The sequence below is a fragment of the Salvia splendens genome, chromosome 1 (genome assembly GCF_004379255.2).
Source record: "Salvia splendens isolate huo1 chromosome 1, SspV2, whole genome shotgun sequence".
Classification (NCBI taxonomy): Eukaryota; Viridiplantae; Streptophyta; class Magnoliopsida; order Lamiales; family Lamiaceae; genus Salvia; species Salvia splendens.
This window is the reverse complement of record NC_056032.1, coordinates 44,839,862-44,907,998: the sequence shown is the minus strand read 5'-3', so window position 1 is coordinate 44,907,998 and position 68,137 is coordinate 44,839,862. Positions and strand designations below refer to the sequence as shown.

At 37.3% G+C, this 68,137-nt stretch overlaps 8 protein-coding genes and 2 pseudogenes across 12 annotated transcripts in view; 8 read left to right on the top strand and 2 right to left on the bottom strand.

Annotated features, from left to right (window-relative positions):
- Positions 1 to 5,632, top strand: part of LOC121755022 (NPC intracellular cholesterol transporter 1-like) — a 9,362-nt gene extending 3,730 nt beyond the window's left edge. The window contains exons 13-38 of the mRNA XM_042150308.1: positions 1 to 101; positions 187 to 255; positions 348 to 443; positions 518 to 625; positions 814 to 927; positions 1,010 to 1,093; positions 1,204 to 1,332; positions 1,501 to 1,699; positions 1,780 to 1,923; positions 2,009 to 2,052; positions 2,180 to 2,263; positions 2,354 to 2,422; positions 2,516 to 2,592; positions 2,788 to 2,857; positions 3,066 to 3,215; positions 3,306 to 3,371; positions 3,505 to 3,649; positions 3,728 to 3,858; positions 3,932 to 4,025; positions 4,165 to 4,201; positions 4,287 to 4,344; positions 4,434 to 4,544; positions 4,643 to 4,710; positions 4,799 to 4,865; positions 4,959 to 5,027; positions 5,317 to 5,632. The exon at positions 1 to 101 is cut by the window's left edge and continues 1 nt beyond it. Coding sequence (XP_042006242.1) covers positions 1 to 101; positions 187 to 255; positions 348 to 443; positions 518 to 625; positions 814 to 927; positions 1,010 to 1,093; positions 1,204 to 1,332; positions 1,501 to 1,699; positions 1,780 to 1,923; positions 2,009 to 2,052; positions 2,180 to 2,263; positions 2,354 to 2,422; positions 2,516 to 2,592; positions 2,788 to 2,857; positions 3,066 to 3,215; positions 3,306 to 3,371; positions 3,505 to 3,649; positions 3,728 to 3,858; positions 3,932 to 4,025; positions 4,165 to 4,201; positions 4,287 to 4,344; positions 4,434 to 4,544; positions 4,643 to 4,710; positions 4,799 to 4,865; positions 4,959 to 5,027; positions 5,317 to 5,403 — 2,471 coding nt within the window. The 3' untranslated portion in view covers positions 5,404 to 5,632. The remainder of the gene's footprint in view (positions 102 to 186; positions 256 to 347; positions 444 to 517; positions 626 to 813; positions 928 to 1,009; positions 1,094 to 1,203; positions 1,333 to 1,500; positions 1,700 to 1,779; positions 1,924 to 2,008; positions 2,053 to 2,179; positions 2,264 to 2,353; positions 2,423 to 2,515; positions 2,593 to 2,787; positions 2,858 to 3,065; positions 3,216 to 3,305; positions 3,372 to 3,504; positions 3,650 to 3,727; positions 3,859 to 3,931; positions 4,026 to 4,164; positions 4,202 to 4,286; positions 4,345 to 4,433; positions 4,545 to 4,642; positions 4,711 to 4,798; positions 4,866 to 4,958; positions 5,028 to 5,316) is intronic.
- A 2,785-nt stretch (positions 5,633 to 8,417) lies between these two features.
- Positions 8,418 to 11,734, top strand: LOC121755011 (catalase-like). Its single transcript, XM_042150300.1, has 8 exons — positions 8,418 to 8,529; positions 8,850 to 8,946; positions 9,252 to 9,529; positions 9,752 to 10,528; positions 10,797 to 10,886; positions 11,163 to 11,230; positions 11,325 to 11,418; positions 11,502 to 11,734. Exons 1-8 carry the CDS (start codon positions 8,515 to 8,517, stop codon positions 11,559 to 11,561), a joined length of 1,479 nt encoding a protein of 492 aa, XP_042006234.1. The 5' UTR covers positions 8,418 to 8,514; the 3' UTR covers positions 11,562 to 11,734.
- A 2,410-nt stretch (positions 11,735 to 14,144) lies between these two features.
- On the top strand, positions 14,145 to 17,285 carry LOC121754979 (cyclin-B2-3-like). The gene is made up of 12 exons (XM_042150269.1): positions 14,145 to 14,382; positions 14,526 to 14,612; positions 14,751 to 14,886; positions 14,999 to 15,055; positions 15,176 to 15,224; positions 15,503 to 15,670; positions 15,753 to 15,890; positions 16,120 to 16,200; positions 16,278 to 16,499; positions 16,569 to 16,667; positions 16,726 to 16,904; positions 16,978 to 17,285. The coding sequence occupies exons 2-12, from the start codon at positions 14,549 to 14,551 to the stop codon at positions 17,117 to 17,119; spliced, it is 1,335 nt and encodes a 444-aa protein (XP_042006203.1). The 5' UTR covers positions 14,145 to 14,382; positions 14,526 to 14,548; the 3' UTR covers positions 17,120 to 17,285.
- Positions 17,286 to 17,650: 365 nt separating this feature from the next.
- LOC121754987 (dolichol-phosphate mannosyltransferase subunit 1-like) lies at positions 17,651 to 20,669 on the top strand. 3 transcript variants are annotated; one of them, XM_042150289.1, is made up of 9 exons: positions 17,651 to 17,870; positions 18,509 to 18,608; positions 18,716 to 18,749; positions 18,815 to 18,891; positions 19,272 to 19,297; positions 19,366 to 19,530; positions 19,620 to 19,734; positions 20,216 to 20,360; positions 20,447 to 20,669. In XM_042150289.1, the coding sequence occupies exons 1-8, from the start codon at positions 17,767 to 17,769 to the stop codon at positions 20,318 to 20,320; spliced, it is 726 nt and encodes a 241-aa protein (XP_042006223.1). In that variant the 5' UTR covers positions 17,651 to 17,766; the 3' UTR covers positions 20,321 to 20,360; positions 20,447 to 20,669. The 3 variants fall into 3 exon arrangements, with proteins under 3 accessions (XP_042006223.1, XP_042006218.1, XP_042006212.1); XM_042150284.1 differs by having other exon boundaries at positions 17,652 to 17,870; positions 20,472 to 20,669; XM_042150278.1 differs by having other exon boundaries at positions 17,652 to 17,870; positions 20,216 to 20,669.
- A 692-nt stretch (positions 20,670 to 21,361) lies between these two features.
- Positions 21,362 to 26,272, top strand: LOC121754963 (UDP-rhamnose/UDP-galactose transporter 6-like). Of its 2 annotated transcripts, none has more exons than XM_042150258.1 (6): positions 21,362 to 21,594; positions 22,264 to 22,520; positions 22,988 to 23,172; positions 23,655 to 23,855; positions 24,113 to 24,274; positions 25,497 to 26,272. In XM_042150258.1, the coding sequence occupies exons 2-6, from the start codon at positions 22,391 to 22,393 to the stop codon at positions 25,824 to 25,826; spliced, it is 1,008 nt and encodes a 335-aa protein (XP_042006192.1). In that variant the 5' UTR covers positions 21,362 to 21,594; positions 22,264 to 22,390; the 3' UTR covers positions 25,827 to 26,272. The 2 variants fall into 2 exon arrangements, with proteins under 2 accessions (XP_042006192.1, XP_042006183.1); XM_042150249.1 differs by having other exon boundaries at positions 21,363 to 21,594; positions 22,274 to 22,520.
- Positions 26,273 to 35,579: 9,307 nt separating this feature from the next.
- LOC121754948 (protein GIGANTEA-like) lies at positions 35,580 to 42,890 on the top strand. Of its 2 annotated transcripts, none has more exons than XM_042150239.1 (15): positions 35,580 to 35,749; positions 36,837 to 36,931; positions 37,244 to 37,315; positions 37,441 to 37,495; positions 37,581 to 37,723; positions 37,947 to 38,221; positions 38,350 to 38,405; positions 38,960 to 39,200; positions 39,273 to 39,423; positions 39,657 to 39,866; positions 39,968 to 41,494; positions 41,612 to 41,680; positions 41,909 to 42,127; positions 42,212 to 42,304; positions 42,421 to 42,890. In XM_042150239.1, exons 2-15 carry the CDS (start codon positions 36,845 to 36,847, stop codon positions 42,724 to 42,726), a joined length of 3,504 nt encoding a protein of 1,167 aa, XP_042006173.1. In that variant the 5' UTR covers positions 35,580 to 35,749; positions 36,837 to 36,844; the 3' UTR covers positions 42,727 to 42,890. The 2 variants fall into 2 exon arrangements, with proteins under 2 accessions (XP_042006173.1, XP_042006168.1); XM_042150234.1 differs by having other exon boundaries at positions 35,581 to 35,749; positions 36,607 to 36,931.
- Positions 42,891 to 43,626: 736 nt separating this feature from the next.
- Positions 43,627 to 46,880, bottom strand: LOC121801651 (annotated as a pseudogene).
- A 725-nt stretch (positions 46,881 to 47,605) lies between these two features.
- On the bottom strand, positions 47,606 to 50,517 carry LOC121801643 (diaminopimelate epimerase, chloroplastic-like). Its single transcript, XM_042201180.1, has 9 exons — positions 50,183 to 50,517; positions 49,682 to 49,849; positions 49,355 to 49,425; positions 49,222 to 49,279; positions 48,851 to 49,030; positions 48,676 to 48,760; positions 48,175 to 48,234; positions 47,966 to 48,039; positions 47,606 to 47,856 (listed from the first exon to the last, which is right to left on the bottom strand). Exons 1-9 carry the CDS (start codon positions 50,453 to 50,455, stop codon positions 47,740 to 47,742), a joined length of 1,086 nt encoding a protein of 361 aa, XP_042057114.1. The 5' UTR covers positions 50,456 to 50,517; the 3' UTR covers positions 47,606 to 47,739.
- A 4,419-nt stretch (positions 50,518 to 54,936) lies between these two features.
- On the top strand, positions 54,937 to 57,197 carry LOC121801623 (60S ribosomal protein L7-4-like). The gene is made up of 7 exons (XM_042201158.1): positions 54,937 to 55,016; positions 55,737 to 55,918; positions 56,010 to 56,107; positions 56,194 to 56,251; positions 56,444 to 56,523; positions 56,594 to 56,696; positions 56,765 to 57,197. The coding sequence occupies exons 2-7, from the start codon at positions 55,742 to 55,744 to the stop codon at positions 56,978 to 56,980; spliced, it is 732 nt and encodes a 243-aa protein (XP_042057092.1). The 5' UTR covers positions 54,937 to 55,016; positions 55,737 to 55,741; the 3' UTR covers positions 56,981 to 57,197.
- Positions 57,198 to 57,457: 260 nt separating this feature from the next.
- LOC121792574 lies at positions 57,458 to 67,273 on the top strand (annotated as a pseudogene).
- Positions 67,274 to 68,137: the final 864 nt, after the last annotated feature.

Sequence of the window (68,137 nt, the reverse complement as noted above, 5' to 3'; positions counted from 1 at the left end):
TGGATGCGATCAGAGCAAATTTTTCTGGTTCATTGGTATCTCTTACTGACATTTGCATGAAGCCACTTGGCAAGGATTGTGCCTCTCAAACTGTTCTTCAGGTATAATAGTTTTAGATGCCAACGTGTTTTTGTTTTCATAGTTTGAACTTTTTTTGTGACCTGGAAATGTTTCATTCTGTGATAGTATTTCAAGATGGATGCCCAGAACTATGATAGCTTTGGGGGTATAGATCATGTCGAATATTGTTTCCAGGTACTATTAGTGGGCTCTGTCCCTTGCATATAATATCCAAAGCCTCGTTTCTCTCTACCTTTGGATACTTATTTGTGATCTGTGTCATTTAGCACTATTCCTCGGCAGACACATGCGCCAGTGCATTCAAAGCTCCACTTGATCCGAGCACAGCTCTTGGTGGTTTCTCTGGGAATAACTATTCAGAGGTAACCGTTAATCCTCTTGTGAGTAAATTTTTTGATGCACGAAGTATATAGTCTCAACCATTTGTTCCAAACAGGCTTCTGCTTTCATAGTGACGTATCCCGTGAACAATGAAGTCAACAAAGATGGGAATGCTACCAAGAGGGCAGAGGCATGGGAGAAAGCTTTCATTCAGCTAGCAAAGGTAATTCGTGTTTCTAATCCCTGAGAGGTGAAAATATAAACATGATTGTGATCCTCTTAGCTTGTTCATAACACTCATAAAAGAGTTGTTTATAATTCGATTATATATGTCAAAGACAAAATAAATGAATTCAAAGTGATAATTGGCCTCTTTTTACTATTTTTTACTAAAATCAGTTTTCTTATCAGGAGGAGCTCTTGCCTATGGTGCAATCAAAGAATTTAACACTTGCCTTTTCGTCAGAGAGTTCTATCGAGGAAGAACTGAAAAGAGAAAGCACAGCAGATGCTATAACTATCATGGTAGGGGAATAAATCTAATGTTTCAAGTGTTGGTTTTTCATATAATTCTTATTCTTATTATATGTTTGTCATTTTGTTCCAGATAAGCTATCTCGTAATGTTTGCTTATATATCCTTGACTCTGGGAGATGCTCCTCGTTTCTCTTCCTATTATATCTCCTCCAAGGTATTATTTTGTGAATAAGCTTTACTGAATGCATATTCATAAAGCATTAAATACCAATTACTACACGTAAATTGTATGTTTACAGTTAATATTGCACAATGCCTTTACAGATATTACTAGGTCTATCAGGCGTTTTGCTAGTCATGCTTTCTGTGCTCGGATCAGTTGGTTTTTTCAGTGCTGTTGGAGTAAAATCTACACTGATAATAATGGAAGTCATCCCCTTTCTTGTTCTGGCTGTAAGTTCGATTTTGATCAGCTGTACAACTGCACGTCTCTATATTGTATAAAAATTGTTACCTTCTTTCTTATCAAACAGAATGTTCAACTGAGAAGTGGTTTACTCATTGATTACACGATTATTTTCTTCTCTCGATGACTTGATGGGTTTTTTCCATGGTGGTCAGGTTGGGGTGGACAACATGTGCATACTGGTTCAAGCCGTAAAGAGACAGCAATTAGAATTGCCGATAGAGGGACGGATTAGTAACGCACTCGTGGAAGTAGGGCCGTCTATAACACTAGCTAGCCTCGCCGAGGTCTTGGCCTTTGCAGTAGGAAGTTTCATTCCTATGCCTGCTTGCCGCGTCTTCTCAATGTTTGCAGGTTAAAAATCCGCTGTTTGAATATTGATTTCCCCCTTTACCTATGTCGGTCTAACTTATGTGTGGATGTTCTACGTGCAGCATTGGCTGTTCTTCTGGATTTCCTTCTTCAAGTTACTGCATTTGTTGCTTTAATCGTTTTCGACTTCCTGAGAGCTGAGGATAACAGGATTGACTGTTTTCCATGTATTAAGACATCTGGTTCAAATGTGGAGCTGGAGAAAGGTATACTTTTGTGCCATCATTTGGGACTGCCTATCATATATACTAAAAGCATATAGCTAAAATGATGTATTTTCTGAAATTCCAGGTGGTAATCAGCAGAAACCGGGACTACTAGTGAGATATATGAAGGTATGTGATAGATTTACTGCTTTCGTCTAATGAAACTACCCTTTCTTTCTGATATCTGTATTTTTGTTTCATTAACTTTGGTTAATCTCTTTTTTTGCTTTACTAACTAGTAATTTTTCCCATCTAGGAAATTCATGCTCCGATTCTTAGCGTTTGGGTGATTAAACTACTGGTCGTCTGCACTTTTGGCGCATTTACATTGGCAAGCATAGTAAGTTGTTGGCTACAGATCTTGCCTATCTCTTAAGAAATGTTTGAATCGTCTTCTAACAGCAAAACTTTCCATTGTTGTCTTGTGAAGGCATTGTGTTCGAGAATACAACCTGGTTTAGAACAGCAAATTGTTCTTCCTCGAGATTCATATCTTCAGGTCTTCAAACATCAACATTTCTGTTTCACGATTCCTGTCTTTTTCGCCACCCCTCTCAAACTTCACACGTAGCACTTTATTCTTTTACTGCAGGGTTACTTTAACAATATCACGGATTATCTCAGAATCGGTCCTCCGCTCTATTTTGTAGTGAAAGACTACAATTACAGGTAGCTTTGGTTTGACTGTTGTTTATGCGAACCCCTATAATTGACATGTTTACTACAAATACATGTTCAACTTAGTGCGGAAATCTGCAGTTTGGGCTTATGAAACTATTACTTTCTGCTATGACTTCAATATTCAAAGACTCACCTCTCAGCAATATAAGGGAATTCTTGACGTGCTCGTTTTTTATTTCTCAGTTTAGAATCGAGACAGACGAACCAACTCTGTTCTATCAGCCAGTGTGATTCAAATTCTCTTCTAAATGAGGTAACACAATGTTATTCTTGAAATTTATTAACTTTGGGCCCTTCAAAGTGCTGCACGAGTGCTTTATCCTGCCCATTTAATTTTGAACATTCTTTCAAGTTATATATTAAAAATGAATTTTTGAAGATTAAATTACAGATAGACACCTGTATAGATTAGTTTTGTGTCTGAAACTGTTATTCTAATTCGTACTTCCTGAATCATGCAGATAGCGCGAGCTTCGTTAGTGCCAGAATCAAGTTACATAGCTAAACCAGCAGCTTCGTGGCTCGATGACTTTCTCGTTTGGTTGTCTCCTGAAGCTTTCGGATGTTGTAGGAAATTCACTAATGCAAGCTACTGTCCTCCGGATGATCAGGTCTGCCATATACTCATTTCAGCCGTTTTTTTTTTCATTTGCCACCTCAAAATAAATGTTTTATGCATTTCTTCTAAAATATTTTTTCAGCCTCCTTGTTGCGCGTCAGATGGTGGTAGTTGTGGGCTCAGCTCAGTGTGTTCGGACTGTACAACGGTAAAATAAACCTCTTCCTCTCGTGGACTTTATACTGTGTTGATTAATTAACACTGGTTATCTTTGAGTGTTCACCGCTTATGCTATAATTTGGCAACAACCTTTACAAATGATGAATATAACAAATTTTCAGTGCTTCCGTCACTCGGAGTTGCAAAATGGCCGCCCATCAACTGCACAATTTAGGGATAAGCTTCCATGGTTCCTTAATGCGTTGCCGTCTGCTGATTGTGCAAAAGGTGGAAATGGGGCATATACAAGCAATGTTGAGCTCAATGGTAAATATTCTCTTAATACTAAATCCAATTGCTCTCTCTCTCTCTCTGACATTGATGAAAATATTTCTATATCATTAGGCTACGAGAACGGAATCATTCAAGCATCGGCTTTTAGGACATATCACACACCCCTTAATAAACAGGCTGACTATGTAAACTCAATGAGGGCTGCAAGAGATTTTAGTGCAAAGATGTCTCATGCTTTGGGGGTAACTTCCTTCGTATATTTGATCTGTCCCAGTCATTTGAACTTTGGGCTGACATTAATTTACTCCTTTGCAGATTGACGTCTTCCCATACGCTGTGTTCTATATGTTCTTTGAGCAGTACCTTAACATATGGAAGACGGCTCTGGTCAATCTCGCTATTGCCATCGGTTAGTTCCTTTGTTTTTCGTTCAATTTCATGACTGCACCGAACTCGTTGGTTATGATTTGTCCTCCTTGAAATATTGATGTTCGATAAGAGATTTATTCCAATCATCTCAATATTAATTTTTTTCTTGTACTTAACAGCTGCTGTCTTCGTAGTCTGCTTAGTCATCACGTGCAGGTTAGTCTTATACATAAACCTCGTCGTATCTTTCATCAAAATGACTGCGTGCTCACCCTGTTTTTTGTTTCCTTTCTGTGTTTAGTGTGTGGACTTCTGCGATAATTCTACTTGTTCTGTCAATGATCATCGTGGATCTTTTGGTACGTTCCTCTGCTCGATTTGCACGGTTAATCACCCTTTCAGGCAGGTTCCGACATTATAACTCGTTTCGTTTCTTCGGTGTCCTCAGGGCATAATGGCGATTCTAGGTATCCAGCTGAACGCGCTGTCGGTTGTGAACCTCGTGATGTCTGTGGGCATTGCCGTGGAGTTCTGTGTCCATATTACTCATGCTTTCTTGGTCAGATTTCTCCCCTTATTTACAATCATAAGCTTTTTAGCATTGGTTGTAAAAGAATGAAACCCATCAACATTTTCGTTTAATTGTGTCTGTTTTAGGTGACGAGCGGAGATAGGAATCAGCGGATGAAAGAAGCTCTCACCACGATGGGGGCATCCGTTTTTAGGTTCGAGATTTTTTTCCGTTCCGGTTGCCCTAGTTTTCCGAATTTTTTCTACCTTCTGATTACTTACAGAACAACCTATCTTTTGCAGCGGAATCACACTCACGAAGCTAGTCGGAGTGCTCGTTCTTTGCTTCTCGAGGACCGAAGTTTTTGTGGTCCGTGATCTTGCATGCACAAATGGATTTATATGAGCCGTTTTTCGTTATGCTTCTAACGTCTCGTTCTTATCTCTCCTGTATGGTTTGCAGGTTTACTACTTCAAAATGTATCTCGCTTTGGTGCTTCTCGGCTTCTTGCACGGCCTCGTCTTTTTACCCGTAAGATATACTCCCGTCGTCCTAAAACCTAAATCCTATCGAAACCCTTAATGAGTTTAAATCATCCATCTACAATTGTGATACTATAATTTTTTTAAAATCCTATTTTTCGCGAAGTTATACGATCTACTTCCTTCGTTCTTGTTAAAACACATGCACACGCGCTCAATCTCCGGTAAAGAGGCTTCGTACCCGGCAATGTCCGCCCCGTATTCGTAGTTTTTGCAAAGATTATATTTTTTGCGGAATTCGATCGTTGATCGACGGGGGTGGCCGTGTGTTTTGGCAGGTGATTTTGAGCATGTTTGGTCCGCCGTCAAGATGTGTGCTTATAGAGAAGCAAGAAGATCGGCCGTCAACATCATCTCACTTTTAACCTTAACAACGTCGAAGCATGCGGTTTTTTTTGTAGTGTACGAGGTTTAATAATTTTATTTTAAATTTTAGTTTTGTTATTTATTTTAGTTTTGGTGGGGTAATGGTATTTATAGATAACTAATTTTCCTTTTGTACAAATAACTAGTGACCTAGTGTTTGTTCAATTGTAAAGCTTATTTACATTGTACCTTTTGAGTTAAAAGGGAAGAGAAAAAATCAACTCTTAACCTTTGGGTTACATTTATGCACAATTTTGAAGTGAAAACTCTTATATAGTGATAGCCTTTTGAAGTGAAAGCACTTATTTGGAAAATCATGTAAGTACTATCTTGTTTCATTTTATTCGAGTTATTGTAGAAAATTACGAATAAAGTCTTGGAGGAGAGAAAATAATTTAAATTTGTGGTCGGTAGTTGAAGAAATTGCCAAAATAATTTTTTGGAAATCTAATTTTCATGTGGCTATTTTTATTGCTGTGTACAATTTGACAACCAACCCATAAACAAAATTCTAAAAACAATTCAATATACTTTTGTTAGAAAGGAATATTTTTGGTTTCACACCATGAATATCTTCAACTTCAAAGTTATTAAATGAGATTACTTATAAGCAAAATAACAACAAAAATAGATAAAAGAAAGTGGATATGTAGGTAGTACGTAGGTATTATCATTTCCCTATATATTGACAATGTTTTTTCGTCAAATACGGTAGTTGGTGAGAGAAATCCACCAATTAGAAAATGAGCCTAAAATGTTAAATTATGGTATAAATTATTTTATTAAAAGTTACAAAAGGGTTTCACTCTTCAATTTTCTGCAAATATATTCCAAATAATATGACGTCCTTTTAATTGATACCTGATAGTGGTTAGTAAATAAGCCATTATGTTATGTTAGTATCGGCTTGATTGATTGTAAAACTAAAACAAATCAATAATATAAGTGCAATATTAGAATAAACTAATAGAAGTAATTGATGCAAAATCGTTGAAAAAAATTCAGAAATTTCCAAACAAGTTACCCAAGTACAAAATGTTGTGGGCCCAACCAATATGAATACGCCCAATTTCAGCCCAAATTAAATAATGTTTTTATCTGGAACACACATTTCTAGGCATATGCCACGTGTCGACATTATACCAAGAGATAAACTCCAAAACCTTGGATAAGGAACAACTAATTCGACTTCATCACATCCTCATTTAATTACTCCTCATTTATTTCATCAACATTAGAGCATGCGCAGCGGTGGCGTCCGTCGTCACCGCCGTCCGCGCTGCTGGCACGGACGTCATCCGCCGCCGCTGCGCTCGCGCCGCCGGCACGGCGCTGCTCGATGTATCGAGCACGTCCGTGTCAGGGGACGCACACGTGACGGCACAGGATTGGGCAACGGCGTAGCCGTTGCATTCAATTTTTTTTTAATCGGTATTTAATTATAAATAATGCTAAAAAATAAAAAAATTATTTTCCAAATCCCAAAAATATGGCCGTTTTTTCCCATTTTTTCTGATTTTTTTTTATTTTTTTTATTTTTTTTCCCAAAATCATCTATAAATACACACATTCATCACTCATTTATCACATCAATTCATCTCTCATTCATATCGCCGACATCATGTTCACGTGTATTATATTACACAACATGATTATAGCCGACGAAGGGCCGAGAGCGGCTAGCTTCTACGACGAGGACGAAGCCGGAAGCTCAACAGCGAGGTCTCCCCTACGCCGAGGCGAGCATACGACGGTTGACCAGAGGATCGAGACAAGACACACAATGCGCGATACTCGAATCCACAATCAACTACAAGAAGACCTAATCAACCACATGTGGGCGAAATTCGGCAACGAGTAGTGGTTTTTTTAATTTTTAGGATTTTAATTATGTAATTTTTAATTTTTAGGATTTTAATTATGTAATTTTTCATTTTTAGGATTTTAATTATGTAATGTTTAATTTTATTTGTCATTTGTAATATTTATTGTGATTTTTAAATGAATTTTAATATTATGGAAATGTTATTGTTTAATTGAATTTTAAATTAATTGTGCTCGTCCTTGTGGAAGAGCACAATTGTGGGTGTTGTGCTCTTGCCAGAGAGCAGGCATGAATAGTACCGCCCGGGCCCACAATCGTGCCGCTGACAAGAGCACGGTTGTGGATGCTCTTAGTATTTTATATTTATACGTCAAAGTATTTGCCACATAAAAACATTTTGCAACTAAAAAGAAATTAGAATTTGCTTTGCCTATGATATCTCGGAATAACAATCTATTTTGATATAGTACTTACAATAATTAGGTACGGTTAAAATAAGACGATTAAAATCGACTCAAATTAAATACATTCTCAATCGTGACAATTTAAATTAATGAGAGTGTAATGGAGTTTTAGGTGGCAATTAAGCTCTTAAAATATTATTGGTGACATTAACCTTTCAATAGAAAATATGTGAAACTCTATCCATTAAACTACCTACGTATGAAGAATTAATCTGATTGTTGATTTAATAATGACTATACACGATGGACTAACCTAATCCGAAAGAAAAAGTAACATAGCAATAATATTAAAAATTTATAAATTTTAGTTAGTATATTCTGTAACTTTAAAATCAATCAAAAAAATTATAAAATTTTAGTTTATAAATGACAGTCCCATTTAATATAGCAATAAAAAATGCATATATAAACGTTAAAATTAAACGATGTGTTATTATTAATGATATCGTCCATTTTACAAAAAAAATAATAATACATTTTTGTATGTGATCAATTTTTGTATTGCAAAATAAGTACTGTAAACATATTCAAATTTAATATTTTAAAATTTAAAAAATAAAACCAAAATTTGGTCATACTAACATTTATTTACGATTAATCCTATTTGAAAAGGATAATATTTCCAACTATGGAAAATAGAAATGCGAGCCACGAAAACTAAAGAAGACAAATATAAAAACTAAATAAAATAGTAGAATAATGAAATTATGTCCCTACCACTATGCGCATATAACTATAAATAATCTCATTTTCCTATTTTAAAACCGCTAAACTCCTATTTTCGAATAAAGCTCTCCTCTCTCTTCCTTCCTTCTGTAGAAATGGATCCTTACAAGGTACGAATTTGTGAGTTTTGATTGATTTGGTGGTAATCCACCAATCCTCGTGTTGTTTGATTGAATTACTGCGTCGAGTTTTTTATATCGATGATTTCGAGGCTACGTGTTGGTAGGTTTTTTTTTATCAAATTTAGGTGACTTGTTTGCTTGATTTTCAATCTGCTCCATCTCTTTCGACACACTTGTATGAATTGATTTCGTGTTTGTTTTGATTCTGGCGATGTTTTTTGAGAAAAAAGTTGATTGAATTGCTTGAGGTTTAGCTCCGGATGTGTTGTGTGTATTGATGTTTGACTATTTGGTGATGATGTGTTCAGTACCGTCCGTCGAGTGCTTTCAATTCACCTTTTATGACCACGAATTCTGGAGCTCCAGTTTGGAACAACAACAACTCTTTGACTGTTGGAACTAGAGGTATATTCTTATTGTTTCCCCCTTTTGCAATCGAACTGAGATGCATGAGATTATCGATCGATTTGTTGTTGTTTTGTTACTGGATTCATTTTTCTAGGTTTTTAGATCAAGGAATTGAAAAAGTGGAAGTGTGTTTGTTTGGATGGTGATGATTTTCAATCGCCGTGTTGTTGTTTTGTTCCAGGATATAGTTTTCTAGGTTTTAGATTAGGATATGAAAACAGTGTGTTTGTGTGTGTGCTTTGAAGAAATTTTGTGCTTGGAGAGATGGAAAAGGGTAGTGATGAATATTGTCTCTATGACAGGTCCAATCCTACTTGAAGATTACCATTTGGTGGAGAAACTTGCTAACTTCGATCGCGAAAGGATCCCGGAACGTGTTGTCCATGCCAGAGGTGCCAGTGCCAAGGGCTTTTTCGAGGTCACGCATGATATCACACACCTTACCTGTGCTGATTTCCTTAGGTCCCCGGGAGTTCAAACACCTGTTATTGTCCGTTTCTCCACTGTTATCCATGAGCGTGGCAGCCCTGAAACTCTTAGGGACCCCCGAGGATTTGCCGTGAAGTTCTACACAAGAGAGGTAAAGATGTTCACTTATTGCTCAGTTTGTTTTTCGTATTAGAAGGTTCCCATTCTTACAAATGAGTTCTATTATCAGTTTTATGCATTTTTTGCTTATTGTAAGTATTTACTATGATTTTTCAATTGTGGTTTTCTTAATTGCAGAAGAAAGAAGCGAAAAATTTGTTGTTTTATGGCTTAGTTACATAATTTTGTCCGTTTTCTTTTTTTAATTGTGTAGGGGAACTTCGATATGGTGGGAAACAACTTCCCTGTCTTCTTTATTCGGGACGGAATGAAATTCCCTGATATGGTTCATGCATTGAAACCCAATCCAAAGTCCCACATTCAGGAGAACTGGAGAATCTTGGACTTCTTTTCTCACCATCCCGAGAGTCTGCATATGTTCACGTTCCTCTTCGATGATATTGGTATTCCACAAGATTACAGGCATATGGAAGGCTCGGGTGTGAATACCTACACTCTGATCAACAAAGCCGGGAAAGTAAATTATGTGAAGTTCCATTGGAAGCCCACTTGTGGAGTGAAGTCTCTGTTGGAGGACGAGGCTGTCAAAGTTGGAGGCACCAATCACAGCCATGCGACACAGGATCTTTATGACTCGATTGCAGCAGGAAACTACCCCGAGTGGAAACTTTTTATTCAGACCATAGATCCTGATATCGAAGATAGGTTCGACTTTGACCCAGTTGATGTTACAAAGACTTGGCCCGAATACATCATTCCCCTGCAACCTGTTGGCCGTTTGGTGTTGAATAAGAACATTGACAACTTCTTTGCTGAGAATGAACAACTTGCATTCTGCCCTTCTCTGGTTGTCCCTGGGATCCACTATTCGGATGACAAGCTGCTCCAAACCCGTATCTTTTCCTATTCTGACACTCAGAGACACCGTCTTGGACCAAACTATCTGCAGCTCCCAGCAAATGCTCCCAAGAGTGCCCATCACAACAACCACCATGAAGGTTTCATGAACTTCATGCATAGGGACGAGGAGGTATTTTACTTCTATATACTATCTGCGACACAAAAAAGGGACTTCAAGAGTTCTTAAAAGCATCTCTCATAGGCATTTACTCAATGTCATTTCTCCACATAACATCATTACACAGTTAAATAAACCGAGTCTACAATGTCTTCATTCACATAAGATATTGTAGGCTTCTCTATTCCTTTCTTATTCTTTGCTTGTTACAAGTTATTTGGGATTTGAATTCTTCTGCATTTTTCTTCATGCTTTATTTAGATGGTTCTGCTCTTTCCAGGTGAACTATTTCCCATCCAGGTATGATCCAACCCGTCATGCTGAGACGTACCCCATCCCTCCTGTGGTGTTGACAGGAAAGCGTGACAGGGTAAACATCTAATTCTGCTGTTTGGCTTTAATCCTCTTTGTTAGACCTATTTGGCTGTGGGCTTGGTTTGAAGTTCAGCTTCTAAAAGTAGAGAGTTAATGTGCCTGTGTCGTCGGAAGCCATTTGCACGTGAAATTTTTAACGAAAAACTTGTAGAGATTAAATAAGCCTTAGTACTTTGTTGTCCATATCTGCAGCGCCACTATTCATTTAGAAGTGTTTCGTTCAGTGGCACTTCTTTCGTAATCTTATAATAATGCTTTATTTACAATTCAGGTCTGCATTGCGAAGGAAAACAACTTCAAACAACCCGGTGACAGATACCGTTCCTTCACACCAGAAAGGTATATATATATATCACTTCCTCCCCTCTTTTAAACTCAAAAGGCATAGCATGTACATGAGAGGTCATTTCCTAATTCACCATTTCTCCTCCAGGCAAGAGAGATTCATCAAAAGGTGGGTTGACGCCTTGTCTGACCCCCGTCTCACCCACGAAATCCGAAGCATCTGGGTTTCGTACTGGAATCAGGTGCGTGCCTCTTCATCTCATTATACTGTTACCTTTGTGCTCAACATAGAGCAGGAACTCACTGTTGCTCGTCTCAACTGCAGGCTGACAAGTCTCTCGGGCAGAAGCTCGCCTCTCGTCTCAACGTGAGGCCAATGATGTGAAGGGGAAGAGAATGGTTCTTGCAACTGTTTGAGGAAGGTTGAAAACTATTAAGAGATGGTAGTCATGGAATAGTTTTTTTTCTGTTATGTAATGGAAATCGGACTCTATCCGTGTTGTCGTTAACAGACCTTCAACTCTTGTGACATTAATAAATTACAACGGTTGGATTGAATTAATTGGGGACGGATAAAAATGATAAAAATGGTAAAAGTGATAATTAATAGCGGACGGAGGGAGTAATTGATATTCATGGTTAGTACAAACAAATTTTGCAACTTAATGGTTCGAAAATAATACTATATGCTATGTTGAGCTAATTATAATCACTTAAATATTGTACATATTTTTCCTTTTCTACTATTATTACTGAGGTTCGATCGCGGGAAAATGTTTGTACAACTAGTTAAGTTACGTTTATATTATAATCACAAATTGAATTTCAATAATGGAGCGTCACCAACGACAATATTCTTATTTCTTAATCATAAAGCTTCACTATAAAAAAGGTGTGTGAATTTCATTTTGATAGTGGTAATGTTAATGAAAGATTCTCGAAAAAGTCCCTTTATTTTTTCCACTTTTACTCTCTTTTCTGCAACAATCTAGAAAATCAGAGACAAACCAAATCAACCAAAAACAAAAATCACCGGTTCTTGAATCTTCACAGTTCTTCTTATTCATTGGCCGTTGTATTTTTTAACACCGAGGATAGGACCCGTTGGGTATATGCAGATAAATTAATTTAATTAACTCGAAATTTGAAATATACAATAATTTTATGTTGGGTCTTGTGCAAAATTAATTAAGGAAGAGAGAATTTAGGACAGGTATCTTTAGGTGCAGTGTGCCATATGCAAAAAATAAAGGACTATAAGAAAATTTGTTTTTTCAGTTGTCAGTAGTCATAGAAGACCAAAAGGTCTAAAACTTAGCTATGGCTTATATTCTAGACAAAATGTTAATTATGAATAATTTGTAGTACAACTTTGTGTCATTATTCTACAGAAATTATATTGTCTTTTGTATGTCTTGTACAGTCAATCGCCTTGATTGAATGATAAGAATGAAATAAATACTAATAACACAATAATGAGGATGCTAAAAGTGGCTTAGTGTTGAGGCCATGAGCTATTGTAATTAAGAGATGTTTCATTTAATGGAACAATTGAATAATTTTCAATTCTATCATCCAAGCGAGTCAATATCATACTCCCTCCGTCCCATAAAAATAGATCATATTTCTTTTTTCGTTCGTCCCATAAAAATAGTTCATATCCATTTATGGAAACATTTTTCTTCTTCTTTTTCCTTTATCATTTATGAGCCCAATAATCCACTAACAATTTCAACTATTTTTTTCAGTTTTTCTCCTTTTCTCTTACTTTACCAATTATACATTAAAATTTATGCCGATCTCAAATGACATTTCTATTCTATGGGATGGAGGGAGTATAATAGGACGGGATGGAACTATAATCGGACTAATAACTTTCTTTGTGGTTTTGGTTTTGAACCAGAATCGGCTATTCAGTTTTTTAGGTTCAAAATCGACAGGTTTAACTGATTTTCACTTAGAAACATAACGATTACTGACAAATTTACCGATTGCAAAATGTTTGTCGTCATTTGCTAGCGTTTTTTCGATGTTCCTGCTATTAATTTTTTTTGCAACATCAACCACGATATGTTGATAATCGCGTCCTTTTCCTTTTATAGTGTTTACGACAAACCTATTATTGATTTTTCAACAATGATTGAATGTAAAACATAAATAATAGAGTAGCAATTATTTGATTTACCTAAATCTTCACGCAAGTTCACATGGAAAATCACAAATTATTGGTATCTAAATTTGCATCCTCACTCAAAGTACATCCAACTCTACTAATCAATACACTATTTATTTTAGTAAGTAGTATATGTCACATTTGATTATCATAACAAAACTATACATACATCCCCAACAAATCTTGCTACATATTTGCATAAATCGCTTGATTTTGGCCTTGTCCCAATTCGTTAGCCATGAATCTTGTATCATGCAAAAGTTTGAGATTATGGAATTTTGGTTTGATCTTATACAAGGTAAAAAAAATAAGTTTAGCTTACAATAATACAAACCTGCAAAAAGAAAATACTTCAATCAACTCGAGAAAAGATATCATGAAACCATTCTATCATAGTACAAAATATTTTCCTCGATACTCTGATACGCAAAGACATCATATGCAAATATTACAGAAAAGAAAATATGTTCATCGACCGCTCAAAATACCAAATATTTCCATTGATGATTTTATCTCAATTTACTGAAACACGATAATCTATCTGTAATATTAGATTTGTATGTTATGTAATGTATGTGAAGAATGGAATTAATTAATTAATTAATTAATTACCATTTGCGTAATAATTAATGAAGAATTAAGTGGTAAAAAAACTTGAAAAAAATGATTCGAAAAAGTGCACATGGGACATCAACGGCTATAATTCACTAGCCGTTGTTTTCAAAAATTATGAACAAAAAAAAAAGAACAAATAAAGGAAAAACAAACAATAAAGACCGTACAAGCAGACATAAATCCGCTGTTTACGTTCTCTCCAAATCCTCTCAATTGACATTTTCTTCGATTGAATTGAACAAGAAGCGCAGATTTCACACACAGCACACGCACTGTGTAGAGAAAGAGAGAGAGATTTTGTCTCAATTGATCGAATTTAATGGGATTCTTTTGACGTTTTTAGTCAGTTTCTCTCTCTCTGTCTCTCGAATTTGTTGAGTGTTGGTAGCGATTTTTCTGCGGATAAATTGATTTGGAGGTGAAACTTTTTTTCTTGTTTTTTTTAAAATTTTTTTGATTTAGTCTTGAATCTTGATTTTTGAATCTTGGTAGATTTTTTACTTAATTTTTTATGGGTTGATGATTGGATCCTTTTTTTTCTTTTCTTTTTTCCTTTTTCAGTAGCTGCATTTGAAGAAGAAAAGATGAACAAGATGGGATCGGATGAGAACTTCCCGGGCGTGATCAAGCCTTCTTCAAACGCTCAAGGTAGTGTGAAATTCGAAAAAATCGTAGCTAAAATGAAATGTGGAATTCAATCTTTTGTAATTCTTGTTTGGGATTACTTTAACTTGAGAAAAGGTTGAATCTTTGAAAGAAAATGATGAATTTGTATTTTATTTATAGGGGGGTTGAAGGCTGGAGTTGGAAAATCTGCAGTTGGTTTGGGGAATAACAGAAGGGCTTTGAGTGCTATCAATAGAAACATAATTGGAGCTCAGCCTTACCCTTGTGCTGTTCACAAAAGAGGGGTTTTAAGAGAGTATGATTTTTCGTTATTTTTTATTTGATGATTAAGAAGGTGTTTTATTGTGTTTCTGTTTAGAATATGTGTTGGTCTTGTATTGAGTGAATGTAGGATTGGTCTTGGTCAGGAAAAACGAGGCTGGTGATAAGAACTGTGTCGGTCCAGTGCATTGTCCTGTTACGAGGTTTGTTGATTTTCTTAGTTCTTGAATCTTTATCTTGAGCTCTTTTGATGGTTGTTGACAATGTTTTGGTGAGCTGGATAAGTACATTTTTCGACATCGTAATGTGTTGTGTTGTTTTAGGAAGTTTGCTTCTGGATTGGCTGGAAAAGAGCAGCATTCCTCACTTGAGGTTTGTTTTTTCCTTTTATGAATTTATGAAGAAAATAGAGGTTTGAACACATTAGTCTTGAATTAGGATTTTAAGAAGGTGATCTTGAATAATGTGTTGTTTTAGGAAAAGCATCATTCATCAATTAGGTTAGTTTTAGGAAGAAAGTAGACTTTTTAATAATTCAGACTTGAATAATGTGATGTTTTAGGAAGAAACTTCCACCAATTGAGATTAGGTAGAATAATGTGATTGAATTGAGATTTCATTAAGGTTGGTTGAATCCTGTGTTGAATCAGAAAGTCAAGCCACCAGTTCATCTAGCTACTTCAGTCGCGAACCAGGCCTACGACTGCATCATTATTGATGCAGATGATGATGATGATGACTACAAGAATGCGGATGATCATGATGTGCCAATGTTTGTGCAGCATACAGAGGCTATGCTGGAAGAGATTGATCGAATGGTACTTCGTTTTTCTTGCTGAATATCTGCGTATTTCAGCACCACTTTTGTTGCAGTTTCTTGAACTTGTTAGTCAAATGTAGGATGCAGAAGTGGAAATGGAAGACATCGATGGTGAGGATGAGGAGCCAGTTATCGATATAGATAGCTGCGATAAGAAAAATCCACTTGCAGTTACTGAATACATTGATGATCTATACACTTACTATAGAAAGATGGAGGTGAAGCATCTTATCTCTTAATTTGCTCGACTACTCCAAATTCGCGTTTCTTGTCACAAGAACTTGCAAAAATTATCATTTTACTCACTTTTAGACTCGCCTCGTCTGATGATCATCGTCACCTATCTGATTGTCCATAAAATTGCTCACTTCTTGCCTAACCTCGTGTGATAATCATCGATACCTGTCTCCCGTTTTGTGTTTTTAACTGTATAAAACCTTCTTGCAGAGTGTCCTTCCGAACTATATGGTACATCAATCTGATATCAATGAACGAATGAGAGGTATCCTCATCGACTGGCTGATTGAGGTAAAAAGCGTAGACTGTGTGAAAATTTGAAGAGTGTAATGTAAATGCAATTGCAGCTTCTCATCGATATTCTGTAGGTGCATTACAAGTTCGAATTGATGGACGAGACGCTGTACCTTACTGTGAATCTCATCGATAGATTCTTAGCCCTCCAGCAAGTGGTGAGGAAGAAACTGCAGCTGGTTGGTGTGACTGCGATGCTCATTGCTTGCAAATACGAGGAAGTCTCTGTCCCCGTTGTCGAGGATCTTGTTCTGATATCCGACAAAGCTTACTGCAGGAAAGAAGTCCTAGACATGGTATGGTCAACTTTTTTCACAACTTTTTAACTGTTTTTTTATACTGATTGCATCATCAAATATGTGCAGGAGAAGTTGATGGTCAATACGTTGCAGTTCAATATGTCGTTGCCAACGCCCTACGTGTTCATGAAGCGCTGCCTGAAAGCCGCCCAATCCGATAACAAGGTTAGTTTCTTGAAATATTTGATCAAAATGGATGATTCTTGACTTGTTGTTGCTGTAGATGGAGCTGCTGTCCTTCTTCATAATCGAGCTGTGTCTTGTTGAGTACGAGATGCTGTGCTTCCCTCCTTCGATGCTAGCAGCTGCTGCCGTCTTCACTGCTCAATGCACTCTCCGTGGATGCAAGCAGTGGAGCAAGACGAGCGAAGTGCACGCGAGTTACACGCAAGAACAGCTCATGTAAGGCTCAAGAAAACGCGATGATGAGCCTATGCAACGACGAATCAAACTGATATTCTTCGTGTTTTTGCAGGGAATGCGCAGCGCGGATGGTGAGTTTCCATCGGAAGTCGGGGACCGGGAAGCTCAGTGGTGTGCAGAAGAAGTATAGCACTTCCAAATATGGATATGTTGCAAGAATCAAACCTGCTGATTTTCTCTTTGATGATGAATGATGCTTAGGTTTGACATAATAATCTCTGACACTGTTTTTGTGTAATTTTCTGTCTGAGAAAATTCACAGTTTTTACCATGTTTGGAGTGTATATAGAGCTAAGTAACGTGATTTTCATTGCGATCTTTTACCTAATTATATCAGTTAAATCTCTTTGTTTTCTGATATATCACTTTTTGTAATTATAGTAATTTCAATTTTGTTGAGTTCCAAATTACAATTCAATCTTTCTAATTATTCAATAAGTGATCGTTGGACTAATGTCAAAATGTCTCACACCATCAAATTATTCAATCGGCAACCTCCCAACAATTTTAATTAGCGAATTGAGAGAAAAAAAAATAGTCATCTTTATTTGCAATTTGTAAAATTGAGTCTAATTTAAATAACTACTAATTATTAAATTTTAATTGCAATTGCTCAAAATTTACATCAAATTTGCAAAAATAAAAAAACAATGCAGAAAAGTTTAGTATTTACAGTTATCTCTCTTTCTAACAATATTATAAAGTGGAGTAATAGTAAAAATTTAAAGAAAAAGAAACTATACAAACTTTTTTATAAGAGAAGATCCGTTGATTGAAGGGCGAGATTAAGCAATTGGGGAGCATTTCTAGGGTTTTAGCAGTGTTGATCGGGAGTTATACAATGGAAGCCAAAGCGGATGGGAACAAGTATAGCATAATTGTCCCCACCTACAATGAGCGCCTCAACATCGCTCTAATCGTTTACCTCATCTTCAAGCATCTCCCGTGAGTTTCTCTCTCCTGTGTATGCGATCCTGATTGCTATAGTTGAAGCTGATTGCGGATGTTGGTGATAAATGTTTGAATTGGATCATAGAATTATATGTTGCTGCGATCTGCTCCTTTGATCGTTATGATTTAGGTATTGGTAGTTAGACAAAGGTGAAATTTGCTGGAATTGGCACTGGTGGGTGAATTTTTCGGGCAGTTTGTTTCAATTTTGATGTGAATTGCTTGGGAATTTGGTAATTGTGCTTGATTCTTTTTGTTGAGCTGTTTGTGGGGATAATTTTGAACGCTCAGTTATCAGAAGTCAATTTGAAATTCAGTCTTTAATGATCCAATTATCCGAGATTCGTTTTGGTTACACTAATCAACATTTCAGATGCAGGGGAGGATAATATTTTCATTGCCTTGATAATTGGGATCAAATTAGCAATTAAGCTCTGAATCCTTATTTTATAACCATTAGCTTCCTAATATGGTTCTTCCTCTGGAATGGATTTCTAGGAATTTATCGCAAAAAACATTAGTGAAACCATTTAGACAGACTTGTCACATTTTTTGTCTGATTGGAACTTTTAGTGCTGCATCAACAGTAAGATATTGTTTTGTAATGGGTTTATGCCTTCTGTTTGGATCAGCAATGTGAATTTTGAGATCATAGTGGTTGATGACGGGAGTCCAGATGGAACTCAGGAAATAGTCAAACAGCTACAGGAAGTATATGGGGAAGATCGCATTGTATGTTCGGGCACTTTCCTTTTTTAAATCTGTGGCTTCTGAATTTTCAAATCTTGGTCTTTTATTTGTATGTTTAGTTGTTTACTCACACTGGTCTCGTAATGCAGCTATTGAGACCTAGAGCAAAGAAGCTTGGCTTAGGTATGTATAGTTGACATGTCTATTGTGAGAGATAATTGTAAACCCTCTGAAGGTTTTTATTTCAGGAACGGCCTACGTGCACGGTTTGAAATACGCGACTGGAAATTTTGTTGTCATAATGGATGCAGACTTATCACACCATGTATGTAGTCACTCTTAGATGCTATAAAAAATGGAATGTCCTTTGTGTGTTTACATGTGAAAATATAGTAGTATGATAACTTTCTGTTGTGACCTGTCATATGAAAAACAAAACAAATACTACTTTGTGATTTGTCAAAAATTCATTTCTCGAGAGTCGTGACTATTCCCTTTATAAAATTGTGAACAGACCCAAAACCTTAAAGACGAAAAAAAGAAAAGAAATTTTTTGGCTAGTCGCTTGCCAAGTAAGATGACTTGGAATATATGAGCTTTCATTTTATTGAACTCTTGCAAAGCTTAAGTACTTTTCTTTTGCCTTTACTACAATTATTCTTTATCCCATTTGGTTAATTGATCTTTTTTTGTTCTCTCTAACAGCCAAAATACCTGCCAAGCTTTATCAAGTAAGTTTTTGCTTAGTTGTACCAGATTTTCATGAACTTGGTATATTAATAGAACTTTTTGAGGTCAGGAAGCAGATGGAGACAGGTGCGAGCATAGTTACTGGAACTAGGTATGTAAAGGGCGGCGGGGTTCATGGGTGGAACCTGATGCGCAAATTGACGAGCAGGGGAGCCAATGTCCTTGCACAAACATTTCTATGGCCAGGTGTATCCGACTTGACTGGATCATTCAGGTACTAATACTATTCATCAGCAACAAATTACTTCCTCCCATTCATGTGTCATACTAAATTTATGTTTTGCACTTCTTCTGGTTGCAAAGGCTTTACAAAAAATCTGTGCTAGAAGATGTTATAAGCTCCTGTGTGAGTAAGGGGTACGTTTTCCAGATGGAGATGATAGTTAGAGCTTCAAGAAAGGGTTATCACATTGAAGAGGTATGCATTCACAATTTTTAGTGCATCTCTTTAAAAACTAATTGATACTCCTAGTTTTACTGTATTCATCATGCCTGCATGTTTGTTTATTATCTGGAAGGGAAGAAGACACTTAATCCTACACTCTTGGAAGAGACACTATTGTATTAATTCGCCTTTCAAACTGAATGTCAAATTTCATAGAATGAGTAACAGGGACTATGGCTCGTTCTAGACTACCTAGTCCTTAGTGGATGATTATCAAAATCATGCTGGTTTTCCATTCTTTCTTTATAGATTTCCTTGAAAAAATTGAGCTAATCCTTGGATTTTGACATACTAGCTTGTCACAGCTGACTTCTTTCAACATGCTGATGTATGTCATGTTTAATCGTCCTTTCTTGCATAGCTCTACATATTGGAAGTGCTTTTTGGTTGCTTCTGTTTTTATTGATGCATGGATTCAAGCCGGTCTGTAATATGGCATTTCACCTTTTCATAGGTCCCAATCACATTCGTAGACAGAGTATATGGAAGCTCGAAACTGGGGGGATCGGAAATAGTGGAGTATCTCAAGGGACTTCTATACCTTGTGGTTACAACATGAAGATGCACTTTGGAGAGTTCTACTTGCAGAAAGTTATAAGGCAGGCATAGACTCTTATACAATCATTTTGACCGTAACCTCATAATATGTTTAAACTCTTGCTTACTTACAAAAAAATCTTTATAGAGTGTGTTTTTTCATATGGCTGCAGACCAGCCGCCGGCTGTCGAACTTGGTGGCGTCTGCCCTCGTATTTGCGGACTCATGAACTCTAACACCATGATCATATGCTTATGTAAAAGTTCAGAGTAGTGGAGTATATTTTGTACCAATAATTTTGTTAAATACTAGAAGTCCACATGTTAGAAAAAAAGTATTTTTCCTATATTATTTTAATTTTTTGATTTTATATTCCAGAATTCACCTTTTAAAATCTTTATAAAATAGAAATTTGTATATAGGAGTTTGTGAACATTTTAAAAAACAAACGTGAGAGTGAGATTTTGACTCTTTAGATGCATTTTTAGAGAGATTGAATACAAATTTCTGATTTTACGCAATCTTTAGATTGCTTGAACTTTTTGTTAATATTCATTTGGTAGAGTTATAAATAAGTCAAATTACTATATTTGGATGAGCAATTAAAACAAATTATTTTAATCCAATTACTAGCATGAAGGAGAAAGAATATCCAATTCATAAATTCCATTACTACTTTGAAAGTGACAATTCAGGTGCCATAATTAAATTAGTTGACAAAACTAAATTATTTTCCCCAACTTAAATTATTAAATTTTAGGCTTTATAAGTGTAATTAAGCACAAACTTATATCCAATGACATATTATACTGAACTTAGATGTCGTATATTAAACTAATCCATTAATTTTGCAACACATCATAGTTGGACCTATAGTTACCGTGCATTTTCATCGTGTCAATGATTTCAAGAATTCGAATTTATATTATTTGACGAAAATATCACTTACTATATTCACTACTAATATTTCTTAAAAGCTTGAATTTATACTTAACAGCGTTGGATTATTTATTAATTTATGTGATTCATATTTAACTGGCATTTCCATTTTCATAGGAGTATAATTTTGTGGTCAAACCCTAGAAACACAAATCTCATTTTCCCCCAAATTAACATTCATTCACTTTGTACTTGCCTCAATTTTCACTCTTCTAGACACGCAGATACATACACCTATACGTACACCTAGATATAGTACATCACATGCATACACGTTCAGCCATTATTGATGCAAGAGTCGTGAGGATCTGGTGGTGAGCTCGATTTCACGCTTTCCGTTGCAGAATTCGAAAGAGGTAAATTTGTTTTCGTGAATTTTACTGAATTTTGCTGTGTGTGGTGATTTGCCAAGTAAATGCGGAGCTGGATTTTGCTTCGATCTCAGCTGGATTTGGTGATTCCGTGTGGTTAGTGGTTAGATCTGTGAGACTGAATGCGATCTGAGAGAATTTAGGGGTTTTGGAGACATTAGATCTGATGGAGGTGGGAATTGAATGAATTCGAATTGCGGAGCATGGGTGATGTTTTGTGCATTCAATGTGAATCTCAGGATCTTTGTTGAAGTTAAGAGTATAGATTCTTCTTGATTTGCTAATTGATTTAGGATAGTGTTGCTAGTGTGGAGGTTTAGATGGCGAGTGATTTGGTGATCTGATTTATGTGATAAATGCCTCTCATCACTAAGATATGGAATATGTTTGATTTTTTTTAAGATTCTGTTCCATTTTCGCTTTTAATGTATCTCTAAATTGATCGAATATGGATTCAAGGACTACTGTATATAAACATGTCTATCTTAATTTTATAGTAGAAAATTTGTGTCAATGGTTGTTTTCCTGACTCGGAAAGTTAAGTTATCTGAGATTTCTTTATGCTGGAACTGTTTGACACATTACAACTTTTGATTAGGGTAATTATTTGAATGAATTGTCTAGTAACTGGCTTAAATCTTCTGACTGAAACAGTGCCGTGCAGGGTATGTAGAGGGAGATCTTGGACTGGATGTGGTGGTTTCATTGCTACTTTATGGTCCTATCAGGGTAAATATCTACCCCTTGCGACACAAATAAGAAAAATATAAAAGAAAACAAGATGCCATCAACAAGCAAAGCTGATAAGAAGGCTGCAGTTGACGCGGCTGCATGGATGTTCAATGTAGTCACTTCAGTTGGGATCATAATTGTCAACAAGGCACTAATGGCTACTTACGGCTTCAGCTTTGGTATAATTATAGTCATTTATCAGGAGCAATTATTTCCAATTTGAATTATTTGGACTTAACATGCACATTCGTAATCAAAATTGAACTATTGCTTGAGGCATGTTTATTCATTAAATATTTGATGAAAATTCCTGTAGCATGATGCTAGAAAGAATTATCAATTATAGACTTCTGTGAACTCATTGGATGTAAAAGCGGACAAACTTTCCTTCTTCCTACTAAACTTTATTAATACTCCTGCTCCAAAGCTGCTTTTGTTTCTAGTCTAGAAGTTTAGACACTGTTATTCACCTTGATAAGTACAAAAAGGTTTTATATACTCTTTATGAAGAGCCAAGTTATAAGCAGATCGCAACCATTTTATCACTCTATATGGAAAATGCTTCTACTTTTCAATTTCTGTGTATTGTGGTTGCATTGTAATGCAAGTTACTGTTAAGGTTTGTTAACTAGTTCCATGTGTGCAGCGACAACATTAACTGGTTTGCATTTTGCTACCACAACCTTGATGACGGTTGTTCTAAGATGGTTGGGTTACATTCAGCCTTCTCATCTACCATACTCGGAGCTTCTTAAGTTTATCTTCTTTGCAAATTTCTCCATTGTCGGGATGAATGTCAGCTTAATGTGGAATTCAGTGGGATTCTACCAGGTATTTGTTAATGAAATTTCTCCATGGCCATGCATGTTTTTTTATAAGATGTATGAATACACCCGGACCAATTTTATAGTTGAAAATAACTTTGATGCAAATGACTAAATTAGTTTAAACCCATTTCTTGATTCTGGCTGTAATTGATACTTGTTAGTGGTGCTTGGGTGATTTTGGTACATCTGTTTTCATCTCATCATGAGGATGGTATTGATTTAGCTGTTGGGTTGTTTGGATCAAAAACACGGTGGCTAGCAGAGTAGCAGTGGTGATATGATGGTGGGGCTGTGGAGGTGAAAAGGGAGAGGAGATGAATTTGGGGTATTTAATTAATTTCTGTTAACATTGTTTTTGAGTAACTAGTGGTTCGGGTGTATTCGTAGATTTGCAGGTGTTGATATCTGAACTATTCATCCATCCTTAATGAAATATGAACAATTACTAGATCACTAATGGTTACTTTATGTCTTGCATACTTTCAGATTGCAAAACTGACTATGATACCTGTCTCCTGCTTGTTGGAAGTTGTGTTTGACAAGATCCGCTATTCGAGAGACACAAAGCTTAGCATCTTAATTGTTCTCCTGGGTGTTGCAGTCTGCACAGTTACTGATGTGAGTGTTAATCCCAAAGGATTTGCTGCTGCATTTGTTGCAGTCTGGAGCACAGCACTACAACAGTATGTAAGTTTCATTTTAATCCCGAAGTGGCTACTTACATGTACATGGTTTGTAAAATTGTCATTCATTCCAAATTTCCAACAGATATCTAATTTTCCTCTTAAATTGAGTTACATGTGGAATGAAGAATATATTCGAGTGCTGTAATATGCTTCCTGTTTAACAGAATGTCCATCTCTGGCTGTTCCATTAACTATTTTGTGCTAATTTTGTATGCATTATTTGAAGACATTTATATGATTGTGGATTTGTATTTGCAGTATGTTCATTATCTTCAAAGAAAGTATTCCCTTACTTCCTTCAATCTACTGGGACACACGGCACCAGCCCAGGCTGGATCACTATTGTTGTTAGGCCCGTTTCTAGACTATTGGTTGACAAGCAAGAGAATCGATGAGTTTCAATTTCATTTTCCATCTCTAGTAAGTATTCCTACATCCGTACGCAATTGTATATTTTTGGTTGCTGTCAACTATATAACACCGATACGCCACCCTGTTGCCGTATCACGTATCGGATACGTATCCGATACCGATACGCGACGGATACACCGTCGATACGTATCCTGGGCGTATCCGCGAGCTGGGCCGTATTGGGCCGGGAAACCTCAGATTCGATACGTATCCTTCGGCGTATCCGCGAGCTGGGCCGTATTGGGCCTTCATCCTCCTCTATCTGCAAAGATCTGAGGTTCTCCTCTTCGAAATCAACGTCCATCTCTGTCGAAGAACTTCGCAACTTTCAATTTACGAACTTCAATCCGATTTGGGAACAAAATTGACAGTTAATCGGATATGAAGAAGAAGAAGAAGAAGAAGAAGAAGAAGAAAGGGGAGGCGCCGCTATTGCCTCAACTAGGGATTGAAGAAAATTGGAAATGGGAGAATGAATTGGGCAAGAAGTAGTCACGATGGAAAAGGAGTATATTTGGGGCTCATTTTTTGGGCCAATTTATTACTCCATTAACTTTGTCTAATTTTGTAACTATAAATAAATATTTTGATCAATATTATTGGTAATATGGATAAGTATAACCAAAAAATCGATGTGGTGTAATCGACCATAAAAGAAATTGACTTTAGCTTTTAATATTTTGTAATTTTATTATTTTTATTTGTATAATAACATTAGAATATCTATTTTGTAATTTATTATGCACTATTATTATTTATTAAAAAAATAGTTAAAACGTATCCGCGTATCGGGTTGTTTGGGAAAGAGCCGTATCCGCGTATCCGTATCCTTCGGATACTGATACGCGTATCCGTATCCGTGCCGCATAGGCTGTCAATATCCCCATATCGTCGTATTATAACTTACTTATCAGTATCACTTCTCTGTGTAAAATTTTCTTCAGTTTGCATATTATGCTTATTACTGTTTTCTCTAGTAAGGACTATAGGAAAATACAACACATTTTGTTTGATTTCAGTCACAGAGTTCTCAACTCGTATTCTGTGGTAACTTATCACATGATGACCTTTGCAAACCGCGGTGTCCATCTTTTACACATTCCGTTTCCCCTCCTCTACCAACTTGCCACGAAAACTCCTGTGTATCTGAATCTCTTCGCCTCACATTGAAAGGCTGCAAATATTGCCAAACTAAGTCGCATACAATAACCTCTAATCTTTGGCTTTTCAGGCGTTCTTGATCCTGTCATGTACTATTGCAGTAGGAACAAATCTCAGCCAGTTCATCTGCATAGGCAGATTTACTGCTGTTTCCTTCCAAGTCCTCGGCCACATGAAGACCATCCTTGTACTGATCCTGGGCTTCCTATTCTTCGGGAAAGAGGGTCTGAACATACAAGTAGTCGTTGGCATGATCATCGCTGTCATTGGGATGATCTGGTATGGCAACGCCTCATCGAAACCCGGTGGCAAAGAACGACGCAGCCACTCAATGTCCAGAAACAGTCAGCAAAAGCACGGAGGGTCGCCAGAATCCTCTGAAGCCGATGAAAAGGTGTAAAACTCTCGAACAGTTGACATTTTTAGCACACGAAAAAAGGTTAGCGCACACCATGATTCTTTAATGGTCTGACTCTAGATACAGTGGAAACTCCTAAATTGGTTATTTTAGTAGAGTCTTCTCTCATACAAGAGCACAACTGAGGATTAAACAAGAACATGAAATTTTGTATTGCTGATAAAATACCGTCTCTTCTCTACCCCTACTCGTGTTAAAATCGCCCCTTACTCATCGGGTTTTTCGCCCCGTGGTGATTATTTATAGTGACATCAAACTCCTCATAATTTATAGTGTCGTTTATATTTTTTTACGGGTGTTGTATGGCCTATGAGCGTTTTTGCCTATTGGTGTTGTGTATTTTGTTTATTTATGTAAAATTTGTTTGAGTTTTACGTTGTAATGTGTAAGAACTAAGAACCAAGAGAGATTTTTGGCCTTTTCTTATACTTCTTGATTGTTTTTTAAAATATGGCGACAGTCTTCGCCATTTTCACAGAAGGGTTCATTTTTTTGGTAAGTTAATTTGATTATTTTATTAAACTATAAACAGCAATAATGGAATTGCTTTTTTCATCAAAACACATTTTGAAAACATTCCACTATATTATGCATTAATTAATCAATTAATTATTATATATCATAAGGATTTTTTTTGGTGCAAGCCCCTTATTCATTTATTCCTGAATTGATATTTACAATTAAATAGTCAAATATATCTCAAATTATTATCATTTTTTTTCCATTCTACCATGCTCTAATACCAAACTATGGAAAACTACCTTAAATTATCAAGGGACATTTTTTTGAAACCTGAAATTTTGCAATAATAGGTGAAGTACATGGTTTATTTAATACCTTTAGGCCTTTGGGCTTGGGGGGGGGGATCTATTTTTCAGCCCATTTTTAATTTACCTCCCTTTTACACGAAAGCCAATATAAGTTTGCATATTTTTAAATGAAACTATTTTGGAAAAAGTGTCGAGACACTTTAACGTTATAAATAGTGTCATTTGTGATTATTCATTGTATATCATCTGTATAATTTCAATTATGAAGTAGTAGTAGTATAATTTATTTAAAATTGAATAAAGGCTGTCTTCTATTCTATGTGTTCAGTCATGAAAAAAAAAATGAATAAACCTTTCCCCTCGATGCAACACTAAATCTTCCCTAGGGTTTTTGTCGGCTCAAGTGATATTTAATTAGCATAAGTTTAGTGCTAAATCACATCACCCTAATACAGTATTATCATGCTTTCAAATTTCAAACCGTCCAAAGCTTGTCCACTAGCTCACCATTAATTAACGCTATAACACTTAGAGAGGGCCCCACCACATCTCTGGCTCCGACAACGACTTCGACTGCTCATACAATGCCATGTGTACATCGCATGGTCCCATATTTACATACGCTATTTTTATAAATATAAATAGCGTATATATTTATAAATATCAAATTAAATCGCACACAAATGATGTCAAAACAATTGTTAAAATACATACTACTACAAAAGGACACACATGAAGAACGTCAATCCACATATACAATATCTAGCAACTAGAAATATCAAACCACGAAATAACTAAACTCCTCAGAGCATCAAAAGATTATCAATACCCACCTATCAAATTTGATAATAGACCCACTTTTTTTTAATTACTAATTAAATTTTCGACATTTCTATTATGGGTTAATTTTGGGCCGTCCATTGACCAATCTGTGCTTGATTTAAAAATTTGAAACTCCCTTTTTTATGTTGTTGAAAATTATTAATATAGAAAAATATAATGACCCTTTATTCCATGACCCATTATTATTCTAGATTGGTTCCAATAAATAAAGATGATTCCTTTTTATGTTCTATTGATGTTAATATATTGTTGTAAAGGGTGTAGTATGTCACTTTATTGGTGAAACGATAACTTAGCAATTGTGACATATACCTTGTGTAGATTGATAAAATGGAATAGTCGTATGTAGCTTAAAATTGGGGCTGTCAAAATGGATATCGGGTATTGGATACCCGATACCCAAACCCGAAAAAATCGGGTAATTGGATACCCGATACCCGAAAAATCGGGTTTCGGGTCGGGATCGGGTATTGGGTTATTGGGATTTTCGGGTATCGGGTTACCGGATACCCGATCGGGTAATACCTGAAAATTCGAAAAAAATATATAATTTTAATAATGATTTATTTAATTTGTCAATTTATTATTTACTTATTGACTTTGACTCAATTAATCAATTTGAATTTAGATGGAGAACGATGGATTTTGGATGAAGAATGAATGAATGATGGATTTTGGATGAAGAATGTTAATTTTTTCTCCAAATTGACTATTAGACTTATGTTATATTGTTATGTCACTTGAACTTATGTTACTTATGGATAATGGATTGGATTAGAGATTATGACTTCATTGACTTGTGACATTTTGAATTATGAATCTTTGATAGTTATTGTGTATGTTATAACTTTTATTGTTATAACTTGTGAATTGTGATTGGAAAATTATAACTTTGAATGTTGTGTTGTTATTAGGATTAGGAACTTATAGAATTTGGAATTTGTAAGTATTTAATAGGTTGGAACTTAGGAAAAATATGTAAAAAACAAAGATTTTTTTTAAATCGGGATTGGGTACCCGATTTTTCGGGACTGGATACCCGAATCGGGTATTCGGGTACCCGAAGTTATTTTCGGATCGGGTATCGAGTAGCAAATTTTGGGTTTTTCGGGATCGGGTACCACAAAAATTTCAGGTCGGGTACCCGCGGGTACCCGATTTGACAGCCCTACTCAAAGTACAAAATATACATTTCGTAAATTAGGGAGTGATCAATTGCCAACTCATCATTTAATTACTAACTACAATTAATTTAAGACCATGGGATTTTAGAAATCTTGTGGTCTACAATTTGTCATGTGTAATTTCATTTTTCATTTTTTAATATTAAAAAGATAATAGCAAACTATCAAATTTAGGGTTTAGAAACACAATATCAATACAGTGTATGAAATACATGACAATGACAATGTCAATACAATTTCATATTGACATTGTACAAGCATTGTATTGACATATTATGTGTCGTGTATTAATATAAAATTGTTGACGAAATTTATGAAAATTTTCGAATTATTTTTCAAATTTTGACATCGAAACATATGCAAGTGAGATCTCGTTAGAATCCTTATGAAATTATCTTTAATTTGATATATGTTGTGCGAAAAAATAATTTAAATCGAGAAAGTTATATGCGTTTTAAAGTTATGAGATATTTTTCAAAAGTTAGTTACAACTAATTTATTTTAAATTGACCTTAATACCCTTATTGACTTTTTTGTTGATCGTATTGACATTCCGGGCTTGATGATCTAGGCACTTGATTTGAATATCTAATGGCTATTATTTAATTAAAGTTAGCAATTAAGTATTGAGTTAACAATATAACACTCTCCTCCCCTTGTAAATTATATGTATTTATTAAAATTATTTATATTTTATATGACTCCAATAGAACAATTATATTAAACACTTTATATGATTCTTTCTCTCAATTAGAATAAATAAATATATAATCTTATAAAATAGATAAGAATATATTTATTAAATAGTATTGATATATCAATGACGAAATATTTAAAATTGAAAATAATCACAATAATACTAGTCTATGACGACTTTTATTTCATTTGTTAATCCATCGGTGTTATTTTTTTCACTAGTATAGTGAAAAAATAAAATTGGTGATATTCATTCTTAGGCCATCCACAACGCTGTTCCTATACCGTTCCTATCTCGTTCCTTAAACCACTATTTGAGGGCCCCACTGTACTTTTTTACTCCATTCCTTAACTAAGGAACGGAACCTGCAACCCTCCGTTTCTTATCCGTTCCTTAACCGTTCCTTAAATTACTATTCATTCAATTTCATTTTTTATTTTTATTTCCAATCCAATTCAATTAAAACAAACACACTTTATTAAAATTAAAATAACATTACAACATAAAATATAAATACAACTTAAAATTCAAAAAAATAAAAAAAGACATAATTAAAATCATTAAAAAAATGACATAATTTAAAATACAATTTTATAGAGACATCCTTAAATGTTTTATGTTTCACTTTCGATGTGGGACAAAATCATTCAAGGATGTCTCTATAAAAGAGAAACAACCAAGGATGATTTTATCCCACATCGAAAGTGGAACATAAAACATTCAAGGTCGTCTCTATAAAAGAGAAACAACCAAGAATGGTTTCATAAATTCGCAAGTCCATCAAATATATATGGGATATTACGAATTTCTTGTATTCATTTATTTGTAAAAATTGTTTTTAATTATAAAAAACAATTTTTATAAATAAAAGTATTATTTTTAAAATTTGATTTTTTTAAAAAAAAATCGAATTATTGCGTCACCGTGACGACGCCCACTCGCGGGGCAGCGAGTGGGCGTCACGCACGTCGCGGGGAGAGCCACGTCGCCGAAGCGCGTGGCGGCATAGACCGTGCCGCGTCTCGTGCCGACGGCACCCGGGACGGCATGGGCACGGAACCGTGACGAAACGTAGCGCCGCAACGCGTTCCGCTACGGTTTCGTTCCTGAGGAACGAAACGCGGAACGCCCACGGCCCGCGTTGCGGGTGCTCTTAGTTTCTTATACTACAATTTATTTATTAGTTTATAGTAGTATCATACTTGAACATGGAATGATTTTTTGCTGGAATTACAATTTTCCTTTAATTTAATTAATTGTGGATATATGTCGAAGTTTGATTAAATAATTGAGTGTTAATTGGTAAATCATTACGTGTCCAATTATATCATTAGGTGGTGCCTTCTCAATGCGTTATGGAAACTTCCAGAAACTAAGTTGACATAGACTTGTTCTGTCACAAACATTGAATAATATTTCACTTTAGACATAACTATGATATTGAATATTAGTTGACATGTGTTGAACGTAACATATTTTATTTAATAGTCCCTTCATTTGGCATTAAAAGTCCATTTTATCTGATACATATTTCAAAAAATATGGGTTGAAAAAGACGAATTCTATTTATATACCTAATAATGAAAAATTATGTCGAATCAAGAATGAGCTATGGCCAAGAGAGTGGGCCCCACCAACCGTGGGCAAAGTTGGGAGAAACGAAAATCAAATAAAATCACAGCTGATTTATGAAGATATAAAACTAGAATCGCAGTGAGCCACGTCTCTTTATAAATTGATTATTATTATTGGGATTTCCAAAATCAAATGAAAATTTAAATAAAGATTCTTTATATCTAAAGCTTAATTCCTATTGGATGCAAAAATATTTAAGGCATGGTGGCGAGCCACTTGACCAGATATTTTATAGCTGCCCGTTTCATTCATAGCCACCGAAAATCTCATTTATTTATGCATCGGGCAGCAGCTGCCCGTGTTTCCACCCACCACTAGGTCACACTATTCCCCTTTATATTATAATATAAATTCATCTCTTTTTATTTTATTTATAATTTTAAATAATTTGGGTGGATTCGTCAAATTCAAGCATAAATTGTCCAATAAAAGAAGATCTTTGTGTGCGACTATCAAAATTGATGATCCATTTGCCCAATTTGATAGTTTTATACCCTCTCTATTTTATGTTACTAGCACTTTTTTTTTATATTTCGACTCATCCTAAACTATTTACTTTAATTATATTTTTAAGTAAAAATTAGAATATTTTATTAATATACTAAAATTAATGAAGTATTACTTTATTAATTAATTCATCATTATATTTAAAATACTAATTTAAGTTCACTAAAAAATCAATCTCAGATTTAGGACCTAAAATGAAAAATGCGAGTAATATGAGACGGATGGAGTATAAGAGTAAGATTCACATGTAAATGTGTACGTGTGACACACATATAAATATTGTTTAAGGTGATTATCGAAAAGAAAATGAGTCAGGTCGATGAGACTTCCAAAAGATGCGGTTCAAATTGCATGCGATGAAATGAGTATAACTTTAATTTTAAGAATAGATTTGGCAACGTGAAATTATATTTTTGGTACATGAAAGATCAATGAAAATATAGCACGCTAGTAATACACAGTACTTACTAACAACCTTATGTAACAATTGATAAAATTTGCATGGGTGGTCGTTACTCGTTAGACTAGTGTGCCTAGGTCTGGCCCCGTGCCTCAACGTGAGACATATCAACATCCACATTGAAATTTGAATTTTAATCCTTCTTAGGCTCAGACGATCTTATATAAGCTTTTGTGCAATGATATTATTTGTTATTTATATATTTCAGCATAATTTGGATTTAGTTGTGACAATCTATTAAAATTGGGTGACAATCTATTAAAATTGGAAAGGGGTGCTTCAAACCCCATACAAATTAAAGTTCAAATTATAACATAATCAATCATATTCACTCACACTACACATCTAATACTGGATGGGTACAATTCATTTTTAGTACTTCTTTCCCACGAGGAAGATGATTGTTACCCTAAAATAAGCTCACAAAAAAAAAGGAATACATTTTGCATAACTATAAAAAGTCAAAGTAAAAGTTAAACTTATCATGGTATGAAGTGTAATTCCACTAGTTGACATTTTAAGTGCGCTGACTACTTGTATTGAGTGTTCCATTTTGAATAAAATACTAAATTAGTGGATTTTAATAAGTCAACCCATTAACACTACTAGTATTGTAGAAAGTGATGGCCGAGAAACACAGATTAATCTAGTTAATATAGTGAAGAAATTTCGATCTTGTTATTCATAATATGTCATGACATGAGTATTTTTTTTATAGGTGAATGGATATAAATTTGAAAATTTTATCACAATATATTCGAATATGAGACCTTTGACTTTATGCATTATCACTCAACCATTAAAGTAATAGCGGACATGGCGTTTCATAACCTATCTACTACTTGTCTAAGAACAAATCCTATTATGTATATAAATGTAATTCATATTTTAGAGGCATAAATAAAAGCCAATAATCCAATTTGGTCAATTTTCCCGTGCAAAACTATTCAACTATTTAATACTATGTCCAACTCAGAAGAACATCACGATGGTTTGCAACCAAACTAGTCAGATCAATCAGTCTGATCCCGTTATTTGAACACTGGTTTTACATGTTACATTTAAATTGAAGTTGTAAAATACACCAACTTTGTATAGTTTGCAAATATATCATAATACTTGGAATTTAAACTAACTAACCTTCTAATTTGTGAATTCATAGATAAGTGCTCCAAATTAGAATTGATAGATAAATACTCCCTCTGTCCCAACTAAGTTGAGACAAAACTTTTGGACACGAAGATTAAGAAATTGTGTTGAAAAGTAGGAGAAAAGAATAAAGTAGGAAATATAAAGAAATAGTAAAGCAGATGATGAAATAAAGTAAGACTGATTGGATGTTTTGCATTTTTGTTAAAAAGGAAATGACTCAACTTAATTGGGACATCCTAAAGAGGAATACTGTGACATCCCTAACCCGAAACATGCATTATTTTGCATTCTAGCATGTTTTATTGTCATTACATATTATATTGTCATGTTTAGTATAGAGATACTAAGTGTGTCATAGATGATATATTAGTTGTTAAGATGATAGTTGAATATATAATTAGTTTTAAATCATAAATATTTTTAAAATAAATATAATTATATATTTTGTGTGTAACATATATTTTGCTTTAGTATAGTTAAAATTAAATGTGCATGTTATTTACGTGAATGCATGAAACTATTATTTTCGATATATATATATATGTACATAAGCAATAGTTTGATTAACTAGGAATCTAGATACGAGGACTACTTATAACCCGTATAATTAGTTTTAATATACATAAAGTTTTATGCATGGATACGTGTAAGAATTTAGCAACTCTCATCATGATTTCTAATTTCAAGAATTATTGGAAATGCAACTTAGTCCAAATGGATACACATAACTATATATTATTATCATCATTCCTGCCGTAATATGTATAAGTTATTATGAGAACAAAAATAATTAGCATAAATATTAATTGTTATATAGTTTTAATAATTAGTACCTAAATAAGAGTCGGTCTATTACACCGCCATATACATTTATATATATAAAGAAGCTTAGGTTTGAAAGGGAGCAGAAAAATACGAAAGAAAAAAAAATATAGAATTGAGGGTCATAGTGCATGAGACGGAATCAGTGTTCAACTAGTTTATCTATCTCTTTTAATGTGTGTATAAATCACTCACTTTTAATTTTACATATGTTATGCAATTGATTGCTATATGTTAGAGTGAAATGAATATTTAGATTGTATGATGTGAACCTAATATTATTATGTGTTATTTGGAATTATTTGTGGAAAGTGAGATGGATATGTGATTGGTGCAATTGATATGCTTTTATGTGGCATTAGAATATCTTAAATCATTGGAATGAAGGGGATATGCGACAGTTTTGCCTTGGGTCTGATGTCAATGATAATGGAAATAGACCTACGGGTCATATACAATGATAATGGACCTGCGGGTCAAAGAAAATATGCAAAGAGGGACCTTCGTGGAAAGGTCAAATCAAAGAGGGACCTTCGTGGAAATGTCAAATAATTAAAAGGGACCTGTAGGTCGTATACAATGGAAATCCCAGACAGATACTAGGCTTGATCTATCACAGAATAATGAAAAGAACGGAGAGGCATATGCACATGAATATTAAATTGTTTATGATATTTATTACTTCCGGTGATATATTTTGGTGAAAGAATGTGTTTGATATTTGTGTGTGAAATTAAAGGTGAGGTTTATATACACTGAGTTGTGGCTTATATAAACCACTATTATTTTTCAGGAATAAGATATTAGTGAAGTTTTTGGTTGACGTGGGTCGTAGGAACTGCACGTGTTATCAGGTTCGGCGGCTGACGCATTTTGGCAACCTTCTCCTCCTTATTATTTTTGCATGTAGATAAATGTGTAGTATATAAAATGGTGAGAGGGTCCCACTACGGTTTAGAATGTTTTGAAATATGTACTTGATAAATGCTGGTTTTTGAACTCATATAATACGTGTGTTTTATTTACTTGACGTGTGGATTGCTTATTTTAAATTTTGAATTTATTTACTATAAGTAGTTACGTCATATAGAGTTGGGTGTGACAAATACGACTCAACTTAGTTGAGACGGATGAAGTATAAATTTGTAAAGACCATGTCACGATGCTAACCCTAATTTTGAATAGATAAATAAAAAAGAAAATTCAAAATACAACTAGATTGCAGTGAATTTTCTTATTGGCGCTCCATCAGTAACTGACGGTTTCGAATCCGTTTCAAAATCAAAGATTTTTAGCCGTTTGTCACGATTCTTTATGATTTCCCGTGAACTTATTCAATTTTTTTCATTTCTTACGATTCCAACCATAACCAGAGTAACAGGAAATAAGCCGATTTTGATCAGGCCAAAAAGTTATGACTTGCCTATTTCAAGCCGAACCGGCTAATCTGATTTAACCATGCATGTCGATGCCTACTTGAAACTAGAACCATCGTACCGATTTCAAATCGAACCGGCGATCCGATTTAACCATAGATCCCTATATAACAAAGGCATATGACGTGCATGCTGATTCACATCATTGCTTCATTCACATGGTCTGCCACATGGCCTAGCTGAGGCATGAGGAAAATATCATAGCCACGTATGCATATGTGAGATTCCAGTTAAAAGATCTCTTCCTCTCTCTCTCTAACCTCTGCTTTCTCTCTCTAATCTCTCTCCACCCAAAATTCTACCCTCGAAAATCTTCTCCATTTAACCACTCTGGAACTGCAGCTTCCTCTCACAATACACGAATCATTTCGTTGAAATCCTCCATAGCTCTGAATCAAGGTACGGTTTTAAGGTTTTACCTGGCTCTGCTTTAATTATATGTGTTGGTGATGTGTGATTTACTTTTTTTTGTGGATTTAGCTGTAGAAAATGCTGTGATTTAAGCTCGCTGAGAGGATTAGGTTTCGGATGATTGAGAATATAATGAAACTTTGCTTCAGAACTGATTGACACAGATTTGCTTCTGAAAATGGCGATTTATTTTTGAGGAATAGGAGAATAAATCGAGGAGTTGTACTGAGATTTGGAAAATGTAGTACTAATTTTTAGAGGATTGGAGAAATTGTTTCTCTGCTTAACAGAGTTTGTGTTTAGTTGCTGGAGATTTGATTGAGTTGGTAGGAATATTTGGTTCTTAATTAGAAAGAAATTAATTTACAGAACGCACATGTATGATTTACGTGTAAATCCTCATCATAATTGAACTTATTTGGGGTTTTCAAAATTTAATTAATGCTAGTACTATAAGGCAAAGACAATCATTTTCCTTGATATGGTGTTTTTAGGGTAACTATTGATCTCTTCATAAATGTTAAACTTTTGAGTTTAAGTATATATGTATTATACGAGTAATTGGTAAGCTGGTAAATATTAAAAAGAAGAAATGCTCGATTAATCTGTAAATCACACTCCCTTTTAAAAATGTCATCTCTATACAAAATCAAAGAGTAAGGTATAAGTGAAAAAGTGCAATGGTGCTTGCTTTCTAACTCCTGGTTGATGAAATTTACGTTCTTCTTCTTAAGGTGCCAAAGTTTGACTAATTGGGTGAAGTTGGCTATGAGCTGGTGATAGTTGCTTGACCCCCTCATAATAAAGTGTTTAATTCAAACTTCTATGATTTTTTGGCCTTGCAGGGCACTCTGTACACTCAGATTATTTCGTGTGCAAGCTTGCATGCTGTATATTTCTTCCAATATTTGACTCTAAACTTGGAGCTCTGTTGCATCCATAGTCGATGATTGGATGAGCTATTACTTTTAATTTGGATTCGTAAAATGCTGAATTATAGTCTATTGATCCTGGATTGGTAGAAGCTTTTATGGAAATTGCAGCTTTACTCACTGCTTGCACCTTGCTTAAATAGATAGGATTATGGCAACATCAAATGAGAAGTGGATCGACAATTTGCAGTTCTCTTCATTATTTTGGCCGCCTCCGCAAGATGTAGAACAACGAAAGGTGTATTTCCAGATTAAATAATTGTTGTTCTACAAATTGTTTCCATAAGAGCATCAACTGTCTCTGATAATAGATGTTTATTATAAGTTGCAGTCTTTCATTTTCCTTCTCTTTCTAGGACATACTAGTTAATGCTTCAAAGCCTTTTCGGTAACAAATATTTTCACTATTTACTGTATAATATTTTTTTATTAAAATTACCATATAATTTTACAACTGTTGATCTTGTATACGTACCACTTGTTTCGAAAGTTCGTGAATTTTCTCCATTCAGATACTAACATCCTATGTGAATTATGAACTTTGTTGTAGGCTCAAATTACTGCATATGTTGAATATTTCGGGCAGTTCACCTCAGAACAATTTGCTGATGATATAGCAGAGGTATTTTATTTTCCCTATGACTTTTTATCGCTATCCAAAGGGCAGAATCTTTTTTTTTTCTTACAGTTTGTTTGTTCATTAAAGCAAAATGTTTACAGTTTTTTAAAACAATGCTTGTTTTGCAGCTAATCCGTAGCCGGTATCCATCCAAGGAGAACAGGCTTTTTGACGATGTTCTTGGTATTTTTCATATAATGGTTAAATTGTTATATAAAGTTCAGGCTGCTTCCTGATCCACTCTAACTTGTATTTTCCTTCTTTCCAGCAACTTTTGTTCTTCACCATCCAGAGCATGGCCATGCTGTTCTACTTCCAATTATTTCATGTATTATCGATAGCACACTTGAATATGACAGAAGTGGTCCACCATTTGCTTCTTTCATTTCCCTGTTTTGCCCAAACAGTGAGGTACTCAGAGACATTCAAGTTACAATACTGCCTGCCGTCACTCTGAATTTGCTTAGATTTCATTTTATGTACTCATGTATTTTGTGTGCTCTCTCTCCACTATCAGCTATTTCTATTACTCCGTATATTGTATCCTGAAGGCATTGATTTCTTTTTCATATTCGAACTGATTTTAATTGCTCAAAAAGATCCTTGACAATGATTATATCATCTTTAATTGCAGAATGAGTATTCGGAGCAGTGGGCCCTTGCATGCGGGGAGATACTAAGAATTTTGACACACTATAACAGGCCAATTTACAAGTTGGAACGCCACGAAAATTTATCCGATAGAAGTAGCAGCGGAGATCATGCTTCAACTAGCAAGTCAATAGATGGAGAACCTTCTTCTTCACCTCCCTCACTGGCTGAGAGGAAACCTCTGAGGCCACTGTCTCCCTGGATTACTGATATTTTGCTAGCCACGCCTCTTGGTATAAGGAGTGATTATTTTCGATGGTAAGTAGTGACACGAATAAACTGTTGTTGCATGCATGATCATGTAGCTCATTTCATTATGCATCTTCCATTGAATTAAATCCAACGTAGCTACATGCATGTCTGACCCTTTTCAACATATTTTGTAGGTGTGGAGGTGTTATGGGAAAATATGCCGCTGGAGAGCTGAAACCGCCTATAACTGGTCAGTTGAGCTTTCATCAACAAGTTGTCAATGAACATTCTTTTCACTAAATGTTTTATCCTTATCCGTAAAAGAACTATAGAATAAGTTACTCTTGTTGCCAGAAATTCTGTTGCTTTTCATTATAATAGCTTGAATGTTTGATCACACTCACTTACGAGTTGTTTAATAGATTTGGTAAGTTTGGGACTTTCCAAAAATCATTTGGAAAAGGGGCTTATTACTATTTAGTAAAATATGCTAGCTCTAGTATCCATATGATATTGCTGTTTGGCAGATCGGATAAGTCTGTTATATATCAGTGATTGGCATGGCCATGCAGAACATCAATGAAAAATAATGTCTGTTTTTATTTTCATATTTAACCAAATTGCAATTTTTTTGCTTTTGCACCCAAATCTTAACTGCTCTTTCACTGTCCAGTTCACTTTATACTACTCCATCAACAGCTATCCGACTTTTTACTTAAAACTATGTGGCTTGTATTGCTTAGGTTGCGGCAGAACTGAAGCATGGTTATTTTCTGACGATATTTATTACACTTAAAATCTCAGCTACTTCTCGTGGATCTGGGAAGCATCCCCAGCTTATGCCATCAACTCCGAGGTGGGCTGTTGCTAATGGTGCTGGAGTTATACTTAGTGTCTGTGACGAGGAAGTTTCTCGCTATGAAACTGCTACCTTGACTGCAGCTGCTGTTCCTGCACTTCTGCTTCCACCTCCAACAACACCTACGGATGAACATCTAGTCGCTGGTCTGCCAGCGCTTGAGCCCTATGCACGTCTTTTTCACAGGTTAGTTTCTGTAATTGTGTTTAGAAGATACAAGGATTCGATCATGAGGTTACTTTTCCTTTCTGCTCTTAGATATTATGCAATTGCTAGTCCAAGTGCCACCCAAAGGCTGCTTCTTGGACTTCTAGAGGCTCCTCCCTCATGGGCTCCAGATGCTCTTGATGCTGCTGTACAACTAGTGGAACTTCTTCGAGCCGCAGAAGACTATGCCACAGGCATGAGGGTATATTTTACTCACTCTTCTTTTTTTCTCCCTCTCTTATATATTTCCGAAAATTGAAAATTCTAGGGGAAATGAATGAAGTTGCAGCCCAATGAATCTAAGAAATAAAGTTTAAAAGATTTCTTATTGACTAATTTGAATATAGATATGTTGGGACTTTAAAAGTTAATAAACAAAGATATGTCTCTGATTTAACTGCATGAAAGTTCTGATTGTTTTCTATCATGATCCAGCTCCCTAGGAATTGGATGCACTTGCATTTTCTGCGAGCAATTGGGATTGCAATGTCTATGCGAGCTGGAATTGCTGCAGATTCTGCAGCTGCCTTACTTTTCCGAATACTTTCTCAACCAGCTTTACTTTTCCCCCCACTGAGACAAGTTGATGGCATTGAATTTCAGCACCAGCCTCTAGGTGGTTATATTTCATCTGAAAGAAAGCAGGTACCTCATCTGCTAAAGGATCAGAAGTACTGCAAGCTTTAAATAATATTGTTTGTGAAATCATTCATTCATTTTAACCAGCATCTGCATATTATTTTCAGCAACTTGAATTGACCGCAGCAGAAGCAACAGTAGAAGCTACTGCCCAAGGGATTGCATCGATGCTTTGTGCACATGGTTCAGAGGTTGAATGGCGAATTTGTACGATATGGGAAGCTGCTTATGGTTTGATACCTTTAAGTTCTTCTGCAGTTGATCTTCCAGATATCATAGTCGCAACACCGCTGCAGCCTCCGATACTATCATGGAATTTGTACATTCCTCTTCTTAAAGTACTCGAATATCTTCCTCGTGGAAGCCCATCTGAAACCTGTCTTATGAAAATATTTGTTGCTACCGTTGAAGCAATTCTACAGAGGACATTCCCACCTGAGTCCTCTAGAGAACAAACTAGGAAAACCAGATATATATTTGGGTCTGCATCCAAGAATCTTGCTGTGGCCGAGCTTCGCACAATGGTCCACTCGCTATTCTTAGAGTCGTGTGCTTCTGTAGAGCTTGCCTCCCGCCTTCTTTTTGTTGTCTTAACTGTTTGTGTCAGCCATGAAGCGCATCCCAACAGTAGCAAGCGCCCGAAAGGTGAAAAATCTCATTCCGAACATGTTGGTGAAGACGAATGGAAGGAGAGAGAATCGGAAAATAATAAACAGTGCAAGAAACAGGGCCCCGTAGCTGCATTTGATTCTTATGTCATTGCTGCTGTCTGTGCCTTGTCATGTGAACTCCAGTTCTTCCCTTTGATCTCTAAAGGAAGTAGTCTTTTAGGTGCTAGAAATGGTTCTGACATTGCTAAACCTGCAAAACTGAATGACCTGTCCAGTCAGTTGCAGAGTGGTATTGATTCAGCTGTTGATCACACTCGCAGAATATTAGCTATTCTAGAGGCCCTTTTTTCTTTGAAACCGTCTTCGATTGGCACTTCATGGAGTTACAGTTCAAATGAAATAGTGGCTGCTGCTATGGTTGCAGCTCATGTTTCTGATTTGTTTAGACGCTCAAAAGCATGCATGCGTGCTCTTTCCACCCTGGTGAGATGCAAGTGGGATAGTGAAATTCATTCTAGGGCGTCTTCCCTCTTCAATTTGATTGATATTCACAGCAAAGTTGTTGCGTCTATAGTCAACAAAGCAGAGCCATTAGAGGCTCACCTACTCCATGCGCCATCGCTGAAGGAAATGTCTTCATGTTTTCATGGAAAAAAGCTTGCAAATTGCGGTAGCTGTCGCCACTCAGAACCAGGACATCCATCTTCATCCCCATGTGAAGACTTGCCCTGTTCTGAAGATTTGGTTAATCATAGGAAGGCTGATTCTGGCGAAGCTGGAAGATGTACAATGGACAAAGGAATTGCGGATTTCCCTATGGATGCTTCAGATTTGGCCAACTTCTTGACAATGGACAGGCATATAGGTTTTAATTGCAACGGGAATGTTCTTCTGAGGTCTGTCCTTGCTGAAAAGCAAGAACTGTGTTTTTCAGTTGTTTCACTGCTTTGGCACAAATTGATTGTATCACCCGAGACACAACCAAGTGCTGAGAGCACGTCTGCCCAGCAAGGATGGAGACAGGTATAAATTGCATTTTTCATTCCCTTTTCCTTGTTGTGTATTTTTTTCAATCGTTCTTTGTAGGCTAAATTGTAAGCCTAATACGGTGTTTATATGCTTCCATTAAAAAAATTACAGGTGGTGGCTGCACTGTGCAATGTAGTATCAGCATCACCAGCAAAAGCTGCAACAGCCGTTGTCCTTCAGGTCCCGATTTTGTTTTGCTTGTATTTTCCCTAATTTATAAGTGAAATCCGCATTCCCTTAAGAAGATGCATACATATGGATGTTAAAGCCCATATATCAGTCGAGTTCCCCAAAGTCAATAGCTATTATCGCGCAACTAAACTGAGTTTCCATGTGTGTTGTATTTATTTTATCAATTTCATACCGTCTGTTTAGTCACTTTCCTGGGTGTTGTTATTTGTTTGTCAGGCGGAAAGGGAATTGAAACCTTGGATCGCTAAAGACGACGATCTTGGGCAAAAAATGTGGAGAGTCAACCAGAGAATCGTGAAAGTGATTGTCGAGTTAATGAGGAACCACGAGGCAGCAGAGTCGCTAGTAATTCTTGCTAGCGCATCAGACGTCCTCCTCCGTGCCACAGACGGGATGCTTGTCGATGGAGAAGCATGCACTTTGCCTCAGCTGGAGGTAATTTTCCTTAGATAGGAATTCCCATCTCCAAGTACTGTCTGTTTATGTATATCACTCGCTCATTCCTCGAATATCGAACAGCTTCTGGAAGTAACGGCGAGGGCAGTTCAAGCCGTGCTTGAATGGGGAGAATCAGGATTAGCAGTTGCAGATGGCCTCTCAAACCTGTTGAAGGTACTCAAAACCCGGCCTCATGTCGAATGCATAAATGCGATTTTATTAAAACAGACACGCACTAGAAGGTGTTTCTACGCTTGTTACTGATCACAGCGCCTGGTGGTATTTCACAGTGTCGCCTCTCAGCCACAGTTCGCTGCGTCTCTCACCCAAGTGCTCATGTCCGGGCGCTGAGCACCTCAGTTCTCCGTGCAATCCTACACAACGGGTCGGTGAAACCAAAGAGCAAACTACCAGATGTGAACATAATCCACAATCCGCGGTATCAGCAGTACTTGAACAAGATAGGCATCATTGACTGGCAAGCTGACATTGAGAAGTGCTTGACGTGGGAAGCGCACAGCCGGCTTGCAACGGGGCTGCCCATCGAGTTTGTGGGGTCGGCTGCGAAGGAGTTAGGGTGTGCTATATCTGTGTGAAAGTAGTTTTAAACGTTTGATGCTTGTTTGAGCTAAAGAAACACTATCTATGACTGAGATTGAAATTAGATATTGCTATTCACCCTTCTTGTAATAATTTTTCTAGACTACGCCCATGTATGTATAATGTATTTATATCAATTGTAGTATTATTGTTTGGACAACTCTGTCGCTTGTGTGTGTGTGTTTTATAACTAAAATCAAACCAACAAATTGATTTAAGTACGAAAATTTTTAAACAATTTGCTGCCATGTTTTGTACTAAATTAATACACCCTTATATTTTAATCAATTTTCATAGAATTTTATCAAATTTTGCATTAAATTTATACTTTATGTTAATGTGCCACGGCCACATCAACTGTATAATATAATATAGTACTATGGGTTGTGATCCGTTGCTAATTTTTCTTAAATTGTTAACTTGCTAACTCATCAACGTAGTGTATTAAAAATGTCAACACGATGATACTGAAATGTCAACATAAACTTACGTTGATATTTTAATACATTGTGTTGACATTAATATTTAAATGTCGACACCGTTTGTTAAAATGTCAACACAAATATGTATTGACATTTTTAATACACTAAGTTATCAAGTTAGCAATTTAAGAAAAGTTAGCATTATAACGCACCCCATAGTACTATAATATTATATTCGTTTTAAAATCAATCTTCATACAAAATTGTTATAATTTAATTCCATGTTATATTCTCATCATTTAATATTGTGATAGTATTTTACCATGTCAATTGTGTTTCATACACATTTAATATTGGTCAATTACATCTTTTTCTTGTTGCAAATCAATATATAGATAATTCAAAATTTCTGAAACTGTGTTGGTTAATTTAGGATTGTGAATGTGATATGGTTCATGAAAAGGAAATAACGAATTCTAAACCATGAACTAATACTCTTAACTAACAATAAGCAAGAATGAGTGTCTTGAGAGATCTAGTATGACTATGAGTCATATCATAGCTTATGAAGAGGTAATCCTAAACACCGAAAATGTCGAATTTATTTTCCAAAATTTCTGCAACACAACAGACTTACGGTTGAATACAGTAGGCCAATTTAAATAACACAGCAATCGAGCTCGTTTTCATGCCAGCTTCAAACTATCGCGTTTCTTCTCTCCAGGTGGGCGCTTGTGGGCGAGTAGCTGCTTCGTCTTCTCAAGAACTCCAAAGAATATAGAACCACCGATGCCTATCCACAGCACTCTAGGCCCGATGCCCTGCAGCACGACAGGTGAGAAATGAGGTATGATCAGTGGAGCACATGAGGACGTAGAATGCCACTAACCCTGAAAAAGGCAGAGCTCCCTTCTTCTAACGCAGTGAAATATACCGTCATACTGCTTCACTGATCCCTGCAAGTTTCATGGAGAAAGGTTCGTAAAAATCTTGATGGATTCACAAGTTTGGAAGTTTGTGAACAGCATGCTAATCACACCCGTATCATTAATCTGGTTTTCACCATGTCGAGTGGAGTAGTGACGGCCCCAGTGATTGCTTTTATGCAAGTTGAAATAACCTTTATTCATGCAACACGAGTCACAACCGAGATAAATCTCGAACTAAAGGTACAATGTTTTTGTGAGATTCAGCCAAAACGGTTTAGAACTGCAAACAAATATACGAGCAGATCCCACCCCACAAATGTGCTTAAATCTCACTCAGGCCACGCTCATTACTTACATAAACCTCTCTTTAGAGTGTAGATCGATTGGTCAGAGATGATCGACAGACTCTACTGAGCATCAGCTACTGCAAGAATTGAAGTACACTGAAAATGCGAAGCAGGTAAAAAGTTAAAGGATCGTTTATTTACCTGCAAAGCACCAATGATTGCATTTTCAGGACCATTGAGATCCCTCCTTGCCTGCAGCATAAGCAATTATAGAAGCTTTAAAACTGTTCAAGTACGGAAAATACACCGATGATTTTTAAATTTCACTATTTCAACTTACAGCCAATTTGTACCCAATTCGAAGCTGCTCGTAAATGCAGAACTGAATTGCATCAAAAGGAAGATCGCGCAATAGAAAGGACCCATATCCCTGAAGAAAACGAGAAAGTTCCAAGGAATAGGGCATAAAATAAGAGGGCATTTTACGAGAAAACAGAACAGTTGATAGATTTGTTACTATATAATGTAACAAATACCGCAAAAAGGCCTCTAAAACCCTCCTTAGCTACTATAACGCGAACAACCTCCGGTGCTGAAGCAAATTGACCAGTCTGAATTCTCTGTTTAATAACCTGATGAAGATTATTTTTATCAGATGATATCCCATTTTGCACATGAAAATATGTCCCACCTCGCGTGTGTGCGTGCGAGCATAAGTGAACAACATTAGTAGACAAACTTGCCTCAGTAGGAACCCGAACAATAGAAGAAGCAGCTCCTCCAATTGCGCCAGCAGCCTGGACGGAATATAAACATATTAGCATAATAAAAAGGGATTTGAACCTGACTGAAAAAGTTGCAATTTCATTTTGAACAGAAACTTTCTTATGAGAACATACTGAACAAGAATAAGTTATGCAGCAGCGGGAGCAGATCAAACAATTTCGAGCATTTTAATATTATTATGCAATGAAAGGAGTTGTAAGAGGTGCTTTCTCCATCATGCTTTCGAGATATTATTACCAGGTGTGCTACCGCAGAAAAGTTCTGAGGAAAAATGTCGAGCAACTTCTGCTTCGTAGGTTCATATACGCCAATGAATAGTGCTGATGCCCTGTTAATGATCGTGGTTCATGTACAGTTAGTGAAGGAACAAAGAGCAGGCAACAAAAGGAACAAATTTACAGATTAAATTTTGAATGATCAAGTTCTGACTTACGGTATAACACCAGCCAGATTTCCAGCCAATCCCGAGTAGAGGCCCTTCAAAACAATTTCACCCCCACCATGAACTGCCTAAACAAGAATCCACGCACGAGATCCGATAAGCAAGTTAATTCTAAAAATCACAATTGCAGAAATTAAAACCAAAATCCGAGCAGAGATGCGCATGCTTCCAATAACATTTAAAAGACTGAAACAGTTTTAGTTTGCTTCAGCAGCTCTCAAAGTGGGAAGGCAGTGTGGAAACCTTCCTTAGAAGAAAAACTACATAGTAGAGAACATGAGAGACCCAAAAGGAAACTGGGGTGCTCATATCTACAAACCAATCTATACAACTTCTTACATATATATACGTGCAGAATCTGAATAAAACAATCTGCTTGCAGTCGTGTTTTTATCGTATCAACCGGATACAAAACAGCTTCCACCACATTACCAGCAGCAGCTCCTGCCACGGCACTCTCTGCAAAGTCCCATTAAATAAAATGTTGAAACTTCATAAATGTGATTATTCATAGGGATTTATCTCACTATCCAACAAAACAAAATTGTTAATCTCAAATAGACACAACACGTTAATCCGGATACGACAAAATAACTATATCGGGCATGTACAGCTTCAAAATCAATGGCACAGATTCTACCACGGAAATAAAACAACCATATAAGTACCATATAGCATGCCAAAAAAGTTGAAAGATTTGTTCTGTGTGCTGCTCACAGCTGCAACATTCGTATATTCCGAAGAACTCAAAGCATTTCCTGCAAAATACAGTTCATTCAAACCAAAATTAATGTCCATACTTAATGAGTTTTCTGCAAAAACAAGAATTAACCTTCAAATCATCAAAATATCAATATATTCAAGAAAAAGCTAGCAATACTGAAACATAGAGCATTCACACAGCTTTGAACACTTTAAATCAAAATATACTTCGATCAAACAGCATTACCGATTAATGGATAATCTACAAAGTTCGATTAGGTTTTCAATTATTGCCGTAGTTATAGAAAAAATTGAAACTTTAAATCAAAATATACTTCGATCAAACAGCATTACCTAGTGATTCCGTCTTCGCATTCATCAACATTTCTTAGCTGCATTAAAATACCCAAAAACAGCTATACGAAGAAATAGAGAATTCAAACGATAGCTATGAAATTTGAATGATTAGAACTGGGAAAAAAACAAAAATAAAAGAATTAAGTCGATTATTTTGTCAAAACAAATTACGGAGTATTTTACAATTTTGATCCTAAAAAATGTGTTTATGATAATTTCGAGTAGTTAGCATTAATCAAGGGGCTTTACTCTATTTTTTTCAAAATAATCTTCTGATATTATGACAAAGTACGTAAAAAATACAAAATTTACCGAAACTACATTTTAAAAACATTTGTATATATTACTTTTTATTTTAAATTAACAAAAATAGTTTGAAAATTATACTAATTACTTTATCAGATTTATATTACTACTTTTTAATTGTAATTTACAGAATGATTACAAATATTATATTTAATTTTAATTATTAAAAGTTAGCTCGGTTTAAGAAAATAATGTAATATCCTATTAAAATACATTAATTTTGTAATTTTGCAGCAAATATTATATTATTGTTTCCTTTTTCTTTTAAGAAAAAATATATTTTGGAACCAAATTGTATTAGCACACTGATCGTTTTCTTAATACTGGAACTAAATTTGGACTATGTCAAATACTAAAAGAAATCTTTATCGAAATAAATGAAAAAATGGAGTTATTATTTCTAGGAAAAAAAAGTTGACGATTTTAATAAACAACATACAAAGATACTGACTAACTTTGGTTTTAGGTCAGAATAATCTTTGATCAACTTTCGTTTTAGATTTAGTACCAGTATTACACTTGGAGAAAACTTGCACCGAAACGGAATACGATTTAATTAACATGGGATCGGTGCAAGTTTTCTCCAAGTGTATCGGTGTATGACACCGAACTAATGGTATCTTCCATTTCAAGGCATGACTAGGTTTACAAATGACACAGGGGCTCTCTCTAACTCACATTTCTGGAATTCATCATCCACAAAGATGGACAACAAATATACATTCATTCTCAAAGCATCGAGCATGTGATACGCCGAACGCTAATGAAAACCGAGCTATCAAAGGGGAACAGATCCATAGAATACTAACTCTGCAGGACCGGTCATGTAGATGTGATTGTCGCTATCTCTCCACTCAATGTCAAGTGGCCCTCCAGGCAAATCGACAGTGCATCTCTGCGAGGAAGAAAGATGGCAAGAGGATGCTCAGAGGAAGGAAGAAATTTTAGGTTTGATGTTGGGATATTGTGTAATGTGCGGTGTTGGATATGAGTTTTAGACTTACCCTATCTGCACGACCCTCCAGAACTGCAGCAACAACGACTGCACAAGCTCCTGTTCCACAGGCTAGCGTTGCGCCTGGAGCAGCAAGCATATTAAGTCATGTGTGAAAGATTGGAAAGGCTATGGATTTTGAATTGTAGATGCCAGACAGTTTGGAAAGCTAACTAAATGTATCTATTGATGATGCATGCGTAGAAGAGGAAAACCAACCTGCCCCACGTTCCCAGACGCGCATTTTAAGGTGAGTTGGGGAGAAGACTTGAACAAATTCTGCAATATGACAAAGATGATAGTAATATGAAGAAGATGATCAGCATACTTTTCCGTAACCTAGTTCACAAATCAATTGTTCTATTTCTTCAAAGTAGAAGAAACCAGGTTAAGATAGAGATTTGCAAATAAAGGTATCATATGACTTCACTGCATGCCTCCGAGATTGATGATTAACATTAGAGTGTAGCAAAAAATATACACATTGGAGATTAGCACATCCAACATTCATTTCGTATTCGGTTTATAATGAGTGATTGAGTTCTTCTCGCTATTCTCATTTCGATCTCTTTGGAGTTTGGAGTGACATTGACAGCCATAGTATTCTATCATTACATCCTATGATTATTGTAGGCTAGCATAAGTACAATTAAAAAATAGATTGTGTAAAAATGAAATAGCAAATTCAATTATATAGTGCAAGTTCATTTTGATTAATACCTGTGTTTGTTCGGGCGGGGAACACCGCGTGATGTTCAAATTTTGGACCGATTTCAGCCAAGTTTAGTTCATCGACTTGCAAATCCTGAGTCCAACAACAAAATAAGAAGATTAATTCAATATTCCATACAAGGAGAGAAGAGTTATATATTAGGGAGTTATAAATTAGGTATACATTGCATGATTCTGTACCAAAAGTGATACAGTGTGGATTTCCCATGCTAACACAAGTAACATTCCAGATCAACCCATCTACATCCAACTTTGCCTTAACAGCAGCCTCATCTTTGTTTGCAGTTAACTTTGTAGGAACATCTGAAGCCTTCAGAATTGGCTGTCCCATATCAACTCTAACCTGAAAATGAGACCAAATGCTCAACAATATCAACTATCCTTAAAAGACAGCCATAGAGATGCATAGATAGACCATACATGGGTAAAAAACAGTTTATAAGCAATCAACAGGATGAGACACATGCCTAAGTAATAATGGATTACTACCCACAAAGCTTATATTATACTCCACGTACGAGATTCTGGAAGTACCTTTCCATCTTCCTGTATCTCAGGTACAATGAGACCTGCACCAGTATGCACATTGAAGCTGCAACACCAATTAAGAGATGAGTGGTTTTGCCTGCAATATCAACAAAGTGAGGATACTAGAGAAAGGGTGCACCTTTTATTCCCGTGAAAATTTTCAAGCTCAGCTATGAATCTGGCAAAGCAACGGACTCCATTACCACACATCTGTGACAACAGAAACAGAAATCAGCCTCAGCCACGCAAAGAACCAATCTATTGAAACAAGACAAATCATGATTTCACAGTCTATGATCTGTCATTAAAGGACAAGACAAAAAAAATAATTTTTTTGCATTTATGATGATCATTAGAAGCGTTATGGTAACTAGAAGACTGTCATTCAAGGTTAGCTTTCTGATACCCAAGCATGAAAATAATATGATTCAAATGGTCAAATTAGAGCAACACGAACACAAATTACCTCAGGCTCACTACCATCAGAATTAAAGATCCTCATCGTATAATCTGTGCCATTAATGCCTGGCAATGCAAATATCACTCCATCAGCGCCAATGCCGAAGTTTCTATCACACAGTTTCACAGCTTGCTCGGGCGTGATTTTTGGTTCCTCAGAATCTCGATTATCAACCTAATCAAGTAAAACTTAAGCTCATAGTAAGCATCAATCCAAACAAATTACTCACACCATCAGTTATGCTATCGTGAACATATGTGTAGCAAGCATATGAGCAATGTTCCTTTTTTCAAAAATTTGTGTTTATCAAATACTACATACAAAGCAAATATTAGCTGATATAGGTTTCAGTAGCTTCAAATTAAGCAGGATTTGTACCAAAAACACACCAAAAAAAGGTATCCACTAATGATTGTTTTCTATTAATGATTGTTTTCAATAGAGAGAAAATTGTGCGTCGAGCTCGGAAAAACAAGCATAATTGCAATTTGGCAGCTGGAACAATACCAATATAAAGTCGTTGCCGAGTCCGTGGTACTTGACGAAATGAAGGATTCTGCTCTCCTTGTGATCGAGAAAAGACGCCGCGGATGCCTTGGCCGGAGCCTGAGTGGTCATGGAAGAGAAGACGCGGATATTAGATTTGCGGCCAGCTGAGATGCCGACAGACGGCTGATGAATTGACGAAGAGGAGAAACAGAGAGATGAAGAAGACGCTGATGAACGAGAGCGGTGTTTGACGGCGATCATCGGCAGCGATATGGCGGCGGCAATCGCCATTGTCGTCGGCGATTTTGGAGGAAGTGGAAAGGGAATAGCTGTTGACGACTGCGGGAGAAAGGAGTGAATGTTCAAAATGTGAGGACTATTTAAAAAATTTAATTAATACTATTAAAATTAAATTCAATTTTCGGGTACCAGGTAACCTGATATCTGGAAATTCAGAAACTGTAATACCCGAACACATACCCAATGATTTTTTGGGTTTCAAGTATCCATTACCCAATTTTTTGGGTTTCGGATTTTGGTATCTAATTCTCTATATCCATATTGACAATCCTACCCAAACTAACTCTTATGGGCCCTAATCTTGGTACAAACCATACTTGATTTTTCATGTTGACTAGTGTTATCACCCGTGCTATGCACACGACATAAAATTTTTAAATATTAAAGATAAATTCTTAGGTAAGTAGATTAAAAAAAGATCATAAAAAATATAATGATGTTTATAATTAAGAATATGTGTTAAACAATAACAAAAAGAAAAATGTACTATAAACAATAACAAAAAGAAAAATGTAGTACTTCTCTAAACCCCTTCTAAATGAAATATTTCATATTCGACAAATGATGCTACACAATTTTAATTTGATATGAGTGGAGCAAAATAAAATAAAATAAACGATAAATAGAAGATGTGCGACTAAAGATCAAATAGTACGTGTTAGTTAGAATAAGATATGCAAGTAAAGGAAAATGTGCGACTACGAATTAAAGAGGAATAAATTATATAATTTGAAAAAATAAATAGCTCAATAGTTTTAATCAAAAAACTATATTTTACCTAGTTATTTAAATAAAAAATTTAAGTTAATCCATGTTTCTCTCCCTTGATTTTTTTTAATTGCCTCTTCTATCCTTCTTTCCATTCTCTGTGGCCGCCCGAGGCGTCGCGGGCGACACCGGCCAGCCGCTCACGTCCACAAAATTATGTGAGTTAATTCGAGCGCACATCATTTTATCCAAGCTAACCCAAATACTAATTAAAAAAAAGTGGTCCAAAAGTAAAAAAGAAACAAAAAGGAAAAAATAGAAGTAAATGAGAAGGCTATTAAAATGTCATTCTGTTATGTCCTCTCGATTAATTTAACACCGCAATTTATTAAAAGGAAAAAAAATCATCACAATTTCCATTGCTCCACCATAGTATGTTGAATTATTATCAATATAATATCTTTTTTTCTATTTCTTCTCTGTTGGAGAACCCAATTTGAAATCTCTCAAAAATTGAAATCTTACATCTATATTAAAATCTAACAGGTATATGCATGATTTATAGACTATTACCACCATTCAAGTTAAATTAAATGTACTACAAAAAAAATCAACATTTTAAAGTACAACAAATTAATAGAATTCATGGTTTAGGAAGATATATAGAATTAATAGAATTTTTTAGTTCATGATTTAAAACATGTTTTTTAGAATTAAGAAGACATGAGCAAACAAATACAAAAATCATATTTTTCACAAATAATAAATTCACTTTTATCAATACTAATTTCAATAATGCATGATAATATTCATAAACATAATATTTTGAGAATCATAAAAAAAGAAATAGAACTCAGTCATAAATAACAATATCTTAGGTAGTGGAATAAATCAAAATCAACTCAATTATAACTATGTATACTACTTATAGTAATTTAAATATAAATATATTTCTCTCTCTAGAGGTGTGATCAAATGCAAACTTTCTATCGTTGATACAAACTACAAACTATGTCAACGGACTGTACAAATTATGTCACCGGAGTGTACAAATTATGTCAACAGGGGTCGATGTCAACGGACTGTACAAATTATGTCACCGGGGGTCGATGTCAACGAAATGTACAAATTATGTCACCGGGGGATGTACGGAGTGTACAAATTCTGTCGACGGGGGTGTCCAAATTCTGATTTTTCGATGATAAAAAGTTGACATTAGAAAAATCTCTTATATTAACCGTTGATTAATTGTATTAAGTGAGTAGGATTAAAGTTTGTATAGTTTGTATTATAAAGAGTTTGTATTTTAACATGACCCCCTCTCTCTCTCTATATATATATATATATATGGAAGCGTTATTCTCCTATTCATCCCTTAGATCCTTTATTCTTCTTAATATGAGCCGTTAGATCTCATTCATCAACGGTCTAGATGATCTGCATTATTACACTATAATGATGCATTATTAATCAGTGTGCATTATTCAACTGAAAATATGCATTATTACACTATAATGGTGCATTATTAGTCGGTGTGCATTATTCAACAGAAAATCTGCATTATTAACTGACACGTGACACTAATCTAACCGTCGGATGACAAAATCGTGGGTCTGAGATCAAGAAGGAAAAAAGAGAAAATATGCAAAAAGGAAATGAATATATCCATATATATATATATATATATCTTGAATGTAAATATATATTTATAAAGTAATTTCAACACATTAAATTAAATTAATATATTTAAATAATTTTAAAAATATATACTATTATATACAATAACAATCCAAATGTAATTTTAAAAATGTGTTCAATTTAAAATTCTACTATATTATTAAAATCCCATATTATTAAATACACAAAAAAGCCCAAACTAAACCCGAATAGACTAAACCCACGCCTCCACATCTACTCTCCCACCTAGAATATATATTTATAAAGTAATTTCAACACATTAAATTAAAGCAGTTCATTTCACCATTTTTTTGTCCAATAGATGCTACCTTTTATTACAGATACACGCTGCCACATACACAACCCATATACATATATAGTGTGAGCACAAATTCTGCAATTAACAACATTCCCACAAAATGACTAAAAGGGTAAAAAATTAGGCTTCACAGTTTCTCGCCAAAAGGACATTTTTGACTTTTCATTAAACTGTCACTTTAGATTAGTATAGATTGTAATAGGCATGTAAATACATGCATATTCAGTGTTTTATGATTTTATCTGAAAATTGAATTCAAATATGTTGAATTCGGTTTATTTAATTTTTGTTTCATTAAAGTTGGTGCAGAAATCGAAATTTGCAAATTGAAATTAGTTAAGATCCAAATAAAAAATGATGTTTTTATTACCCCAATGCTAAATTTAATTTATCATATAAGCTTTATAGACTTCTCCCCCGAAATTTGTATCGAAAAATAAGATAAATAAAAAATTTGTATATCTGAATTATAAAAAATGGAGAATTTTTAAAATACATTAAAAGTTCGAATATTTACCGACCCACTATAATATAAATTGTTTATCATTTTTTAAAATTGGGCATAAATAAATAGTGATAGTATTCGATAGCCTATTCATGTCATAATTAATTTTGCAATTACTCGATACATAATCGGTATAGTATATCATTAAATAGCGTATTGTAGGCTATAATAGTATAACTCCCATTCAAAATGCAAAAATTAAACGGCACAAAAAATTAATGATCTTGTAAATAATTATAGGGTTTAATGGTAGAAGTATAATTATTGGAGTAGTCAAAAAGCGAAAACAAATTGTAACTAAAACAAATTGCCAACATCTTATATCTTCTTATTAATTTCCCTATTCTTTTCTATTTTATGTACTAAAACAAATTGTAATGGAATTTCATAGAGTGGTCCTTGTGGAATTTAAAGAATCGAAATGACTTCTTTTTAAGTTTTTATTCTGATTTTTTTTTTATTATTATTATTACTACTACTACTATTATTATTATCAATCATTTACTAAATTTATCACAGAAGTTTGTGTAATCATGTCGATATTTAATTTTCCTCTTAACTTTGAGGACTTATTCAATCAATAATAGATATTGGGTGGACTATAACCATCTAATCAATTAATGCTAGTGTGAACACAAATTCTGCCATCAATAACATGCCCACAAAATGACTAAAAGGATAAATTATTATGCTTCATAGTTTCCCGCCAAAAAGGGCATTTTTGACTTTTCATTAAACTGTCACTTTATATTAGTATAGATTTTGGAAAAGATTTAGAGCATGATTTTATATTACTAAATTGTAGGCATATGTGGAGTTTGGTTACAAGGAGTATGCAAAACAATGGTTTATGTTACAATTTGTAGCTGCCAAGTGTCAATGGCAGGTTCTTAGACGTCTCTACCCAGTTGAAATAGAACCCTCCGGCCATATATGAGCTTCTCGTTAGGTTTTAGAGCCTACCATATCACCGTATTAGCACCTTCCTTGCTTGTTCTAATGAGACATTAGCTTCGAGTAATAGAAAATTAGATGTCAGCATAAAAATCTTTATTTTATGGAACTGAAGGAGTAACAAATACACATAATTTTGGGTTGTATTGATAATTAGTCCAAATTCATGGATTGTATTGATAATTAGTCGAAATTCATTTAAAGTTAACTAAAACAACCCATAAAACATAATCGTTTGGGCTTAAATGAGTGACCCAAATTAAATTGGGCCTCGCTCGACTAAGAAATAAAAAGGAAAAAATAAATTAAGGAAATATATAAAGGGAAAACAAAAGAACCCTAATTTTCATTCACCCATCCATCACCAGCGCCGCTCCATCATCATCAAGGTTAGCTTCTTCTCCTTCCTTCTGCTACTTCTTTTTACTTCCTTTTGGTCTTATTCTGTGTTTTCAGCGGCGATTGAAGTGAGGTTTTTTTTATTGCAGTTTCGAATTATCTAGTTTGCATTTCTTTTTGGAATAATGACTGCACAATAAATTTATATATGGATCAATATGCTTACAGCTTATTTGAAATGACTTATGATTATGTCCTTTGTTTCTTTATTATAAATGTAGCGGAAATTTATATATGGACCAAATTCATGTTTACTGGAATGCTAATAAAGATGTATGTGCAATTTTTTGAATCATAAATGTAGCGGAAATGCACTAAAATGTTAAAAGGTTGGGTCTTTTTGAGTAGTTTTTTGATATCTGTGATTGTCTATTACAAAATGGAGAAAATTGAAATGGCTTTCTTCTTTGGCCTGATCTATCTATTGCTTTATTTTATTGATAATGTATATTGACAGCTGATATCCAATAGAAATAAAGAAATTATATCTAGTATATAGACTAATGTTTGCAAAAATTGCTTATGGTGTTTGGTGCTATTGGCTTCTAGATTGCTTATGTATGTATAGATAGATATTCTGACTTGTGGAGGTAGTTTAATTTTGAAACCGATTTTGCTAGTTGCAGTTTTTGGGTTGCATATTTGAAGAGAAGGGTTTATAATTTGTAGGTGTAATGAGCTTAGTTTTGTTATGTGTTATTTTTCTGTAGGTAGGATGGCCAAAAAGGGAGGACAAATCGTTCCGGAGTCTGTTTTGAAGAAACAGAAGAGAGCTGAGGAATGGGCCTTGGTTAAAAAGCAGGAGGCCGCAGCACTCAAGGAAAAAAAGTCTGCAAACAGGAAGCTGATTTACAACAGGGCTAAGGACTATGCCAAGGAATACGCTGCACAGGTTTGTTATTAGAGACTTTTGCTATCTGCTGTGGGTTATGTTACTGTTTGGTTTTGCTTACTTAACTTTGTGTTGTTTATTGGTGACTCAGGAAAGGGAGCTCATTCAGCTGAAGCGTGAGGCGAGGTTGAAGGGAGGATTCTATGTAAACCCGGAAGCCAAGTTGCTGTTCATCATTCGCATTCGTGGGTATGCACATTTGGTTATGCAGAGTGATGAAATTATTTTTAATTTATGTTGTCTAACTTAGATGTCTTTCTGTCTTGATCCCTCAGTATTAATGCCATGCACCCCACGACAAAGAAAATTTTGCAGTTGTTGCGTCTACGCCAGGTGATTACGCACCTCCTTTTATGTTATTTTACAGTTCTCTATGAAGTACTTTGGTTTCATGGTTGTGGTTATCTGTAGTACTCATGATCAATTTCTTAAGGTTAATGATTAGATAGCGACCGTTTTTGTGAAACTCAATTGTGATCTTATTTCATGCTATAACTCTAATTCATGTTCTAACTTTTGGTGCAGATTTTCAATGGAGTGTTCCTAAAAGTTAACAAGGCAACAGTGAACATGTTGCACAGGGTTGAACCCTATGTGACTTTCGGGTATGCTTCTAAATATTAATGCCATCACTCGCAACAAGTTTGCCGACAACTTAGAATGCTTTGCTTTCAGGTACCCGAACTTGAAGAGTGTGAAAGAACTGATATACAAGAGGGGTTTCGGCAAGGTGAACAAGCAGCGCATTGCCTTGACAGACAACTCAATCATTGAGCAGGTTTTATTCCGTCCACTACTTATCCACATTCTTTTAGTATTTTCTCTGATGCCAATCTTGCATTCCAGACCCTTGGCAAACACGGAATCATCTGCATCGAAGATCTTATCCATGAGATCTTGACTGTTGGGCCTCACTTTAAGGAAGCCAACAACTTCCTCTGGCCGTTCCAACTTTCCGCACCCCTGGGTGGTCTGCAGAGGAAGAGGAATCACTATGTTGAAGGAGGAGATGCTGGAAACCGCGAAGACTATATCAATGAGCTCATCAGAAGGATGAACTAGGTTTTTCGACCCTAGCATTTTTGGGCATTTTGAGGTTGTTCTTTGTTGCTGTAGGATCGACAAGTCCTTTTTGTTCTCTGCTTTCTGCTTTCTGATTCACTACATCAAGTTTGTTCTTTTAGACACTTTTTTGTTTGAATTTACATGAGAGATAATCAATGGTTTGTTTTCATAGCCACCTAATTGAAGTCGATGTGAAATCTCTTTTCTTTATAAATTGCTTTTTGCTGTTGGTTTTTTCTTATGGATTAACACTCAACAAACTAAAGTTCATTAATCAATTCAAAGATTTTTTTAAATTTCGTTTCACCTCATAAAAGTTGTAAATGTTTTATTGCCAGTAAATCACGAATTGATTAGTTTTGGTCATTTTCAAACAAAATTTCAATGATTAGTAAAAAAATTGAAATTGTTTCAAGGCATTTTTTCCTGAGCAAATGCAATATAGTTATGCACGCACCCATTAAAATTTTGATAATGTGGGCAATTGATAAAGAGGAAACCTTAAAAAACCTTAAAAAGAAGAAAATCCAATCTCAACCACAAAGGGTAAAAAGAGAAACCCAACACTAGAAAAATGACAGCCTCCATGAAGCAAGAGCCATTTAATGTCATATGTACCCTAATCTCTAAATTAATCAACTTCAAACCATTAATTAAAATAATTCCCCCCTTGAGAAACTCACCCAACATTTAAAAAACTTCTCTTGCACAAAGATAAAAGAAACTCACAACTCAAACCTCCCCCATCTCCCTCCATAAAATCACCAAAAATGCCGGCCATCAATGCCCCCCCCCACGGCGGCGCTCCGGCCAACCACCAAGAAATTAAAACCCCATCAAAACACATCCCCTTTCTTGCCATCACATGCAAGATTTTGGTTTTGATTTTGCCCCCACATGCATGCTCTCCCCCTAGCACCACCACCGCGGTCGCGCATTCTTGAACTAAACTATATTCAAAGGGAGATGATGATTCCGCGAATTTTTGATGATGATAAATGCTCGTAAAAATAAATTACGACACAGAGAATTTTACGTGGTTCGATTTACTGAGGTAAATCTACGTCCACGGGGAGAAATGGGGGCAGGTTTGTATTGCTTGATCTGCGAATTACAGCTTACAACACAGACTTGCTATATGATTATTTCTCTAGAGAGATTCTAACCCTTTTCTACCAGATCTAAGTTCTATTTATACATTGAACTAAGATCGTGGCTTACATCATCACTCTAGGTCGTGGATGTCGTGTAGGTCATGGCCTAAGATCGTGGCCTGAGTTGACGCCACGTGGTAGTGGGTGTGTTGGAAGTTGTGGAAATCCTGCATGGGTCCACTAACTCCTTGTTCGGTCGAATACTGAGACCGAACTGCTTTGGTTGCCGATCTGAGAGTAGAGCTTGATGCCGACCTGAGAGCAGAGCTTGATTGGTTGGCTTTTACCGAGCTGTAGGCTGAGGCCGAACTCTTTGGTAATGCCGAACTCATCCGAACTCTTTGGTCATGCCGAACTCATACTCTTCCTTGGGCTTCGGGCTGATGGGCCGTCATTGCTGTTGGGCTTGTTTAGTCCGTACCCCATCACTACCCCCCCCGAAAGACGAAGTGAATCACTTCGGCGAAGCGAGTCACTTCGGCATTCTGGATAAAGGTACGGGGGAGGCTGACGTCAGGGGACGTGCCTTGCATGTGACTGCATTAAATGCGACAGTAAAATCCGGCCGTTGAATCCTGAAAAGGTGGGATTCGAAACGGTGCGACGATTTTGAAATCTTCGCCGAATCTGATAAATATGCTCTTTCTTCCTCATTTGAACACCTTTGCTGTTGCGTCTTCTATACTCTCTCTTTCTCGAGAAATTTTCTTCCGCTTTCAAGAGCTTCTTCAGACTTTCTTCACTTTCAAAAAGTAAGAAAAATGTCTTCTTCTTCTTCTTCGGTGTCGGGTAGCGGCAGGAAAGGGGATAAGGGGTCTTCTAGCCGGAAAGAATCCGGGGAGAAGACCGTAGAGTATTTTCACAGTATCTTGAGTAAGGATACTGTGATATCCCTTCACGAGAAATATTTTTTACCTGGGGGGAAGGCGGTGGTTCCCGACGATGATCATAGGGCTAACGACCCGCCGGAGGGTTATGCCACCGTTTACGAAGCCTGCTTAGAATGCGGGCTTCGTTTTCCTCTTCCCCCACCTTTTGTAGAGCTTCTTGATTTTTTTCAACTCCCTTTAGGTCAGGTGACTCCGAACTCTTGGAGGCACTTATCGGCTTTTGCTGCCGAACTGCGTAGGCTAGATAAGGATCTGTCTCTGAGGGCAATCCTTAATTTCTTCCAGTTTAAGAGGAAGTGATCTTGGTTTTACTTGATCCCTTTACAGCCTTTTAGGGCCTTCTGCAAAACCAAGTGGCCGAAATGGCAAAACCGTTTCTTTTTTTATAATAGGACTTCGGCTCCGGGCTTTCCTTGGAGAAGGCCGAAGTCCGTGATTCCCCATCCTCGGTTAGAACCGTTGGCCGAGCTTGAGGGCGAGCTCAATAAGATTCCTATGATTAGGAAACAGTATTCGGAAACTGAGCTCGTCAAGGGCGACCTCGTGTTCAATATCTCGTCTTCGGACGAAGAGGCCGAGGGTGAGGATTTCTCTTTATCTTTATGCTCTACTGCTTTAACGAAGAAAACTAACCTTGTTTTCTTGCTTTTTGGCAGTGTTCATGCTGAATAAGGCTATCCGAAAGTCCTCCGAGCTTGAGGAGCCGGAGAAAGAGAAGGCTACCAGCTCGGCGCCTGATGCCGAGAAGAATCCGAAGAGGCAAAAGACCTCTTCGGGTCCAAAGAAGCCGGAGTCGACTTCGGCAAGTAGGAAGGGGAGGACCCAGAAGCCCCCGAGAGCGCCAGAGAAAGACGTGGTCTTGGCGCCTCCTTCGGAGCATATCTGTGAGCCATTTTTATGGCCCACGGACTTCGCCGAGGTGAATTGTCTTCTTGATTCTTTGGCCTGGCTTCTGTCCTGTATTTTTGGTGCCCTCTGTTGACTTTTTTCCTTATCCATTTTCAGAGGAACGATATGCTCTCCAAGCTCGTCGCCGTCGAACTTTCCAAAGCGTCCAATGACTATGCCGAGATGCAGAGGAAGTTGGCGGCTGCTTGTCATCGGGCCGAACAGGCTGAGGCTAAATTTGAGAAGGCCAGAGCTGCTAGGATTTCGGCCCAGGATGAAGCTCAGTTTGCCAAAAACCAGCTCGTCATCCAGCGAGAGCAGACGAAACGGAGTGATGCTGCCGCCGTGGTTGCCCAGGGGGAGGCTCTCCGTGTTTACACGGAGAAACTCTTTTTGAGTAGCCAGTTCTCGGCTTTTGTCGGTAGTCTGGTAAGGCTAATTGCCGATAAGGGCGAGCAGGGGGCCGATGTCGTACTGCCTCTGTACAGCCGAGAGATAGCAGCTCGGCTTCAGAATCTGCCGCTCCTTGAGGAGCTCGCTTCATCTTCGGTCCTGCTTTCTGCAGACCGAGTCCGGAGTTGTCGAGCTGATCGGGACGAGAACCTGGAGGCTATCTTTGCCTCCGTGGGACCCGTTTCACCCGCTTCGACTTACAACGGAGAGGGTGAGGCCGAGCCGCTGGAGCGGGAGGCCGAAGTCGAGCGAGCCGGGCATCCGGAGAAGGAAACCGATCAGGAGGCGCAGCAGATCGGCTACGGTGGCGCCGAGCAGGCTGGGGAGAGCAAGGAGGCAGAGGCTGAAGCTGAAGCAGATAAGGAGAAGGAAGCTGAACCTCACCGAGAAGGCGGAGACGAAGCTAGCGAAGTATGATTTCGTCTCCCTTCTCTTAGTTTAGTTTCTTCCTTTATGTAAAATGGCCTTGAAGCCCTCCTTGTATAGAAAAATTTTTTTTCTTATGAATGAAAAAATTCTTCTTTCTGCTCTTGTGTCTTCGTTTAGCCTTTCGTACTCTCTTACTCCTGTTGTGGTTTACTACCTGCTCGGTAAGCTGAAATGCCGAACTGACGTAGCTGCTTTGTATTCTTAACTCTCAAGGAGCTGGAGATACTTCACTGGAAACGGCTGTACTCTTCGGCTTTAGACGAAGCTGAGAAAAGAGCTATAGCCGATCAGACGAAGAATGACGAGCTTCTGGCTCGTTTAGTGAAGCTGGAGGCCGATAATAAGGACTTAAAGTCCGATAAGAATGATCTGGAGGCCGAGCTGAATACGACCATTGCTGAGAGGACTGCGTACGAGGATTACATCCGTGTGCGCGGGGGAATGACCATATCAGATGCTCAGAGTCGAGTTGACGAACTGTGGGAGGAATATAATGTACTCCGGAGGAACAATGCGCTGGAGAGCTCGGCTTGCCAACAAGTCGTGACATCATTGCGGCGCTGGGCTTCTCGGTACAACATTGTTCTTTCTCGGCGCCCCTCCATAGAAAGATTCCTTCGGCATATCGCGCCAACAGATGCTCGCACTCCAGATCAAACCTCTGGTTCCCTTGTTCAAAATCCTACTCCCAGCCAACAACGAACTCCGGAACAGCCGGAAACGTCAAGACGAGAACGGGCTCAGGAGCAACCGGAATCGTCAAGACAGGGACGGACTGAAATTCGCCGAGGAGTTGTGACTATGAGCGAGCAAGATCAGCAGATGCTTATTGCAGAGACTCTTCATCGCCGAGGTGTTAGGACTTCTCGAGCTCGGGGAAGAGGCGTTGGGTCGAGGATAGCATCTCGTCGACCTGCTTATTCTTCATCTGCTCGGAACAACCGAAATCGGCTTCCAGAGGATTTTGCAGATAGGTGGCTTAACTTCAGCAACCCTGGACAGTAGAATAGTCCTTTGTAATAGCGTAACGCCATTTTGTAGGGTAGCGGAGTTGTGTGCCGAACAAGATTTGAAAATGAAATTTTGTTTTTGTTTTCGCTTCTAACACTGTGTATTTACAGCTTAGCGAAAAAATTTCATCGTACTTGTCCTCGGTCTTATGAAGTAAACTTCTTTGACCGGACTTGTCTTTGGTCTGATGAAATAAACATCTTTGACCGGACTCGTCTTTGGTCTGATGAAATAAACATCTTTGACCGGACTCGTCTTTGGTCTGATGAAATAAACATCTTTGACCGGACTCGTCTTTGGTCTGATGAAATAAACATCTTTGACCGGACTCGTCTTTGGTCTGATGAAATAAACATCTTTGACCGGATTCGTCTTTGGTCTGATGAAATAAACATCTTTGACCGGACTCGTCTTTGGTCTGATGAAATAAACATCTTTGACCGGACTCGTCTTTGGTCTGTGTTCTAATTTGGCGATTTTTGTCGCCGGGATCGAACTTTCCCTTGTCCTAATTCGGCGAGTTTTATCGCGTGGATCGGACTTTCCCAGTTAACCGAAGTGGTCTTATGCAGTAAACCTCTTTGACTAGACATGGTCGTCCTCGGTCTTATGAGGTAAACTGCTTTGACCGAACTTGGTCGTCCTAATTCGGCGAGTTTTATCGCGTGGATTGGACTTTCCCTTGTCCTAATTCAGGCAAGTTTTATCGCGAGAATCGGACTTTTGTTGCAGTTCGTTTCAGACGAAGTGCTTGATTCTTAAGCAGAATTGTGGTCTTGTATCCTCTTTAGAAGCTTTGACACACAATCGTGGGCTTGTTGCAGCTCGTTTCAGACGAACTGCTTGTTTAAGCTGAATTGTGGTCTTGTATCCTCTTTAGAAGCTTTGACGCACAATCGTTGGCTTGTTGCAGCTCGTTTCGGACGAACTGCTTGTTTAAGCTGAATTGTGGTCTTGTATCTTCTGTAGAAGCTTTGACTCACAATCGTTTAGCTTGTATATGTTCTAAGAAGGGGATCAGCCTTCGAAGAACAAGATACCTCAGTAACATTTGTAAGAGACGACACGCACATAGACAAGGCATATAGACAAATAAAAAGCACATAGAGACGAACAAAAACCAAGCAAACCAAAGAAAGCACATTGACCGGACTGTCTCTTACAAATGGAACTTTTTGAGGTTGGAAACGTACCATGTTCGGGGTACTTGTGCTCTTGACACGTGAGTCAATTTGTAAGACCCTTTGCCGAGGACTTCTGACACCCGATATGGAACTTCCCATGTGGGTTCGAGTTCGCCCAGCTTTTCTGCTCGGCTTACTTCGTTGTTTCTCAAGATGAGATCTCCCACTTGAAATTGCAGCTTTTTCACCCTTTGGTTATAATACCGGGCTACTTGCTCCTTGTACTTGGCTGCTTTTATGCAGGCCAATTCTCTTCTTTCTTCGGCCAGATGTAGTTCGGCTCTTAGTCCGTCACCATTCATTTCTGAGGAGAAATTGAGTTCGGGGACTGGATATGCCGATCTCAACCGGAATCACGGCTTCAGTGCCGTACACCATCGAGTTCGGCTCCGGTGTGACTTCGGTCATTTCGCCGGCCTCTGATTCCGGCTGCTGTGATTGCTATGCTTGATGGTGCCGAACTGATTGCTCGGCACTTTTAAGCGCAATCTGCGAACACACTTGCTCTTTTTCGATCACCTCGGATGACCGCTATCTCTCCTTTAGTGGAGAAGGTGTTCGGCGAGGATGCCTCTGATCGCTATGACCGGGCTTCTTTTTGTCTTCTCTAGATGAGCTGTCTAAAGACCGTTTTCGACGGTCTGCCTCATCGGCACGAGAAAACTTGTCCGCAAGGTCCCACATCTCTTGAGCTGTTTGCGGACCGCACTCCACGAGCTTTCTGTAGAGAGCTCCGGGCAGGATTCCATTTTGGAATGCCGAAATGACAAGTAGATCATTGAGATTATCTACCTGTAGGCATTCCTTATGGAATCTCGTCAGGAAGTCGCTGATCTTTTCGTCGCGACCTTGACGTATAGAAAGCAGCTGAGCCGAAGTATTTCGGGCTTCCGCTTTCTGAAAGAACCTCCTGTGGAAAGCATCCATCAGATCTCGGTAGGATCTAATGCTGCCTTGAGGAAAGCTGTCGAACCACCTTCTGGCGTTCCCGATGAGCAGCTCGGGGAACAGCTTGCACATATGGACCTCATTGAGACCTTGGTTCGCCATATTATACTGATAGCGTCCCAGGAAGTCATGAGGATCCACGAGTCCGTCATAGGTTATCGACGGAGTTCGGTAGTTCTGTGGAAGGGGAGTTCGGGTAATATCGTCCGAGAACGGAGTCCTCAATACTCCGTACATGGCGAACCCGACATTTCTTTGGTATGGAGGAGATGGAGTTCTCCTGTGATTCCGGTACCGAGGATTCTTTCTTCTGGAAGACATGACACTACTGCGGTAGTGACTGTCTCGTATGGAGGGAGAGGGAGAATCCGCCGTTTTTGTCCCCGGCTGCTTTTGGCTTTTTTGCAGGAAGGTTAAGAATTCCTCCTGCTTTTCCGCCAAAAACAGCTTGACAGCCTCGTTCAAATCGGGCTGCTGGGAAGACTCGGTGTGACGGCTTTTGGAGCGGCTTGTTCCTCCACCATGAGAACTGGTGGTGGATTTATCCCTAGGCTGTTTTCCCGACCTATGGGATGGATTGGCTTCCTCCTGGTTCTCACGGGCAGGAATACGGGTACTCTGCGATCTGGTATGCATTTTTTGGGTGGAAAAAATGGATCAACAATTCGCTTTATCACAAATTTTGTTCTCTGTTTCCCACAGACGGCGCCAGTGATGATTCCGCGAATTTTTGATGATGATAAATGCTCGTAAAAATAAATTACGACACAGAGAATTTTACGTGGTTCGATTTACTGAGGTAAATCTACGTCCACGGGGAGAAATGGGGGCAGGTTTGTATTGCTTGATCTGCGAATTACAGCTTACAACACAGACTTGCTATATGATTATTTCTCTAGAGAGATTCTAACCCTTTTCTACCAGATCTAAGTTCTATTTATACATTGAACTAAGATCGTGGCTTACATCATCACTCTAGGTCGTGGATGTCGTGTAGGTCATGGCCTAAGATCGTGGCCTGAGTTGACGCCACGTGGTAGTGGGTGTGTTGGAAGTTGTGGAAATCCTGCATGGGTCCACTAACTCCTTGTTCGGTCGAATACTGAGACCGAACTGCTTTGGTTGCCGATCTGAGAGTAGAGCTTGATGCCGACCTGAGAGCAGAGCTTGATTGGTTGGCTTTTACCGAGCTGTAGGCTGAGGCCGAACTCTTTGGTAATGCCGAACTCATCCGAACTCTTTGGTCATGCCGAACTCATACTCTTCCTTGGGCTTCGGGCTGATGGGCCGTCATTGCTGTTGGGCTTGTTTAGTCCGTACCCCATCAGGAGACTAAACCACAACCACTACCAAAAACCCTCATAGTCGTCTTCTTCTTCTTTGTCATTGCGCAAAGAGGTCATTGTATCTCCTCAGACGGGGAAGCCCTCCTCTCCCTCATCGCGGCGGCCGACCCATACTACAAATCCTCCTCCCCAATCCTCTCCACATGGGACCCCGCCGCCGCCACCCCATGCTCATGGCAAGGCGTGACATGCTCCCCACACCAAACAGTCATCTCCCTCTCCATCCCCAACACCTTCCTCAACCTCTCCTCCACCAACATCTCCGCCCCCATCCCCCCCGCCCTCTCCCTCCTCGACCTCTCCTCCAACTCCCTCTCCGGCCCCATCCCCTCCTCCCTCTCCGCCCTCTCTTCCCTCCAATTCCTCTACCTCAACTCCAACCGCCTCTCCGGCCCCATCCCCTCCTCCCTCTCCGCCCTCCAAATCCTCTGCTTGCAAGACAATCTCCTAAACGGCACCGTTCCACCCCACCTCGGCTCTCTTTTATCCCTCCAGCAGCTCCGAATCGGCGGCAACCCTTTCCTCACCGGAGAAATCCCCTCCTCCTTAGGCCTCCTCCAAAACCTCACCACCCTCGGCGCCGCCGCCACCTCCCTCTCCGGCCAAATCCCCCCCTCCCTCGGCAACCTCACAAACCTCCAAACCCTAGCTCTATACGACACCGACGTCTCCGGCGCCATCCCCCGGAGCTCGGATACTTATCCGAGCTCCGCAACCTCTACCTCCACATGAACAAGCTCTCCGGCGAGATCCCGCCGCAACTCGGCCGGCTGAAGAAGCTCACCAGCATGCTCCTCTGGGGAAACTCCCTCTCCGGCACCATCACGGCCGCACTCGCAAATTGCACCTATCTCGTCGTGCTCGACGTCTCCGCCAACGAGCTCTCCGGAAAAATCCCCGGGGAGCTCGGGCTCCTGCAAGTCCTGGAGCAGTTGCATCTCTCAGACAATGCTCTGACGGGACCCATCCGCCAGAGCTGTCCAACTGCAGCAGTCTGATTGCTCTGCAGTTGGACAAGAACCAGCTGTCAGGAGCCATCCCCTGGCAGGTTGGCAGAATGAACCAGCTGTCAGGAGCCATCCCCTGGCAGGTTGGCAGAATTAACTACCTCCAGAGCTTTTTCCTCTGGGCAATTCTGTCTCTGGCACGATTCCACCAGAGTTCGGTAACTGTACCGAGCTCTAAGATCTTTCGAGAAACAAGCTCACTGGGAACATACCTGAGGAGATTTTCAAGCTGGGGAAGCTGAACAAGCTTATGTTGCTCGGGAATTCGCTTACTGGCACGTTGCCGCACGCAGTGGCAACGTGCCAGTCCCTCGTGAGGCTGGGGCTCGGGGAGAATCAGCTCACGGGGCAGATACCGAAGGAGATTGGTCAGCTGCAGAATCTCGTGTTCCTCGATCTTTACATGAATAGTTTCGAGGGGAGTTTGCCGCGTGAGATTGCTAACGCGACCGTGTTAGAGCTCTTGGATTTGCATAACAACTACATGACCGGAGCGATACGGGGAAGAGTTAGGTAATTTAGTTAACTTGGAGCAGCTTGATTTGAGTAGTAATAGCTTCAGTGGTGAGATTCCTTCCACATTTGGCAATTTCAGTTACTTGAATAAGCTTATCTTGAACAATAATCTGTTAGTTGGAAAGATTCCTAGCTCTTTGAGGAATCTACAGAAGATCACTTTGCTTGATTTGAGTAGCAACAGTTTATCTGGTGCGATTCCTGATGTGGTGGGATACTTGGCTAGTTTGACAATCAGTTAAGTTGTAATAGATTCACCGGTGAGATTCCCGAGACAATGTCGGGTTTGAGGCAGCTCCAGTCGCTTGACCTGTCGCGTAACATGTTATCCGGGAGGATCACGGTGCTGAGCGCCTTAACTACAATGTTTATAAATCCATGTAACCAGACATAAATTTGGCACTTTTTCAAGGTGTGTGTGTGTTTTGGTGATGAAATTTTGTGGATCAATGTAGAGATGAGGCCCCATTTGCTCACATTAATCCAAAACATCATGTTGGTACATGGACTCTTGACTTGCACTTGAATGTTATACGAGCATGTGCAACGTTGCGAAAATATGACATATAGAGTGTGCGCACAGTGTGTAACACAACGTTACAGAGTCTCAGACACAATGTGTAACGCAGTTGTTCATGTAAAACTGTGAGCGTGCACATCACTTGCAATACTCGACCAATGGCGTTGCGCGTACTGCATATGCCATCCTTCCGCAACATGATTCGAGGATGCATTATAAGCCTACTACCACTTTTAGTTAGGATCTTGAATATGAAATATCTCATTTAGAGTTAGCCAACTAGTATCCTCTTACAAGAACTTATTCTATTGAAAGAGATGAAAATTTTAAATGTAATAAAATGATAAAAATCAAACATCAAATTCGACCATACAAATTATACAATGCAAGAAAGTGGGGAACAAGAAGGAAACAAGCCATGATTTATATTTCAACTCTCACACGGCTATGACTACAGTCAAAGATCATAATTTTCTTGTCATGGATTCTTTGCATCATAACATCCATTGCACTTTTTTCTATATTGGAACTAATAATTTCTTCGAATAAAGAGGAAATAATAATGTTACTAATGCTATATATTGAAGAGATGAAAAAGGGAAAATATAGTTTTTACTCATTTTTTACGGAATATGTACCCCAATGAATGTGATTTAATGTTGTTAACAACTTCACATATTTTTAGATAATAATGGGCGATATTTATTTTAGTACAAAATTAATAAAATATGAGACAAATAGTAAAGATAGAAATAGAAATATATATAAAAAATACGTAACTAATTTTTATGGCTTATTGAAAAATAAA

Bases quoted from the DNA above. Each gene is read 5' to 3' on its own strand.
- LOC121754948 (XM_042150239.1), top strand. From the start codon at position 36,845: ATGGCAACATCAAATGAGAAGTGGATCGACAATTTGCAGTTCTCTTCA. The intron at 38,222-38,349 runs GTAAGTAGTGAC...CATATTTTGTAG, and splicing joins AGGAGTGATTATTTTCGATG to GTGTGGAGGTGTTATGGGAA. The intron at 41,681-41,908 runs GTCCCGATTTTG...TTTGTTTGTCAG, and splicing joins CAACAGCCGTTGTCCTTCAG to GCGGAAAGGGAATTGAAACC.
- LOC121754979 (XM_042150269.1), top strand. From the start codon at position 14,549: ATGAACAAGATGGGATCGGATGAGAACTTCCCGGGCGTGATCAAGCCT. The intron at 15,225-15,502 runs GTTTGTTTTTTC...GTGTTGAATCAG, and splicing joins AGCAGCATTCCTCACTTGAG to AAAGTCAAGCCACCAGTTCA. The intron at 15,891-16,119 runs GTGAAGCATCTT...ACCTTCTTGCAG, and splicing joins CTTACTATAGAAAGATGGAG to AGTGTCCTTCCGAACTATAT.
- LOC121755011 (XM_042150300.1), top strand. The intron at 11,231-11,324 runs GTATATATATAT...TTTCTCCTCCAG, and splicing joins CGTTCCTTCACACCAGAAAG to GCAAGAGAGATTCATCAAAA. The intron at 11,419-11,501 runs GTGCGTGCCTCT...TCTCAACTGCAG, and splicing joins GGGTTTCGTACTGGAATCAG to GCTGACAAGTCTCTCGGGCA.
- LOC121754963 (XM_042150258.1), top strand. From the start codon at position 22,391: ATGCCATCAACAAGCAAAGCTGATAAGAAGGCTGCAGTTGACGCGGCT. The intron at 22,521-22,987 runs GTATAATTATAG...CCATGTGTGCAG, and splicing joins TACTTACGGCTTCAGCTTTG to CGACAACATTAACTGGTTTG. The intron at 23,856-24,112 runs GTAAGTTTCATT...TTGTATTTGCAG, and splicing joins GCACAGCACTACAACAGTAT to TATGTTCATTATCTTCAAAG.
- LOC121801643 (XM_042201180.1), bottom strand. From the start codon at position 50,455: ATGGCGATTGCCGCCGCCATATCGCTGCCGATGATCGCCGTCAAACAC. The intron at 49,280-49,354 runs GTGCACCCTTTC...TTGGTGTTGCAG, and splicing joins AATTTTCACGGGAATAAAAG to CTTCAATGTGCATACTGGTG. The intron at 49,031-49,221 runs GTACTTCCAGAA...TCTCATTTTCAG, and splicing joins AGATACAGGAAGATGGAAAG to GTTAGAGTTGATATGGGACA.
- LOC121754987 (XM_042150289.1), top strand. From the start codon at position 17,767: ATGGAAGCCAAAGCGGATGGGAACAAGTATAGCATAATTGTCCCCACC. The intron at 17,871-18,508 runs GTGAGTTTCTCT...TGTTTGGATCAG, and splicing joins CTCATCTTCAAGCATCTCCC to CAATGTGAATTTTGAGATCA. The intron at 19,531-19,619 runs GTACTAATACTA...CTGGTTGCAAAG, and splicing joins GACTTGACTGGATCATTCAG to GCTTTACAAAAAATCTGTGC.
- LOC121801623 (XM_042201158.1), top strand. From the start codon at position 55,742: ATGGCCAAAAAGGGAGGACAAATCGTTCCGGAGTCTGTTTTGAAGAAA. The intron at 56,108-56,193 runs GTATGCACATTT...TTGATCCCTCAG, and splicing joins TTCATCATTCGCATTCGTGG to TATTAATGCCATGCACCCCA. The intron at 56,524-56,593 runs GTATGCTTCTAA...CTTTGCTTTCAG, and splicing joins GAACCCTATGTGACTTTCGG to GTACCCGAACTTGAAGAGTG.